This window comes from Macrobrachium nipponense, chromosome 2 (genome assembly GCF_015104395.2).
Source record: "Macrobrachium nipponense isolate FS-2020 chromosome 2, ASM1510439v2, whole genome shotgun sequence".
NCBI classification, from domain to species: Eukaryota; Metazoa; Arthropoda; class Malacostraca; order Decapoda; family Palaemonidae; genus Macrobrachium; species Macrobrachium nipponense.
Window position 1 is genome coordinate 49,026,425 of NC_087201.1, and position 72,089 is coordinate 49,098,513.

General features: G+C 38.0%; 1 protein-coding gene across 2 annotated transcripts; it reads right to left on the reverse strand.

Annotated features, from left to right (window-relative positions):
* Positions 1-28,884: 28,884 nt before the first annotated feature.
* LOC135220559 (uncharacterized) lies at positions 28,885-40,405 on the reverse strand. Of its 2 annotated transcripts, none has more exons than XM_064257776.1 (3): positions 40,186-40,405; positions 35,595-36,116; positions 28,885-35,034 (listed from the first exon to the last, which is right to left on the reverse strand). In XM_064257776.1, the coding sequence occupies exons 1-3, from the start codon at positions 40,310-40,312 to the stop codon at positions 35,009-35,011; spliced, it is 675 nt and encodes a 224-aa protein (XP_064113846.1). In that variant the 5' UTR covers positions 40,313-40,405; the 3' UTR covers positions 28,885-35,008. The 2 variants fall into 2 exon arrangements, with proteins under 2 accessions (XP_064113846.1, XP_064113845.1); XM_064257775.1 differs by having other exon boundaries at positions 35,590-36,116.
* Between the last annotated feature and the right edge of the window lie 31,684 nt (positions 40,406-72,089).

Below are 72,089 nucleotides of genomic sequence, written 5' to 3' on the forward strand. Positions count from 1 at the left end.
AAAGTGTTTAATGATAAGAGCTTTCGAACCCTGCACCAGGTTCATCCTCAGCAAAGTGAACATTATGAATTTAAAAATCTTTCGAAGTAAACTTCTGAATAGGACAATTATTCCACTATGACGAACGCAAATGAAGGAAGCGCTCAACAGCCCAACTAGGTGATTCCGTTGTTGTTCGAATTCCTGCTGGTTATTCTGCTGGAACGTCTTGTTGGCTGTGATGATGCTGCACGGTGTTCCCTTGGCGATGCGGCTGTAATAATGCTGGACATCACGTCCCCCGTGTTGTAATCTGTCTGAGGGAGGAGAGCAGAAGAGGGGGCAGCATCAGGCGGAGAAAAAACAGAGCTTGTCTTAAGATTAAAATTTTTAACAAAGTTTTTAAGAATGCAATAATTGACTAATGGGTCTTTCCCCAAACGAACGACTTGTTACCGTAAAAAGCTTGTCCTAAGTTTATGGCGGCACCTTCCACTAGTCTTCTTGTTTGGACATTGTTATTTTTAAAAATTATGTTAGATCCATCCCAATTCGGTCTATGGTTGTTCTTAAAAGCATGGAGACTATTGCATTGTTTTGTGCATGAAGTGCATATGCTCGTTTGTGTTCCTTTAATCGGGTCGGTAATCCTCTTCCACTTTCCCCAAAATATTTTTCCTTGCAGTCATGACAGGGGATTTCGTATACTCCCGGAATGATAGTATTCTTATCGTTATTGGGATGGATCTAACATAATTTTTAAAAATAACAATGTCCAAACAAGAAGACTAGTGGAAGGTGCCGCCATAAACTTAGGACAAGCTTTTTACGGTAACAAGTCGTTCGTTGGGGAAGACCCATTAGTCAATTATTGCATTCTTAAAAACTTTGTTAAAAATTTTAATCTTAAGACAAGCTCTGTTTTTTTCTCCGCCTGATGCTGCCCCCTCTTCTGCTCTCCTCCTCAGACAGATTACAACACGGGGGATGTGATGTCCAGCATTATTACAGCCGCATCGCCAAGGGAACACCGTGCAGCATCATCACAGCCAACAAGACGTTCCAGCAGAATAACAGCAGGTGATTTTCCATCGCCCTGGGGGAAACGCCAACCCGCAATATCTCAGTGGCATGCCACGACACTAACAAGCTTTAGTCTATACCAGTGGATTGCCTAATTGCAATAAACTTCGGCTCAACTTTTTTTTTTTTTTTTGCGGTACTACTTTGTGATGCCCAGGCTCAGTTTTGAAATTAAGCTTTCAGTTATTATTATTATTATTATTATTATTATTATTATTATTAACGGTAGTAGTAGCAATAGCTCGATATATTTGCAGAAAAAACTGAGTACTTAAATGACTTCGTTTACTTGTCGATATGTTTAATTTATCTTGATCATTTCCTTCAGGTGATTGAATATTCTTATCTGTACGTACGCATATGCACACTCTTACGTGCCTGTCTATTTATCTATATATTTGTTCGATGTTTATACTTATTTTGTTGATATCAGTGCAGCATTTCATTCCGTGAATCATGATACTTTAACAGGAAAAGTAGTAGAATGTGGGGTTTCGGATGTTTATGTAAACTTAATCCACTTTTGGTAGAATCACCTAGGGGTTAAAGAGAAATACAGATCTTGTGTCCCAAAAGAATGGGCCCCGTAGAGGGTTAGTGCCGTCAGTACACTTCATGCGGTGCACTGTAGGTGTTACTTAAGCTTCTTTGCAGCGTGCCTTCGGCCCCTAGCTGCAATCCCTTTTGTTCCTTTTACTGTACCTCCTTCATATTCTCTTTCTTCCATCCTACTTTCCACCCTCTTCTAACAATTGATTCATGGTTTTCCTCCTGTTACAGTTCCTAGTTGGACGAGTGGCTTTCGTGCTCGCCTACCAATCCAGTGGTCGGAAGTTCGATCCTCGACTCTGCCAACGCGGAATCAGAGGAAATTATTTCTGGTGATAGAAATTCATTTCTCGATATAATGTGGTTCGAATTCCACAATAAACTGTAGGTCCCGTTGCTGGCTCCTAGCCACGTAAAAATATGTAATCCTTCGGGCCAGACCTAGGAGAGCTGTTAATCAGCTAAGTGGTCTGGTAAAGCTAAGATACCTAACTTTCCTCCTGTTACACCTTTCAAACTTTTACTGTCGGTCTCCGTTTCAGCGCTGAATGACCTCGTAGGTCCTAGTGCTTGGCCTTTGGTCTAAATTCTATATTCAGTTCAATTCAGTTCAGAAGAATGGGAAATAAGAGATGAAGTGTGCCAGGGCGAAATTTTCTCAAGTCTCCTTTTTCGGATCATATACTGATGCGATTTCAAGGAGCATTTATGAAATGAAAGTTGGTTGCCGATTGGGCATTTGAAGTTCAAATATCTCTGCATACGCTGACGACGTTGTGTTGCTGGTCCCCTCGACAAGTGTTCTGTGAAAATTGATAGATGTAGCTTATGATGAAGCTTTTATAGCTGACTTAAATTGTAATCAGTAAAGAAAACCTGTCTGAGGTTTAATAATAACTTGAAGGAAAACGAAAATATCAAGCAATTGTAAAAGTGGGAGAGACGAGGTTGAACTTTTAAAACTTTAGGTAAAGTGGTACTTCTGTTCCAAATTCTTTCTATGACTTGTGTGGCTTAGTTGTCAGCGGCCTTGCCTTTCATTTGAAAGACATTGGGTCAGAAATTTATTTCTGTTACACACGTGATTGTGCATTGATAATTTTTATCTCGTTCACTCGGAAGGGATAATACGAATGAAATGCCATCAATTAGGTACAGTGGTACTTGGTTCCCCTTTCTTTTATGACTTGCGTGGCTTAGTTGGCAGAGGCCCTGCCTTTTACTTGAAAGACCTTGGTTTAATCCTGAGTGAGTCAGAAATATATATAATAATATTATATTATTATATTAATTTTATTATTATTATTATATTATTATATATTTATATATTAATAAATTTAATATTATTAAATACTTTGGTATTATATATATATATTAATTATATTATATATATATATATATATATATATATATATATACATATATATATATATATATATATATATATATATATATATTATATATATATATAGAGACTGAAGCCACTGAGAAAGTTCAAAATGAAACGACAGAGTGCCAAGTAATTTCGTGTATTTTGTGTCCCGAAGATGTGTTAGAAATACATGAAAGCACTTGGTACTCTGCCGTCTCATTTTGAACCTTCCCAGTGGCTTCAGCTAAAATATATGTAGGTATGTATGTATGTATATATATATATATATATATATATATATATATATATATATATATATATACATACTTACACACACACACACACCCGCACACACACACACACATATAATATATATACTATATATATATATATATATATATATAGATATATCCATATGCTTGAAATGCTGAAAGTGGGGTATTATTAAACTTACCAAAAGGATGTTGCTGATCTGACTGTTCACCTACAAGGGTAAAATACAGTGAGAAGGGACAAGGACTTAAGGCCTTACTTTAGTGGGATTCTGGAGAGAAACTTTCAGGGTCACATAATTACATGTATTTACAAAACAAAATCAGAATACATGGAGGAATAATGGATAATGCCACTGAGGGTTCTGCAGCAGCACATAAAATGAATAATGGATGGTAACTGAGTGGCGGGAATTAAATTTCAATGGCGCTGTTCATAAGGTTATATCTGGAAATCACTTTGGTGTAACCACCAAGCATACAGTCATGGCAGAGTGGTCCACAGCGGCAAGAACTCCTTTCTGCAATAGAGAAAGGTAAATGATCACTTGATACATAACAGTAATAGTAAGGATAAGAGGCAGGCGCTGAGAGCCACAGAAACCCTCTTTAAACAAAACACTACTGAATAAACTTGTGGCACGAGTTTAATATGACAGGTCAGGTCTATATGTAGGAATTGGACTTGGAAACGGAATCGTTTAGGATAACAAAAACTAAGTGACTGGATAACCTCAATTCTGTAGTCGTACCAATGGAAGGACGTGGGATTGGCACTGGGTTTTAGATACTAGGACTGAGTCATTCAGCCACAGATGGATGCTGGTTTTGAAGGAGATGGCAGTCAGAGATGTGACTCGCATGTCGCTGTTCTGGCCTCTCTCGATGTCCTGACTACTGCGATAGGGAGTTATTTATTAACTCCTATAGTAGATTCACATCAACCGCGCATTTGATGTCTAGGCCAGTCCCTTACGACGCTCCTGATTGGCTGTTGGTAAGCCAATCACAGGGCTGGAAACTCTCAGTCTCTCTCGAGAGTTCACATGGGTAGGATCTATGTTCCACCTCTCCTGAGGTATACGTCTTTCAAAAGTATCCCTCAGGAGAAGTGGATCATACGCCCTGCCTATGTGAACTCTCGAGAGAGACTGAGTTTCCAGCCCTGTGATTGGCTTATCAACAGCCAATCAGGAGCGTCGTAAGGGACAGGCCTTAGACATCAAATGCACGGTTGATGTGAATCTACTATAGGATCACCGGCTTTTGACCACAGAAAGCATCCAGATGCATTCTGGGTACATCCAACTTCTTCTAGCGAAGGCTGGGCAGTTACTCTGTACCTCAAGTCATACAGAAGGCACGGACATCTTAACCAGTGACGGGTCATTCAGGTAGCCAGGAACTTTCTTCGATTTCAGGTCAGTACCTGGAATAAGAGGTTTATTGCAAGCACGGATCCCAAGATAGGATTCAAAAGCAACAAGGGACTATCAGAAGGAAATCGAAGGGGTACTTTTTCACGACTGAAAGTAAGCGTGTCGCGGCAAGAAACTTAATTAATAGAAGGTTATTAAGTTTGTTTATTGGGAAATATTACTTTTATTCTTGAAAGGCGAGTTGCCTAGAGAGTGTCAACTCTCTCAGCTATATATGTATATATATATATATATATATCTAATATATATATTATATATATATAATAGTTTGTGGTGTAACTTGGTTTAAGCTTTAATGTGATGCACAGGAAACCAAACAAAGAAAAAACAAAGGGATATATATTATATATATATATGATATGAATATATATATATATCTATATATTTTGTGTACATTGGTTTTTAAGACGCTATGTGAGTGCAATATATATTATCTTATATATATAGATCTATATATATATATATATATATATATATATAGATATATATATATATATGTAGTTTGTGTAAACTTGGTTTAAGCGCTATGTGATGCAAATGTAATTTCCTGCAAACAATAAGCGAGTCTCTTTAATGAGAACCAACACTTTACGTAGTGTTTTGTCTTGTATAAATATTGTGAGCAACTACTAAAACAATGTAACTGCACGCGCCTCAGTGGCGTGGTTGGTATGGTGTTTGCGTCCCACCTCGGTGGTCGCGGGTTCGATTCTCGGCCATTCCATTGAGGAGTGAGAGATGTGTTTCTGGTGATAGAAGTTCACTCTCGACGTGGTTCGGAAGTCACGTAAAGCCGTTGGTCCCGTTGCTGAATAACCGCTGGTTCCATGCAACGTAAAAAAACCATACAAACAAACAAACAACGTAACTGTAAGTCGCAGCTCCCGAAACTCCTGTGATGACAGAGATAAGGGGTCCTTCTATTCTAGATCAAAAACTTTGTGGCTTATTTCCATTTCTTTTAGCATTTCCTTATCGTTTTTTATAATATTTTCATATTTTCTGAACAATCGGAAATGCCTCAGTTTTCAAGAAAAGATTGAACAGCTACTGTTTTTCGTCCATGTTTTGGTGGTTGTCATAATTTTTTGTTTAAAAATCATTTTTCTTCTTGTTGCGTTACCTTCTTACTTATTTTTCAGCTGTAACACTTCCTTTCCATCATATCCTCCCTACCATTTTCCGTCTCATTCTTTTTCCTTCAATAATATGAGATCTTTCCAATCCAATTTCGCTTTAAATCTGCACACTTCTAACCTCCTTTCTTTTACCATTCTTGCCTGGTTTATATAATTTTTTTGTCCTTATTTTCAGCCGATTAGAAAAAAACTTGTTTGTTTTTTCTTTTGTTAAGTCTCTCTTTTTTGCGTTCTTTTAAGATCTTTTTATATTTCCTTTTATTTTCTGCACATTTTGACGCTGTTCTTTTTTATCTTTCTGCCATTTTTCGCCTCCGTTTCTTGCGCTCCTGCTCTTGATTTTGTCAGCAACCTCCAAGGATTTTCTGCACACCCTTTTCTAATCTCATTCTTCAACGTTTTTTATTATTATTATTGTCGACGCTCTTTTATCTTTTATTCAAACTCTTGTTTGCTCTACGAACATTATGGCTTATGTTGAACTTTTCAGTTTAACATTTTTACAATATCCGGGGATCTTTGTAATTGCTTCCAATGTCTGTTGAATGTGACAGGCACTCTCTTAACAATTGCATGAACTCTTGAGCTTGCACCAAAAGAGGCAATATTATTCTCCAAGAATATATATATATATATATATATATATATATATATATATATATATATATATATATATATATATATATATATATTAAGAGTCCTCAGGTGTGCCGGAAACGCTAACACCTGAGAAGATATACAAACGGAAAATATTAAGAATATATCCAAGGAGAATTTCTGAAGAACGCTGCTCAGGTAAACAGAAATGAATAATAATATACATATATATATATATATATATATATATATATATATATATATATATATATATATATATATATATATATATGCATATATATACATATATATTTATATGTAGTGTTTGTATTTCCACAATGTATTTCTACCCTTATTCATTTCTGTTACCTTGAGCAGCGTTCTTCTGAAACTCTCCTTGGATATTCTTAATATTTTCCGTTCGTGTAACTTCTCTCAGGTGTAGCGTTCCAGCACACCCGAGGACTCCTAATATTTCAATGGAAACAATAAAAGTTTCACTGTAAAATCCTGTGACCTTTTCCTGTGCTGTTGTTTTCTTTGAAATCTTAATATTCCTTATAAAGTTTATTCCCGGCTCGGATTCTGTGCAAGTGTTACAAAAGACGCTTTCAACTCTTAATACTTCGGGTAAAAGAAGGTAGTATATTACTTCTTGAAGCGTCAAAATATTTCAGGTATAGAAATTTTCGTTTGGAGCGGATTTTATCGCATACATCATAAAAAGAGGCTTCGAACTTTTATTAGCTTTAGGCAATAGATTTTTTTTATTTTATTTCGTAGGAGGTAACTGTCGATGCATATTGTATATTCTGAAACATGCATTCAAGTTTTAGCACTTATGAAGTCTTCGTTTTTCAACTAAGCACGCAAGAAGCAAGCTTTTACATAATCATTCCCCATAGGGGAGTATAGTGCCAGCTGTGCACCTCATGCGGTGCACTGTAGGCATTACTTAATGTTCTTTGCATCGTCCCTTCGACATCTAGGTGCAACCCCTTTCGTTCCTTTTACTGTACATTCGTCCATATTGTCTTAATTCCATCTTACTATCCACCCTGTCCTAACAGTTGTGTCATCGTGCAACTGCAAGGTTTTCTTCCTGTTACACCTGTTTACTGTCAATTTCCGTTTTAGCGCTGAATGACCTCCTTGGTCCCAGCGCTTAGCCTTTGGCCAAAATTCTATATTCAATTTTATTCTATTTACCTACTCATTCTCTTAAATCGCTTCTTATCTGCTGTTAATGCTACTTGACCTTACTAGTTCCTCGTTGGACGAGGGTCCGGTTTCGATTCCCGCTCTGCCAAAGCGAAAAAAAGAGGAATTTATTTCTGGTGATAGAAATCCATTTCTCGATGTGGTTCGGATCCCACAATAAGCTGTAGATCCCGTTGCTAGGTAACCAATGGGTTCCTAGCCACGTAAGAATATCTAATCCTTCGGGCCAGCCCTAGGAGAGATGGTAATTAGCTCAGTGGTCTGGTTAAACTAAGATATACTTTTTTCCATTTAAACACCTCCCACATCCCCCACCCCCCAACCTGCAACCCTTTTGCCCCTTTAGATCAGTTAGACTTTTTTCTTCTTCTTCTTTTCTTTTTCCCGCTCATTGTTAATTCACCTTGTCTCGTCTTCTCTCTTCGTACTCGATGATCTTGTCTTCGGGGGATGGTTTTTCCCTCTCTCTCTCTCTCTCTCTCTCTCTCTCTCTCTCTCTCTCTCTCGTTTTAGTTTTCTCTGATTTTTGTATACAGAAGTCCCGTGGCAACCACTTTTTGTAATGTTTCCGGTCACCTTCTGCGTTTCTGTTTTGGATGCTGTTTTCGATTTCTCTTTTTTTTGTCTGTCTCTTATTCTCATCTTTCTGTTGCAGTCCTTTTTTTTTTTCTTTTCCTTATGACTCTTCCATGGCCTTGTCTTACTCTTTTTTATTTTTACTATATTTTTTCTGTTACATTTCTGTCTCCTTTCGACGATCTTTCTCTCTCCTCCTCCCTTTTCTTACTCTGCTCTCTTCCTGATTTATTAGTTTTTCCTTCTTCTCCTCCTCTCTTTACAACTGTTCATTGATGTTGTTTTCCATTCACAATGAATCATTTCATTTACTAGTATTGTATCGCTCCCTCCATCGTTCCCTTTCTCTTTATTCATTTTCTTCGTCTTCTTCTTCTTCTTCTCTCTCTCTCACTCTCTCTCTCCATCCCAGCTCCCCAACCCGACTTCATGGCGCGCGTTGTCTGTCACTCCCAAGAACAAAGACGAGACTGGAACAGATCGCGTTACGCGTGGTGGAATTTTTCCCGTCTAGGATAAATGCCAGAGTGAGCAATGCGACCGTGCCCAAGGGAGAGAGAGAGAGAGAACGAGGGGAAAAGGGTGACCAGCGAAGGGAAATAGGGAGAAAGTGAAAGCGAGAAGGGAACACGTGATAGATAAATAATAAAAAGATGGAAGGAGCAGGAGAGGGGATGGAAAAGGAGCGGGTAAGGACGATTAGCGTTGGTGGACGGAAGGACAACGAGACAGCAGTTGCGGCCTGCGTCATGCACAACTCATCATGCCCCCATACAGTTAGTGAATCGGGCTCGGTGCTTCTAGCAACAGGTGGCGCTTATTCAAGAGGCTGCACATTGACATCGTTATAGATGCATCCACGCAAAAAGGAATCTCTCTCTTTTAATTTTTTCCACGCTCTCTTGTATTTTTCTTCTGTCTCCCTGTTTCTCTCTCTTGAATATTCTGTCACTGTTAACGCTAAGTTATAGATTGTTGTTTTTTATTAAATGGCCTCATGCCAGCACGGGTTCTTGCTCATAGAGCGGCCCCTAATGAGAAAAACCTCTCCATACCTATGCCGACTGTACTTATTTTTGGTCGAAGAAAATTTAGTAAAATTCCTTTGTAATACAAATTTAATTGTAAACACTTAATTGAAATAACATGAGAGAGAGAGAGAGAGGAGAGAGAGAGAGTATATTATGAATGTACAGGGGTGAGAATTACATCTTCAAGGGCCTTTTATGTTATAAACAAGTGATTAATTCCCTCTTAGGTTAGTAGAGACATTGGATTTTTAGGGAACGCCTCCATCTTTCCCTCCGTTCTGTTCGAGAGTTGAACACGGCTCATCTTGTTGCAAGCTAGACGGATTGCCAACCAAGTAACGAGAAATGAGAGAGAGAGAGTTTCAATAGCACTGACAACTAAACAAGAGCTGCCCTTTACTACATGCAATAAATAATTTCATTATACCCTGGTCTTTTCCAACTTCTAAGTTTCTTTAATAATGATTTCTCTTCAAAAACCGTTAATGCATATTCATCATCCAGGCGTCCTTTAGCTCTTGTTACACCAAAGAGTTTACATATCACCTCAATTTTTATCCGTGACCTCACAAAAATGTACCTGTCAATGTCATATTATGTCTTTCCTCTGCTGTTGTTCATGTGACTCATCACTGCTTTCACAAGCATTTCCTTCTTTTTCTTATCATCCGTGGGTACTTCATAGATAACCATCTGATCTACCTTGACACAAGTGCCACTCCCGCATTCATGGCTTTTGTCAACATCAGCAGCCTTTTGTTCAGATATTTCCTGTGTCTCTTCTTGAGCTTCGTTCAGCTTCACTTTATAACTAGACTTGAGTACTTAGCGCGTCCCATTTTGCATTACTCAACATACCCATGGAAATTTTCTACATGAACCAACTACAGGCAGTTCCCAGGTTACGGCGGGGTTCCCATACTTGGCAGTACGCTGTAAGCCGAAAATTGCCTTAACCTGAATCATCATAATTATAATGGTAATAGATAGCACTTGCAGCGCTGGTACAGCACCATAAGTCCGGATTACAGTGCCAAAAAGCAGGTAATGGCGCCGTAGAGCAGGTAATAGCGTTGCAAATCCACATATGGCGCTGAAAAATTGCGGTTAACAGCGACATGAGTTAAGCGCCAGAGGTCCGGAACGACATAGCCTGAACCTGGCGTAACCTGGGGACTGCCTGTGCTTCTGTCTATTCGTTATCATTTACAGCTTTCATTCTATATATCCACGGTATACATCTTTTTACCCCGTATCCCAGTACTTCTTTTCAAGCTGACTGACATACATTCCTGATATATCATACAATTCCTCATTAATTGTCTGAACTTCCTCAGAAATGTTTTCTTGAACTACAGTTCTATTTCAACATTCATTTTTAAGAATATTTATCTTATCAAACTTGGATATTCACAGTCAAACTTTTTAAAGGTGTTCATTCTCGCTTTAGTGTGACAATGACAAGTTGGTTATCGCTAACGACATCTGCCCCTTCTGTAGAGTCTAACATTCTTCAGATTCTTTTCCCAACTTGATTAAATGCTTGTGAATAGTGTGGTTTCTGTGATTACCGTCTGGGAATGTACAAGTGTACTTGTGGCTGTTCTTATGTCGAAGAGTCCTGTTGATACCAGATTATTCGCAGTACGGAAACTAACAAATTGCCTCCTCTTTCGGTTTGCTGTCTGTCCAGGGCTCTTTTCCCCGTTACATTTTCACTACCTTAATGTTCCCACCAACTTTTGCATTCATATCACCAAGAATAATTCTTTTAGCTCTTCTCTAATTTATAATATTCTGCAACTGTAGGTGAACAAACTGCGACTTTTATAACTTCGTAAAGTTCATTTTTTGTGCGTCAAGCTCTGCAATACTCGTCTTTCTACTGCTCGTGCCCTTCAGTCATACAGCTCCTTTCCAATCACCTGTTCCTCAACCAATTCATTTCCTTTTCCCGAATGAATATATATATCAGCCCGATCCTTACTTTTTTTTTCTATTCATGATAGGTAAATTCACTTCATATTATTCCAAAACAAACTTTTGACAATGCAACATGAAGAACAATTTTCAAAAATCTTCCTGTGACGAAAAAACTTTCTACCACACGGTTTTGCCATCGTCATAAAACACGTAATATGTCAAATTTACTTGGAGGAAAAACACACTCTCTCTCTCTCTCTCTTATGCTCTGCTTTATTAAAGCAAGCGTTTCTTCCTGTCACGTTGTTACATGTTATGTCAGAGACTATGAACTTCTTTAACACGTTTTCTTTTGCCGTATTTGACTGTTCCTCTCCGTGGAAATCTGTTCCGATTTAATGACCTTATCGCTGCTTCGATTAGAGGATTTGCTCTTTTTCAGTACTAATCTGCTATAATAAAATCCGAGTGGATCTTTCTTGTTTGTCCGCCCCGAGTTGGGACGGGTAGGTAGGGGATTGGGAGGGTAGGGGAGACATGACACAACCACCCTCCTGCTGCAAATCTGTTTGTCCAGGGCAGAGATGGTAGGGGATCGGGAGGGTAGGGGAGACATGACACATCCACCCTCGAAGAAGAGTTTAAAAGAAAGCTAGACAAACTCATTAGGATACTGTGAATGAACAGTAAAACCTGCTCCTAGAGATAAGTGAGCACACGATGTCTACTCGAATGGTCTAATAAGTCTTTGAGACATCCTAATCCTTGTAACTCCTGCTGCAAATCTGTTTGTCGGCCCAGGGGTGGGGGGACAGGTTGGGGATCGGTAGGGTACGGGAGACATGACGGGCAGCGCCAGGTTCCAGCACAGCGTGGCACGCCATCAAGCTCGTTAAACAATAAACTTCAACCAAAACCAATTTTGTTTTTAACAGCATTTTCTTTCGCTACATACCAAGTCATTCGTATAGAATTTTTGACATTGACATTTTGATATAAGCGACCACAAAATCGTTTGAGTTTTTATTGTTCAAAATTAGTTATTAATTTGGAAAATATTCATGATATCATTTGTGAGAACGTCTCATTATCGACAGTAAAACCTATTGTTAAAGTCTTGTTATTATCATATTATTGGTGATATGAGCAGTTGAGAACCATTCTTCTGACAAATATGAATTTTCCAGGCACTTAATTACATTCTTTATCTATTTTAATTTCCTTATAACATGAAATATGTCAACCTTTGTCAGTTTTATATGAAAATTAAGTGATTCCTTCCCTGTCCTTTGACGCATCTTTATGTTCTAAAGAAATCGGTAGATGTGTTTTCGTTTATTCCGTTGAAAATCGAGAGACTTATGGGGAATTGGGATAATAAATTCCCTGCGATATTGAAACACAAAACGTTAAAATAAAACGCCAAAGCCAGTCCTCACTAACCCACTTTTCTCGAGTCCTATGTAAATGCCTTCATAATGAAGAGGATACTACGTTAAAATCAGGATCCTGGTTACAATGACGTCACAGTGACGTACCCCGTTGGTCACGAGCCAGTTCCTCATCCACCTCTCAGATTCGAGCCTTCAAGATGACGTGGCTGTAAGCTGCGCTTCGTGATTGCTGTCAATTCATTTTTATCAGCGGTGATTTTTTTTTTCTTATATGTGTAAGTAAATCTGCCCTGAAGTGGGATGGACGTCTATTAGAAGCTTTATTTACAAGCGTAATTATACAGTGGTTCAGATATTTTGGTGTAGCGATATATTTCTTCTTTAAAATATGCGTACTTTATTTCATTATGGAAAGTCATTTTTTCTAATGGTTTCTTCATAAGCAATGCGGAATTTATTTGGTGTTTAATCGCGTGAGAAGGATGAAATGACCAGAATTGCAAGAATATTCTTCGTGCTTACATGAACTAAAAAATAAGATAAGAATCGATGGTCATTTATTCGCATTTCTATTGATCGCCACTGAAAAATATAGTACCTGTGTCTACATTATTCTTGAAGCCGAGAAAGATCCTTAGGCCACACAAGCACCGAGTCATGGAAGTCGGACAAAGATGTCTGCTGAATAGACCAATGTGTAGCCCGGTGCTTCGTAAATCAAAGTAATGGTGCGTAATTATATTCCCCGCCATTCAGCACGAATGATAAAAGAGTGTTAGTATTTTACACGACCTCCAATTGACTCGCAGAATACATATTATATCTCTTAAATTATAACCGATAACAGCGGGATTTTTAGCGTATACAGATTTCTGGGTAGCAGTCTGGAGTAAATAATGTTAATTTAAAAAATATTAACGTGTTTTTAGTTCTGTTTTATTTTTTATAGAGCAGGTGGAAACGTGAGTGAATGTATTTAATATGTGTTTGCATTCTAGTGTGGAAACACGTGCCTTTTTGCATATTTATTTTTAAAATTTCATTTTTCATTCATCATTTAGTCCCAGTGCTTGGCTTCTGGCCTAGACCAGCTACTCCATTTCATTTTAATACTTCCGGCCAGCCCTGTGAGAGCCGTTATTCATTTCAGTGGTCTGGTTAACTATTTTAAGATAATAATAATAATGATAATAATACGTCAGTGACGAAGACAAAAGCTTCCCTCTTCTCGTCACAGACGCATGTAGTAAATTCACATTGCTCTTCTTCCCCAAATCAACGTAGGAAGGACATCTTGGCAAAGACCAAAGTTTAGACCATTCTTCAGACCTTGGGCAAAAACAATACGAAACATCATGCGTAGCGTAAGTTGAAGTATGCAATATTTTGTTAGCACTCCACTCGAGGGGTGCTCGGACTATACAGGATTTTAGTAATATTAGAGTAACCAATTCCATCTATACTCTGTTTTTTTTTTTTTTTTTTTCATCTGTCCATCCGCCTGTGGTGTTTTTGTATGGTAACACTGCGTCCCGGGCTTAGATAGTTACGCTAATTGTAAGTTTTAGGTAAATAAAAGGATATCTGGGTGTACATTTGTAACTAAAAAGTGTTTTAATAATTTACTGTATGCGAACTACAACCGTTAGTATTCGAAATAGGATATTATTATAAATCGTGAATGTAAGCAGACTGTAACTATCTAAAGCCCGGGACGCAGTGTTACCATACAAAAACACCACAGGCGGATGGACAGATGAAAAAAAAAACAGAGTATAGTGGCGGCGCAGTGGTGCGTGTCACAATGTCAGGAATAACTCCGATTGCTTCCGCGAATCCAATCACTTTTCTTAGGTAAAACTGGTAACCTTCTGATTTTCTCTTACATTTATGTAATTCACAGTTTACTTACAATACACATTTTGTGCGTAAGAGGAGACCATGATGCTGCTCTAAGAGGGTAGCCTGCCTTGCAATGAAACTGGCCTGATTGTGTTAAGTGATGCTATTGATTAATTTATTTCACTACAACGTCTTGTACTTAGGTCAAAGGCCTATGAGTTTTGGATAATATACTTGAAGAGCTGTTAACAAACAATCTTCTAATAAAATCCATCCATACACGAGGCCTGTTGATGTTTTGCGCTAATTTGGGACTAACGTTTGAAAATGATTCGTCTAACATAAGTACACCAGAAGCCCATTATCACAAGCAAATGTTATTGCTATTTCGATGAAAGAAAGTAATTGCTATCATTCCTTTGAAGGTATACGTCACTTCAAACATTAATTAATGGCGTATCTATCAGATTTTTAGGCCTAAGATCGATGTAAGAGGAATATCTACCATACACAGAAATACATATTTAAGTGTCTCTACAACTACTCATTCAAAAATATAATACCGTCCGGTCTAAAATGCAAAAGCGAATGTTTCATAGTATTGAAAACTGTTTTTCATTCTTGTTTTGTATGACAGTGATATTTGTTCTACGCAACTGCGGTATTTTTGAAGCGGTCACAAGGAAACTGATTTCCTAATATCAAAAGCACGAATCCTCATTGGACTCGTTTCCTTACTCAGTCCAGGATAGCTTTATTATGAGAATATGTTAGTCCTGCCGAGACATTGCATTCTTGGTACTTACTTCATTATTATTGTTATTATTATTTCAGTTTAGTAGATGAAGCCTATTCACAACCAAAAAACACACAGGGGTCATTGACTTGAAGTTCAAGCTCCCACCGCAGACCTCACACTGCAGCAGTAACTGATCATGATACTCAAACGCATGAAAACGATGATGTGATATCAGTGGAAAGTGCACTCTAAGTATACTTAAAATGCAGGTCGTGTGGAGTCCAGGACTCCAGAATCAAGTAATAGTAGTTTGTTGGTTACTGTGAACGACACAAAGAGCTGTCGATCCAATTTGAGGGAAAGGAAAAGAGTCTGGTATTTATCAAATACAGATTGACTCTTCTTACTACATGAGATATATCTATCAATTCTATTATTCTATTATTTATTGCAACTACATGTAAGTCAATATTGGTGATATTGAATGTCTATTTTTTATCGTTGAGTCACACCCAATTTACAAACTGCATGTTGTAATGTGTTGTGTTATACGTCGTCAGTTAATTACAATTCAATTTAACTATCAGGTAATGTTCTTATTAAATGACTTTAATTCATATTAATAGCATTTTCTTTAACTAATAGCATGTTTTCTAATTCATGTGTTACTGTCTCCGTAAACTGGGTTCTGTCCTGTCTTTCCGATGCAGTTCTTTGGTCACGAGTCTACGAAAGGATGACGTCATCATTTAGTCACCTTAAACTCTCCACTGCAACGGGAGACGCGCCATCTGTCGCAACCATAAAAACAAGATGCAACACGAATCTCATGCCTGCCTGCGTAACGGCTAATGGTCTGCAAAACGATTTCTTTGGTTTTGCATTATAAGTTTTATGAAAGTAACTCTTACACGTGTTTCGCAGTTGAATATTTATGGCTCTCGTAATGCGTCTAGTTCTTAGTTACCACCTTCCCGGTGCCTTTCTTGAAGCCTCGCCTCTCTTTGTTTGGTCAATAAAATATTAGTTCTTTTTCAGTATCTCGGAAAGGAATGGTCCCTTGCCAAATGTTTTCTGGCATATCTTTACTTATTTATTTTATTTGTTTGAGTGCACTATTAAAAAAATGTAAACATTTAAAGCAATTGTAGTTAGAGTCATGGGGTACAGTATCATAGGCAGACTTGTAACTTCTCCATGAAGAAGAAGAAAATCATGCCCTAGGACTAATACGCTTCCCTTGATGGGCAGGACTTCCAAATGAAGTGCAACATGTGGTGTCTGGGGTGATCCTTGGCTGTGGTAATCATGTTCAATGGTCAGGGTTGTCTCTCCTTAGACCCTGGAGTTGGAATGCAGTAGCGGCTGTCTATGTTTTGACGATAATGCCAGCCTTATTATTAATAATAAAGGTAGAGAAACAAATCCACAGTTATGTATGTGAATATACAGATTTATCTTTGAATATATGTTCACACTAACAGTGGATTTATTTTTCCATTTCAAGACTCATGCTACTGAGTATTTTTTAAATTAATGATAATGGTGATAGTGATTTTGAGAGGCTTTCGACCCAAATCCCAACCTAGATCGAAGATATCTATTTATAGCCTTCAGCTGAAACCCGGTCTCAAGCGATCAATAATGAGAATAAGTTATTAGGCATTGGCAGGACCCAATAAGACCTTTAACCGTTCAGTGCGATTACTGTCCACTGACTATTGGCTCTTCGGTGAAACTTAAGAAGCCTTTTGGGGCTCCAAGTGTTGGAACTGAATAAGGGGAACCAAACTACTTTCCGAATATAACAGACTTGAAAACATTAAGAGAACAAATCAATCATTTCGAAATAAAAGGATGGCTGTCAGATCAGAGTTTATGCAACTGAAGAAACCATGAAATTAGTTAGTTACTCTCTTCAATCCTGCGACAATGACAATGACAGCACACAGCGGCCTGGCTTCTATATTTAGCTCGTCTCTAGATGAATCAGTACAACAGACAGATCTTTCAGGGTTAAAGAATCACTAATTAAAATCCATGAAGCACTAGTCAAATGTATTACAGGACATTAACACATTCGCCAGTTGTTTTAACAGGTTTTTTTACCTTTTATTTTGCCTCGAGACATAAGGACTCAAGAGAACAGTTCAATTGTTAACGAATCAAATTAACATCTACATTTCCACTCAAAACTACTGCTATATTTCTGTATCCACAACAATTAACCCGCAAATATCGTTTAACACGGAATTCATTATTCTTTTGTACATATATATATAATATAATATATATATAATAATATATGATATATATAGATTTATATTAATATATATTAATATATATATATATATATATATATATATGTGTGTGTGTGTGTGTGTGTGTGTGTGTGTGTGTGTGTGTGTGTGTGAGTGAGTGTATATACTTGGCCATTTAAGTTGAAAAAGATTCCTCTTAATCACATTTGCAAAGATAAAAGGAAATGCAAATAAAACCCCTCCTCGTGAATAACAAAAGCATACCATTTAGTACCAAAAATCATGATTGTTATGGTAAGAAAATATACAAAATTTAACGCTCCTTCGATGCACCTAGAAGCACCTATACGTATGATCCAGGGAAAACCATTTTGTCGATTCTGTAAAGTGCTGGAGGCTGTGAAGGTTGCGCTGACCGGACGATGAACAGGTCCCAACAAAGTAAACCTATAGAGGAAGTTGCTTACGGTTGAGAAGGAAGAAAAAACGACAGAAAAGCTCTCCACATTGTCTAGATTGGGGTTGTGACTCTTACCCAATCACTAACTTATTTTTTTTTCTTTTGCCAAGAGTAGTACGAATGGAGGAACAAGCTCACGTGAGCTGAGGGACAAACCAGCTTTCTTTTAGTCGCACCATATATAGAGATATACGTACGAGGTCTCTGTTCTTTACGATATTGCGTCAGATTCTGAAATGCTTTGTAACTCTAGCTTTCCTGCGTTATTCTTTAGTGACGCAGACACACACACACACACACACACACACATATATATATATATATATATATATATATATATATATATATATATATATATATATATGTGTGTGTGTGTGTGTGTGTGTGTGTGTGTGTGTGTGTGTGTGTGTGGTGTACAGATATATAGTATACACACACACCACACAATATAATATATATATATATATATATATATATGTATAGTATATATATATATATATATATCTATATATATAATATATACTAGTATAGTATATTGATATAAATATTATATATATATATATAATACTATATATTTAAAGTATAGCATTCAAGGAATACATCCTTCATACCTAGAGATTAGTGTAGCCAGCAATGAGAACGAAAGATGGAGGCCAACCGAAAACTGTAGGGATTGTTTTGTTATCAGAGATGCAGCGCAAAATAACTCGAAATAGGAAGTGTATATCGCGTTTTAATACTCGTCTAGTGGAAAACTGGGAAGCAATATGCAATAGACAAGAGCTACCCATCGTAAGGGGAACTTTCGTAATCTCTCGTTGATTTGCAGCACAGAAAAATTCCCAATAGGCAGTCTACAACTGTTAAACTAACTCAAAATATTACATAATATTACCTAGCAAATATTGAAAATATGGAGAAAAGTTTCAATGTAAATATTTGGTTTACTCATAAGGGCAAAGAAATGTTTTACAAATATAAATCAAACCCGATAAAAAATGGTCAGGATATATTTGCTTTATAGAAATGACAAAACACAACACTTTAGACCAATTTTTTACATTGCATTCATTTGATTCAATTTCATACTACTGTGATTTTTCTTGCATAAGTTTCACTAGGTTTTTTATTAATTTATTTATTTACTTCTTATAGGTTCACTTTTAATCATTTATATTTTACAATACTTCATTTCTATTAGTTTGTGTTTTCTTTATAAGTATTTCATCTGCAGTATTTTTTTTTTTTTTTTTTTTTGCATACTCTTCACAAAAAATTTTCACGTTAATAATAATAATAATAATAATAATAATAATAATAATAATAATAATAATAATAATAATAATAATAATAATAATAAAGTATTTTTAGTAGCAATAGTAATACTTAATTTCATTGTTATCAGCATGTTATCAGTTATTCTCCTCTTAATACTGAGAGCATATAAACAAACCTTTGATAGTATGATTGTGCTTATCTGTCCCGTAATCACACTGGGTGAACAACGCAGACACGTAGCATATACGTACCTGTGACTAAAGCCCGCCACTAACGTTCAGTTATGCCTGTAAAAGAAAACTATTGTGACGGCTTTGTCCGTCCGCACTTTTCCTGGTCGTCTTCAGGTCTTAAATACTGAGGCTAGAGGGCTGCAAATTGGGATGGTGCTCATCCACCCTCCAATAATCATAACATACCAAATTTCAGCCCTCTAGCCTTGGTAGTTTTTATTTTATTCACGGTTGTAGTTTGCAATTACCGTGCATCTGGCATGGCCGTGACTGCAAGCTTTATGAGCCGCGCCTTATACAGAAAACTCGATTCCGCCGAAGAAACTTCTACGCAATTTTTACTTATTTACTATAGTGCATTAAGTTCAGATTACGTAAGTCTAACCACGCAAAATATTGCTATTATTATTATATCATCATCTTGCATTGGGAGACAGATAAGAATGAATCTGCAGATTGACAGATACATGATTACGAAAATGCTTAAGCAATGAGTGGTTCTTTTAAGCTTATGTCTTTATTACGGGCCATCTGAAATAATTGCGTACTCTGGGATCAACGGCTCTTGGCAACGCTCTCAGCCAGACTGCGCGGCGCCGTCACTTCGGAACTATTTCCTGATAACAGTTTCTCCGTCATCTTTCCGATTCAGTTGTGGTGATGCAATAACTTACATCTGTTTGTTGTCTGTCGTGTTTTTGGGGCAGGGCTTGTTCATTCTTTCCTGTTTGGGTATTGCGTTGTTTTAAAAAGCTAGGCCCACACCGCCAATAACTGTGGAAACTGCTGCCTTGCAGTCTTAATATTTTAGTAAAACGCTAGGCCCACCGCCAATAACTGGAAACTGCTGCCCTGCAGATGGACTACTTAGTCAAAGACGAGGCCCACCGCCAAAACTATGGTTGATGACAGCAAGGGCATGCGTCGTAAAAACCCCCTTGCCAAATAATAAACCATTGCTGATGTTGTAAGGAGAAGCTCATCAGGCAACCAACCCCTTAGTGTAGGGATAACGGTGGGAAAGAAGCGATCGTTATAAATGTAGATACTTACTAAAGAAAAATCCCGTCCAGCTCCTGTTCGTAGACACCATGAATGGCAGCTGAAGAAAAGTAGTCTTGTGGCGAAGATGTTCACATTTACAGGAGTTGATCCAGCTGGAGTTCTTTTAAAGTGGCCATGGTTCGAATCCTGGAAATCGTAGAAGCCCTTATTTAGAATTACACGTTGTTTGTGCCTCAGTATTTGTGAACATAAGAAAGTCGCGTCATATATACTATAGTGCTATACGCATTAAGCTACAAATGTCCTTTAATATCTAATTCACTCTACCTCGGAATTAATAAGGGATTTGCAGTTGAGAGGCGGCATTAACTTATACCTCTCGTGATAGTTGTTCACTGTACGTCATGATTTCTTGGTTCCAAGGTTCACGCCCGTGAGCTGACGAAATTATTATCAACTAAAAAATTCCCCTTCAGTTAACATATATGAAAATATATTAATTCCGAGGTAGAGAGAATTAGATATTAAAGGACATTAGTAGTTTAATGCGTATATATGAATCATGGTGATGTCATACGATTCATATAGTACTATGTATATGTAATATTTATTTATATATATACATATATATAATATCTATATATATATATATGATATATATATATATAATTATATATATGTGTGTGTGTGTGGTGTGTGTGTGTGTGTGTGTTGTGTGTGTGTCTGTGTGTAAAACACTGCTCTAGTATAATATTCTTGTCTGTTTCAAACTTGAAACAGAGATGCGTTATGAGAGAACTTAGGAGTTTCAGTACTAAAAATTAATAATCTTCAAGAAGTTGCGGGAGACATGACTAGATTACATAAGCTGTACCGAGATCTTATGACATTTCAATGCATCCGTTTGAACATTCATCTCGCTCCTTGGTTCTTGAATCTAGCGTTAATTTCGCAGTTCTTAGAGGTTCATTGCGAACGTATTTCATTCTAATTGTTAAAAAATATTATTATTTTAAAAATATTAAACTTCATTGAACAGTACGGTCGTCTGGATGCCGTTGAGTTTGTATTGTAGTGTCTCAATCTCTCGAATGAGTTTCTTTGTATATAGCAGCAGGTAAATCATATAACAGCTTTCCAAAGTTCATTTATTCCTTGACATTTCGGTGGTGTTCTCTACTATTTATTAAAATGTGAATGAAGCCAGGGGTACAATTATACCATATTCTCCGTTGAAGGGGTATATATGCCATCAGGGGGCCTCACGTGGTGCACTGTAGGCATTTCTTACGGTTCTTTGCAATGTCCAGTGGCGGATTTAAGAGGGGGCCCACCTGGTCACGTGCCCCTCCCCCATAGATAGATTAATGTATGATTAATCTTTTATAATGTGCACTCACTGCACACGTAAAATATTAATAGAAACACCAAAAACAAAATTATATAATTTTTTATGCATGTATCTAATGCTTATATTTACCAAAGAAACTTCACCTGCTGTTTCTTTGTAAGCTACAGGTGTTGGAAACAATGTAACAATCTTCAGAATTATAATCTCTCTCTCTCTCTCTCTCTCTCTCTCTCTCTCTCTCTCTCTCATTAATAGAAATATGTTGTTAAACAGTCAAAACCTCTTGGAGTTTTTTTTTATAACATGCCATACTCTTGTGGATAACGGGCATTTTCACTATCTGGTTGCCAGGGTGACGAGAAATGCCGTCCACAGGTGGCATCATCAGGAGGCCCATAACCCCTGTGAGAATGAGCAGCCCATTAGATCGTTCTACAGGGGCCACATAAACGCCTAGCACAAGGAAACCTGCCCAGTATCTCTTGAAGAGGGCCTCCGTCACTAATGACAATCCCATGTAGAGGCGAGGAATGGCTTAACAAATACCATGCACTGAGAATGGATGCTGCCATTTGCTCATTGGTATGACTACAACTCTCCTTACCAAGAGTATCGCCATCCTCCTGCACAAAGGGGCGGTATACCAGCACTACATGAGGGAACATGGCAGTGCTTCCCAACACGAGCAGATCGTATGGAGCACAAAAATCCTGAACAGCAACAACCGCCCCCTCTGATGGAAACCACCTCTGAACATGGCACAGGCGACATTTTCCAAGGCGCCTCTTTTTGGGATAACCAGCCACTTCAGGCAGCACGCCCTCTAACCAAAACTCCCAGGAACTGGCACCGGCCAATCAGCAACATTGAGTTTGTTGGTCAGTCATACTCTCCCAGGTGAGTCATTCCACTCCCAGCCGTTGGGAGTAGCCTACCCCCACCACCCTCTCTAGGTTTTGACAGCTAATCAATAATCTCCCAAAATTTCTGTAACCCCAGTTGCAGGTATAAATTTGACATATTTGTACCCCTGCCTAATTTGGGCTGCTCTAGAAGCAAGAGCGCGTGTTGGCATGTTGCTGGCTTAATCTAAAACAACCCCTGGCTTCATTTGCCTTTTGATAAATGGTAGTGACTACTGAAACGTCAAGGAATAAACGAACTTTGGACAGCTGCTATATGTTTGTTTCCCTGCTGCTCCAAAGAAACTTATTCGAGAGATTGAGAAACCGCAATGCAAACTCAACAGCATCAAGACAGCCATTCCGTTTAATGAAGTTTATCAACATTAAGTATGAATTGTCTTAGCTGCTCGTTGCGTTGCCCTTCAAAGCGATATCCTTTCTGAAAGTCTCATCTGTGATCTGTGAAGTTTGGTTGACCAAGAAAGTTTCAGTTCTTACCAAAGATTTATTTTTTTAAAATTACATCAGTGAAGTAGCTAGTAACTAAGATTTGCTTTTCTCCGACAATTTCAGTGAGTAAATATCATTTGTCGTTCCTTACAGTTTTATGGAAAATAATATAGAAATAATATTTATGTCGAATTTCTTAGCCACATATCGAGAGGTTATAACAAAAGTCACACATACATGGATTGCTTTTTAGAAGCAATCAATCCATGGTGTCCTAAAACCTTGAAAAGCAGAGGCAGTAGTGAAGTTTAAATGTTAAATCAAACAGGGTGACGTTGACTATGATTCTGTCACAAGATAAAACAAATATTTCATACCTATCATGACCATTATCAGTGAGACAAAATTGTCTTCATCTGTTTCGTGAAGAAGAAATCACATGGCAACAAATTTGTTATGCTCGAAAATGACAACGTGTTTTTTTTTTTTTTTTAAATACCTAGGGAACCTTTCTTGCCGTGAGAGTAAAGAAAGTAAAGAAACGTCACCGAGATTCAAGGCAGGTCTCCCAACTTATAAAAACGAAGATCCAATATGATTGTATTTATATAGAAAGGGCTTATCAATTAAAAGTGAATGTATGGTATTGGGCTAAATGACGCTTTATTTTAGTATTCATAATATATACAAGGTTGCGACGAGTAGCATACGATGGCCGTAAAAAGACGGAGCGAATTTGTTTTTCCATTTCATGCTCGCATTTAAATGTAGCTACAGGTGGTGATCACATCCTTTCATTCATTCCCTGCACTTGATTCTCATTCTTAAGCAGAAAGGTGAATAACAACAGATGAACGTAAAGTGAAAAGCTGGACGTAGCGAATAAAGTTGTTCGACTTAAGCTTTTTTTTTTTTTTAGAAAAATATAACATATCATTTACATAAGTAAGATGTTACTAAATATTACAAAAATATATACCTACAATATTTACAAATTACCACTAGGTACAAATTAAGGACTAGGTACTAATTGTAATATTACATACAAAATTAATACTGGCTACTCAAAAACAGTAGTTAATGTACTTTTTTGTGAAAATCTTTTCTATTCTTTCTTTTTAATTGTTTTTTAATAGCCACCTATCATAACAAAATTTGCTTAGAGGCAGTAATGCCAGCGCGGGATCTTGATCTACCGAGCGAGGAGGGACGGGTTCATCAGGGGAGAGAAGCATCTTAGGCCTAAACCAAGGCCAATGACCTAAACAAACCTTTCAGTATCTTGTCGAGATGCCGCATCGTGACGCTGAGGCCGACGTATCTCCACGCTGCGTTGGATATGGAGGCTAATCAGGAATGAATCATTTCCTCTCCTTTTTCCATTTTTTGAAACAAAACTCCGCTTGCTCACAGTGCTTCCAGGAAAACTGTGCTGAAGGTGTCTATCTTGTCTTGATTTACGAACGAAATCTTCCGCTAAAATAGTTTTGACGCTTAGACTTTACAGTGAGATTGACAACTTGTCGAAAGACAAGCATTTGTTGGGATTATTATTGTTAATATTTGTTTGTTTGTTTGTTTGTTTGTGTGGTGTTTTTACGTTGCGTGGAACCAGTGGTTATTCAGCAATGGGATCAACGGCTTTGAGTGGCTTCCAAACCACGTCGGGAGTGAACTTCTGTCACCAGGAATACACATCTCTGACCCCTCAGTGGAATGCTCGAGTATTGAACTCGCGGCCTCCGAGGTGGCAGGCCAAGACCAAACCGACCACGCCACTGAGGCGCTTCTTAATGTTTGCCTTGGCTGTTACTCACATTTTCTGCTCTATTTAGTTGTGGAAAATATGAAAGAAGCCAAATGAGTAATTCGACGTGACGATATTTCCTGTAAACGAAAACTATTGAGATGAAACGCTCACCGTGTCCCTTAATACTCAGCCGCAGCCCGTGAAACTTTCAGCCACGGGCTGGGCGTGGCCTGTGTTGGCACCTCAGACGCACGATCATGGTTATTTAACCTAAAATAAAATAAAAACTGCTGAGGCTAGAGGACTTCAAATTGGTATGTTGACCGTCCACCCTCCAATCATCAACCATACCTAATTGCAGCTCTCTAGCCTCAGTAGTTTTTATTTTATTTTAGGTTAAATAACCATGATCGTGCGTCTGAGGTGCCAACACAGGCCACGTCCAGCCCGTGGCTGAAAGTTTCATGGGCTGCGGCTGAGTATTAAGGGACACGGCTGAGCGTTTCATACATTATACGCTGTACAGAAAACTCGAACTTCGGGGCAATCGAGAGCTCTGAACAAGCGAGTTTGAAGCAAGTGCTGGTTACAGTTTCACGTCTTATTTAGGATTTTCCTGTTCGTGGAACTTTTCAGCCCAGCAGCAGTTTGGGTCTTGATTGCAGGTTTCTTAGAAGTGAATTGAATTAAACTGAACGTAAGATTTAGGACACAAGCCAAGCACTGGGACCTGGGAGGTCATTCAGTGCTGGAAAGGAAATTGAGAGTAAGTAGGTCTGGAAAGTGTAACAGGAGGAAAACCTCGCAGATGCACTATGAAATAATTGTCACGAGAGGCTGTTTAGGGAGATAGAAGATAGGTAATATGAATAGAGGTACAGTAAAAGGAACGATGGGGGCTTGCAGCTGGGGGCCGAAGGGATGCTGCAAAAAAAAAAATACCTTCTTAGTGCCTACAGTGCAAACCGTGAGGTGCACTGACGGGACTAACCTACGTAGTATACTGGTCATCAACGCTGCATTATTGTAAGTTAGCCAGCGTGACAATGGCGCTCTTGGTGGGCAATGAAGATGATGTCCATAAATTCAGTCCTTTCCTGGAGGATTGGGAATTCCAGTTTCCAACTCGAATCTTTGTGAAAACTGTTAGTTCTTTGCTCAGTATTATTACTGTAAAGTTCCCATATTCGCATGATAATTACTAATATCGATTTTCAGACCTCTTTTTCATAGTGAGAAAGTTTAAGATGTGTTTATCGGAAACATTTTCATTCTCAACCTTTACAAGAGTCAACAACTTGAATAATCTGAATAGAGTATTTTCCTCTTCCCTATTAAGGTACCACATCCTCAAAGTGTGTAATGTTTATTTAACACCTGATTTATAACTCTTCGTATTTCATATTTACACTCACGAAAGCTTTTATAAAATTTATATTGAAAGGTTTTTGTAGCTTGTGAATGTTGCATTCCCAGCTTTCGATATATAACAATAACAATATAATTCTCATGTAAATATTCTCGGCTCTAGTGCGTTTAATTCCACTTTTCTCAGTTGTATGGATTATAAGATTTACCAGGCTAATAGCCATATTATAAAGTTTAATTATAAACTTTCTTGGAAGCGGTCAAGTTTTAAATTTGCTTACAGTGGTCGTAAATAGATGATCAACTCTTGATATTATCTATTTTGATCAGCTGAAATTGCAGCTTTATCCAAGGAATATATTTCAGTATATATAACAATATAATTATCATGTAAATATTCCCGGCTCTTTTCAAACTAGTGAATTTAATTCCATTTTTCTCAATTGTATGAATTATAAGACTTGCAACTCTAATAACCATACTATGAAGTTGAATTAGTATAAAGTTTCTTAAAGGTGGGCGTTTTAAATTTGCTTACAATAGTCGTAAATAGATGATCATCTCTTGATATTATCAATTTTGATCAATTGAAATTGCAACTTTATCCAAGGAATATATTTCAATGTTAACACTAAGAGTTGAACACACGGATAAGGGACACCACACTCCCTGCTACAAAGCAGACAACTTTTCAAATTTTTCCATTGCATAAATACGATGAATTCTTTCAACTAAGGTTCAGATAATTAAGTTACATGATAGAAACTCCAGTCAAGTTTTATGCTTTAATTAATAAATTCAGTTCCATGTACGTATCCACAATGTTTACGTCTTACAGACAAGGGTACATCAAGGAAAATAGAAAAGAAACGCTGCATACATTGAATCCCTTTTTATTATAATTACAAAAATGAAAAGATAATTTATATACAAACATGAAAGACCGATTGGGTAGTGACGATTTTTAGCACAGTTAGAGACCTCTGTGGACCCAATATTTACACACTAGGAATTGTCCAGCCTTGGTCTGACAATGAAAGGCAGGGAACGGGAAAATCCAAATGGGGGTCGGAAGGAGAAACGGCTCTACTGAGGGAAAGGGCAGTCAGGAGTAAAAGTTACGAATAACGTCTTGGATATTTTGACATACACATGAACCGCTTACAGTGACAAAACCTTTTTCCTAATATAATCATAAAGGTACATTAGTGAACACAATTGGCGTCTGGATTAAGTTCAGTCAAGATTTGCATCTCCCTGAAGCTCTCTCTCTATCAGACCAATTCTGGCTGTGGCTGGGCAGCGACATCTGCTCTTGACTTTTACACAGAGCATTTTAAGGCCTTCTATATCCTTGAAAGACTTTCGGTATAGGAGATATTATAAAAACTTCAAATCCAGCTTCCCCGTTACCCTTCACGGCCTTCTCCACTTACAAAAGAATCACTCTTATCCTTTTAATAACGGTTCCCTCACAAAAAAAAAGCACAAAACTTATGAAATCTTATTCTCTGTAGGCATGAAATATACATACAATGAAAACAACAAACTCAGCTACAATACTGATTTCTGTCCATATGGAATATACAATAATGAAACTTGTTTGTTTGTTTAAAACACAAATATACAATAATGAATCTGAAAATAAAAAACCTTTCTCATGGATTACAGAAAACTTTGTGTTCCTTCCAAACAGAGTCAAATATTCAACCACGTTGAATAGAGTTCAGTTCCTTCCAAACAGAGTCAAATATTGCAACCACGTGAATAATTCAGTCTCACAAATATTATGCAGTTTTTTCTTTTTCACATTATTATGCTTAAATTTGGTCCATTCTTAATATTATGCAAAGATCCTTAGTTGAACGACTAAAATTTGTAAAAACAAATACAATAACAAAATTATCCTATATTCTATACTAAATATCCTAAACAAACATAAAAGTTACCTTTTGCCATTTGCTAAATAAAATACGAAATGCCCGAAATATATATATATATATATATATATATATATATATATATATATATATGTTTGAGGTTTAAAAATGCATTTTACGTGCACAGTCTAACAGAATAAGTGCCTTTCTTTGTCTTGAAAATCACGGCAAAGCCTACTACTTCTGAGAATGAATGATAAAATGCCCCTTATGAAGAATAATATCAAATAATTCTTCGAGATCACACATGAAGCCTCCGGCCATGACATCATTCAGTAAGTTAAGTTCAGTATTCAGTACTCAATACTAACAATTTTTACACATCAATAAAAAGAACTTATCAAAATAGTAACACTGACAGAGTTTATAGAGCTTGTGAAGCAGTGAATGGCTGTTTTCTTGAATACAGTCCAGACCAAATGTCCAAAGGTTTTTGCATAAGAAGAATTAACATTGACAAAGTTCTATTGTTGGAGCTCAGGCACTTTTATAACAATAACTAAGATTAAAGGTTGGTGGGATCCTACCTAAGAAACTTTAAAAATCACAAAACAATTATCCACTGGAAAAAATATTGTCGAAGCCCCACCCGGCCACTAAACAAGGGCAATCAATATTCGCCGTCTTCCACAAACCTCATCTCCGTCACACAAAAATTCTGACCTGACGTCGTTCGGCAGTGATAAAAACCTTGCATTGTTCTGCACTTGAGAAATGTGCAATTGTCTTTTACCTTTCATTTGTGCTTCAAACGACTCCACTACTACTGTCCATAAGCTCCTTAGTTTAGTCCATGGAAACTGCTTTTGACCTCTTCTTGAGTCTCGGAATGATACAAAAGGGGGAGGGGGGCATTTCTGCCATATTTTTACTCTTCGTTTCTCTGGTTTTCTCATTGAGGTTCAAAAGAATAAGTTAACAAAGGTTCCTGAATCTAGATTATCTGAAAAGAGCAACCATACAAAGTTATCTGCCAGAGGAACGAAAACTTTTCTTCGGAAGGAATGAACTAGAATCCTAACAGCCTCACTCCTACAGGATGACCAACGATGACTCTCAACAGCTCCACTCACAAAAAAAAAAATAAAAAAAAAAGAGGAGGCTATGAATTCTCAAGAGATCGACGTACACGAATAGAACAGCAAGGCCTAACTATCTCAACTCACCAAGAGTGGATCAGTTAAGAGTACCAACCGCTAGACCCACCCAAGAGTGAGCTACCGAAGATTCCCTAAAGCTAGATTCACAAAAGATTGGGCCCTCTGCAACTATGCATAAAAAAAGAAATTTGGGTTAGCAAAGTTCCAACAAACACAAATGAGTGAACCTGTCAAGACTCCCAGTGCCTACACACCAGTAAATTGGAGAAACAGAGGCTCGCTGGTCATCATTTTTCAATTTACTGAACACCAGATTAGGAAATGATACACAAAATTCTCAAGACAGCTAGGGGTGCGGACCACATAGCATTTAACTTCTCAAAAAAAAATCTAAAAACTGAGAAGGTAAAATAATCACTAATCTCATAAAAACAAACTTACAGATGCGTACAAGTTTTACAACGGGCCGAGACATTCAGACACCAGGAATACAACTTCTCACAAAAAAGACGACAAAGCTTCAATAGTCCTGTGAGAGTCGTGAGAGCGGTTACAAAATGATGTAGAGGTTTGAGCAAAATAAGGAATAAATAATGAAAAATAAATAAAAAATGAAATAGATATTACTCTGAAAATGCCGTCCGGTACATCTATTTTACCACAATGCTTGCGAACTTGACTACTCTACTACAAAATTTAACTATATATAAAGTTATCAAATCGACATGAATGCATAAGTGGAATACAGCCATCCCGTGTATCATACAAAATAGAGTCAATACATCTACGAAACCAAAGGAGAAATTGCACTACTCCTTTAGTACCGACAGCAATGATGTACACTGGCAGGTGTTCTTACCTGTTGTAGTAAAGTTATGATTTAACTTATTCTCTAGGCAATGAACTTAATCCAATCACTTCATCTTCAACCAATTAAGAAGCAAAATTCAAATTGACTCTTACCCTTCATCAACATCAACTGATTAACATAAATCCGCAAACCCATTTTCTGTAGTTCGAACAGTTCGACAAGCTGTCGACCATTCCTTACGGATAAGTACTACCTCCCTTTCCAATACCTTTGCAATTTCATCTTCATAAGGCTAATTAGCACTGCACGGTCTTTCCCAGCAATGCTGGACGTTTTACTCGATCAAACAGCACTTCTTGTCCAGAGAATTTGATGAAGTGAAAACGCTTCAGATCGTGAGTCCACCATCATAAAAAGTTAAGAATAGACAATCTAACAAGTAGAATATTTACATCGATACTATCACTAAGAATGTAAACTGTCAAACCACTGAAAGACTCGAAGAAAGGCATCGTTCAAAGGTTTTTCCAGTCCCCTTAAGAAACAAAAGACCAAAGGAATGTTTTTTTTTTTTCTTTTTCTGTTAGAAAATTTACCTGGTTTTACAAAAGATACCGAAACGTTAAACTGGCTGAGTTTACACGGAATTCTAAGCTGGAGTCTCCCTGGGAAGTTACTATCAAACTGACTGCGCAGTCACAATTCAGGTTTTGACTACTCTACAAGGAAAATGCAAATATTAAATGGTGCTTGTTTTTACAAAAGAAGTTCAAATGCCCTACTTTGCCTAGTATAGAAGTGAAAAAAAAAATCCGGTTTTCCTTAGTATACAAGTGGGGAAAAAAAGTCAAGTTCTTAGTGATTAAAACGCTATGTACAACATGGTAGTTTTACAAGAGCCGCTATTTTACCTACAGTAGTCTTGGAAATTATTTTTTCCCGGACATTCCAAAAGAGTTAATAAGACAGTGACTGGCAAGAATAACGATTTCAAAGGGAAGTTAGTCAAGCTTCACCTGTAAGGAATCCAAGCAAAGGCTGAGATAACTTTTTTTTCGAATCTGTAACCCTGGACAATCTCTCCTTTTAACCCCCCTCAATATTTGAGATAAAATTGGAGAACGTGGTCCCTTTCCGAGAAGAATGTAAGTAAAATTATGCTTTCTATATCAGCATCAGAACTTTTACTTTAAAACTCAAAATTCTACCAGCCGTTCATTGGATTACCTCTAGATCAGGCACCAAACAGGATGTATTTGTTACAGACACAGGCGCTGTAGGGAATCGGAACACAAGCCAAGATAGTATTATGTATATACAAATAAAAAAAAAGCGTCATAGAAATAATTATCACAATTCGCTAGTCAAGAATCAGTAGCAGGGGGAACTTGTAAACCTTTGAAGTATTTACTAGTGAGCATCTTCTCTTCCGACCCGTGACATCTGACGAGTCATAGCATTGCACAGTATGGCCTAATGATGTCCTACAAAATCTCAGAAGCAGTCCCATTAAAGGCTCCGCCGAAACTTAGAGAAAACAATACTTTTATTAACAACTTATAAAGAACTGAAAAGTGAACAACCGATGTAAAACAAAATGAAACCGAAAGATATGTTGACAATCCGTTCAGATGACGTTTGGGTACAGAAAAAGCTGTACACGAGCACGAACTTCTGTACAAACAATTGCACAATCCATAATATTACCAAGAGATCATTTTGATTGCTGATAATGCTGACTAGGGCAAAACAGTGTTGACACATAAACCAAAGACAAAATTAATACACTTCTAAAGGAACAATTCAGTAGAATGAACTTAATCTGGTTAAAACCCGGAGTACGTAATTCAGTCCGTTTCTTGCACTGCTTTCAACGCAAGCGTCCAACACTTACATAATTTTTTTTGGTTGAATGTCTGACAACACTGTTTCGGGGGAAATATAGAAGGACTTCTGGCCTCCGTTCTAAAACTTATTACCATCATAAAGTAAACCGAGTGAGCAAAAACAAATAAAGCAACATCAGGAGGCGACGAAGGGCTTCTATACGAAGAGCCAGGTCAGCTCAGGCTTTTAACAAATACTAGTCGTTATTTATGGCTTTTCTTGAATGGGGCGTCGTTGCTGCCATGCTCTGGCGACGCGGACGCCTATTCATTCATTCATTCCCTAGCTACAAAGAGACAGATATCCGGAGGCGTCCAAATCTGAGGGCAATTCTTAACGATTTAATTCACGTCGAAGTATAATAAATACGACTTCAAAATCTTCGGGACACTAAATTTAGAAATGAGATATTGGACTCGCATAAAGTACAACGCCCCTTCAGATAAGGACCCCCGGACACCTTTAATACAAAAGCAGGCAATATATTTCATATATCCACATATAACTTCGTAAAGTTTTAGAAGAAAAAAATTATCACGTTTCCTAGCTTTGATGATCATTGGGGGAGGGGGGGACACCATTCAGTAACAACCGTTCGTCAGAGATCGAAACACCCCTTTCTAACTACGTGTTCAAATTAACAGAGGCCTTTGACAACAATTCTCATGATCAGTTCGCTAAATCTTACATAACAATGACGTCACTAATTCACGGCCGGCGGGGCTGTTTCGAACTCTTGGTTAATTAAGGCGTAATTAAATGACTCGAATTTTTAAAATAAAATTACGTTATTTTTTTTTTATAAACTTGCTGAAAAATTTCAACATCCCACAATACTTGCCACTTACAAAAAGGATTTTGGAGACGCACGCGGCATAATAATAATAATAATATAACAGAACAGATACTACTGAATGGTTCCCTAGAAAGAAATCAGTACTTAAGAATGAATATTCTTGACTCAGGAGCACCAATTAAACTAATTGCTTTATTTACAAAGCCTCCCAAACATAAGTGTAAGATTTTTGCTCAAACGGGAAACTCCCTCTTCACCAACCCACTCCCCCTCCCCCTCTTTTTTTTTTTTTGAGAAGGAAACAGGTTAAAGCTGCATCGCCAAAACCAACTGAAATAACCCACCTTCTTCCCCTTCCGAAGATTTCGGTGAAAATGAGGTGGGTGGTTTCTTTCCCAGAGAAACATCTAGGGAACATAAAGTCAGCGTTTTCCCTTTGTGCAAAATCTTACGAAAATAAAAGGTTTATTCCCAAAGAAATGGTTACATTGAAGAGTACGCTTGGGGGGGGGGGGGGGGGACATCCTCCGCCCTTGTAAAATTATTTCAATACATACCTCAGGTGCTCATGTCTCTATTTACAGGAAATTGTCTTTCTATTCACAACAAAGAAAACTTACTGCAATGATGCCCTTACATGACTAAGAAGAAGCAAATTACAAAAAAAAAGGTACACAAGGAAAAAAATACAAAATAGTTCCTTTCGAGGTTATCAAAAAGGAAAAGAAGAAATAAAAATGTCTTGATACAAAACCTTAATCTACGCAAAAAAAGACTACACATGGCCTTCTAGATAGGCGATACAAAATTCATTCTCTCTTCCTCTCATTCCTTACAACTATACACGAGATCCATCAGTTACTTCGCTATAAAGCTACACCAACTTAAGTCAGGTGCCTTCGCAAACAAAGGCGAACAATGCTACTGTGGCTTAGTTTTCTGCTGGATTTATCGGCAAGGAATCCTGGCTCGCAATCATTTGTCGCAAAGGTATTAAATATACTACATACTGTAACTAAATTATTTTCTTCGTCGCAACATCATTAAATATACTACATATTCTAATTAAATAATGTTCTAAGTTAAGATTCATTAAATATACTACATATTCTAATTATATAATGTTCTGAGTTAAGATTTCTCATTAAATACTTTATACTGAATATTCTAATTAAATAATGTGCCAAGTTAAGATTTTTCGTTAAATAATTTATCGAAGGAGCCGTTTTCTGAAAGCACAGTGCCTACCTAACTGGTTACAAGAAATTTGGAACCATTCCAGCGAGCCAGGATTCTCTGATACAGTTATGAAAGACACCCGGGTAGTGACGTCCACTGGACCAAACTGGGTTATATCAGAACCTCCATCTAATGTCCGAAAACAATGGGTGAAAGACTAATGAGCTTCAAGTCTTAAAGCAACTTGTGACTGTACACTTCAGTTCTTTTTTGGTTTTTACATTTGGCAGAAAAACAAACTGGATTAACTTGAGCTATGTTGCACAAGGAAGGTTGCACGAACCTATCACTAAGCCCTCTGCTTTTTAAGTCTTCGACGAAAAAAAATCCACGCAACCAAAAAGTATGACGTTACTTAAACGTGGGGCTGCACCACTAGACAACCTTCAAAATGCATTTCACATACCTTACTTCATCATTATTCTAGTATACCGTGATCTTTCCACATTTGAAAAACAATAAAAACAAATCTATGTCTGCATACGGTTACATATCTGCACAGGTTACACAAACTTTCAATACAAAATACAAATTTCCTCCATCATGGCTCTTGACACTTAAAAAAAAAACCCGAGTGGAAAAAAGTGGATGGACTTTGGACCCAAAAGGTACACCATGAGGTAGAAAATCTTCAAAACAAATTTTGTCCTCCTGAAACGGATCTTAGGGACGGGGGGGCAGTGAAAGCATGATATAACCGAACACCAGGAAAATAGTTTTGGGACAGCAGCCATGATTCCATTTTCTTAAATACGCTCACTCGGGAACCACCTCTCAAATCATTTTCATTTTCTCAAGATAATAATTCTCACGCAGCAGCCAAAAATCCCACAGGCAGCAAAGCATTCTCCTTCTACCTGTCATGTCCAAGTGTCATTACGGCAATCGGGCAGGTCGCAGACGCAGACTGCTGAGTCAGCGCAGCTTGTTCAGGAGCCTCCACCACAGAAGACAGAGCAAAGACGCCGAGAGACACCTGGTGAAGGCCACTGGAACCGCCCATGAAACTCTCGCTCCATCACCTTTTTTCGGGGAGACGCCGCCCTGTGGAATACAGAAAAAGGGGAAAATGGAAGCTGGTTATTAGAGCAGATAAAAAGATAACTTTAATATTGCTTTCAACTGTCAATTATTACATATACAAGTAGGCATGCGTAACCAAGATGGCATCCGCTCCCTTCACGAATACGAACTGCATGTGCACAAGTTTGCTCTGCGCCTATCAGGCCACAATAAGTGTGATACAATAAAACACGGAATAATGACGAAACTTCATCTGAAGGTGATAACGTTCAATGACACATCAAACTGGTGCAAGGGCTAAATTTCAGCGACCACCTGATACACTGTTAACTTGGCGAAGAGAATCATCCAGCAAACTGCTTCGCAGTACACAAGCAAAAAAATGTACTATTCGTTAACAGAACTTGAAAACGTATGAGCTGAAACGCATAGTGTTGTAAATGAAATGTTTTAAACAAAAAATGCATCCTACCGACACTGACAAAAACACCAGTCACATTTGCAACACATTTACAGAAGCAATGACTGACACGCTGTCTCACACACGCGCAAACGACTCACGCTGGATCAACGTACCTTACCGTTGTCAAGCTGAAACTGGTCAGCGATCCTCCGAAGGTCAGCTCCAATTTGACGAAGTCTTTCGTCTCTCTCGTCTGGGCCCTCTTGGTCGCCCTGCCCTCTCTGTCCGCTGTTGCCCTCTCCCGAAACTCGAGGAGATGTCATCCTACGGGACCTCTGGATGCTTGGCACTTCCCAGGTCAACTGAGGGAGCGACTGGTGGGGCTGGAAGTGGGCCTGGTTTCCTCCCAAGCGTCTCCGGATTTCCTGGATGTGCCCCAGGCGGGTTCTGGCGCTGTCGATGTCAGGATCATCATCATCTCGACTGCGCTCGCCCCCGGGGTCGTGCGTCCCTTCTTGTGGACTGGTGGGAGTCGGGGGTGGGGTGGGCAGGAAGGACAATGTCCTCTGGTAGGCTTCCCTCGAGGGGCGTAGCTGGTCTTCCGACTTCTCGGGGAAGAGGAAGTGGTAAGAATGAGACCTGCGCAGAGGCGAAGAGGGAGGAGTGTTGCTCAGGATCACGTCAGGAAGAGGTGGATGTCCTACAGGAGAAAAATGAGTAGCCTTGGTTAGTGGGTTATCCTTAGCCCTACACCGACTGTTAAATGCATACTGATTAGCACAGCAAGTAAAAGGTGTCATTTGCTGCTATGACCTTGGAAGTAAGTATCAGTCAAACTTTAGTTTATGAGTAGTACTAGTTATAACAAACTCTTCTTCTATAACTAAATATTATCTGAAGACTATGGGATTTGACGTCAAGAAAGCTTTCAATTATGCATAATCGCAATTAGCAAGCACGGTATATACATTATTTTAGTTTTCAAATAGTATCAACGACCTCAAGTTAACTCAGCTTTGTCCTAATGTACAAATTTTATCTTTTGCAGAGCACTTGGGGGGGAGGGGGGAGAGGAGGCATGGCGAGGGGTTAGAGGAGGCATGGCGAGGGGTTAAGTCAAAAAAAAAAAACTATTGAGAGAGAGAGAGAGAGAGAGAGAGAGAGAGAGAGAGAGAGAGAGAGAGAGAGAGATTCCAAAACACCACCATGCCTAAGAGAATAAAAAAAAATAAAATAAAAACTCGGTCAACCTCAAATACGCTACAGCAGTTGGACCAGGTAATGGAGAGCGATCGACGTGTCGTAAATGTAATTAATCTCAATTTGTCAACGCAAAGAAAACTTAAAATTCTAACAGCAACTGATTATTACCTTAAAAACTCATGGATGTAAGACCCCAATGTCTTGGTGCGGATGGGACCCTTCTCACTACGTGGATTTTTTTTTCTTTCTTTCAACAATTTTCACCTTTCATTAGACAGTGATTGATAGCAGGCTGCGACACAGGTGCCCGGGCATTTGACAGGCGACAGGGAAGTCCATGGGGGGTGGGGAGGGGGTCAGGAAGATAAAAAGTCTACACCAAAATTCCACGACACTACGAAACCATTATACGAAGTTTCGCTTGGGAAACTAAATATATATATATATATTTTTTTTTTTGTCATACAACAGTCGACCACCGGTCACATATGAACACTCCAATGGCGCTCGTTGATAATGTGTGCGGAAACTACGAGCCTACTGGGAATTAATAATTATCTAAAAAAAAAAAATTTTTTTTAAACATGGTGATTACCGTCAGTACGCAACCAAGTTCAAACAAGAGACAAAGCAACCTAAACAAAACAAAACAAAAACGGACAAAAAAGGAAAAAAAATTACGCGACTGAAGATAAATGGCATAACACAACCCAATAGAGACAAGGCGGTTGAGGCATTGGGTGCTAATTTGTCACCCTAGAGGCGCTGAGACGACAAGGAGGAAGAGGAAGGAGGCGAGACGAAGTCAGGAAAATACTCCATCTCAGTGCCATGTTTCTGTACACTGCTGATTTCACCTTAAGAGAAACAAATCTAAGAACAAAGCCTACAATAGCTATATGCCAGGAGTTCAGAAACACAACTACGCTGTTAAAACAATCATTATATGTATGTATCTATGTAAGTATGTATATACGTGTATATATATGTCCCTTCGACTGCTAATGCAATACATCTAAACTTTTTTTCTTTAAATGAAAGTCGATGGTCCGTCTCATGTAACCCAAACCCCTGATCATAAGTTCAGGCAATTTCTTGTTCTTTGTCTGAGAGAGAGAGAGAGAGAGAGAGAGAGAGAGAGAGAGAGAGAGAGAGAGAGAGAGAGAGAGAGAGAATTTCTTTATAGTAAAAAAAAAAAACTCTTTAGCTGCTGGCAGGCAACTCCAAAAGACATGTCCTGTTATACGGCCATTTGAGAGAGAGAGAGAGAGAGAGAGAGAGAGAGAGAGAGAGAGAGAGAGAGAGAGACGTACCCGAAGTCTCAGTTCAACGGGAGGGCGTCCATCCACTCAAAACTCTCCTCCAAACTCCCTCTCCCCACCCACCAAAAACAACTCCCACCACCGCCCTCTCTCAGCCAACCTCAGTAAACCAGAATCTCGCAGACTCTTCGACGCCAGCCACCAGCGACTTAGTGACAATTAGCGCGCGGTTTTGGTGTCTGGCGTATTTAATTAATAACTTCCCTCTTGTCCCACTTTAAAACCGCTGCCAAGGCATTTTCATTACTCACAAGCCAATATATCCTCACAAACCTGTTTCTCGCATTAATTTTACGGCTACGGAAATATCCTTATTGAGAAATTTAACGAAGTTTGGTTCATTAAGGTACACGCACACTTATCAATACAGACCGACATTGACTACGTATAGATACATATATTAGCTGAACATACTTTGGCACCCTTATATCATTTATCTTGATACACAAATACATTGTACCGAAGCCCCGTAACAGCGACCTTCGATGTTTGGGTTCAAAAACAAATAATTAACAAGAAGCCATGCGTTTAAACCTCCTGATAACGCTCGGTACACCATATTAAGACTACTTCTGTCTCGGTACACCATAATAAGACTACTTCTGTCTCTAGATTCAAGAAAACCAGCAATCATTCAAGTCCTGCAACATTATACGTATACCATTCTATAAAAAGGGAAAACGAGTAATACCGAAACTGAAAAACAACCCGAAAGAGTACGTGGTAAGCAGTGTTGAATTCCTCCGTCTTGCCTATCTTTCTACTTAGATAAAAGGTCAAGTGGGCCTAGCTACGCAGTTGCGTAGCTCCGGTTCCAGATCCCAATTTTTTAAAGTTCAGACGCAAAGATAAAGGAAAACAGTGAGAATGAGATTGGAACTTAATTTGACGTTAACACTTTTTTTATAATATATATAAAGTTAAGCATTCACAAATCCCATGTATATATTATGTATATATACACATATATAGGTATGTTGAAGTTGCGCCTGATAAAAGTTACAATTAGCCGTCGTCCAGTCCGGGGCCAATCTCTCATCACTGGCCTTACACAATATCACGGGCCTTACACAATTATGCTGTATTAGAAATACCTCTGGGATCGGGACTTTGTTTCGACTCACTACATACCTTTTTTTTTATGAACATTTTAAAGTATTAAATTTATCTCCCACACAGACGTCACCGCAAATTAAAGACTTTGGTTTTGAGAGAGAGAGAGAGAGAGAGAGAGAGAGAGAGAGAGAGAGAGAGAGAGAGAGAGCTATTCCCGCCCGAGAGCATCAGGTAATTTCATGTTCCAGCTCGTTCAGCACTCGGGGATTGTCGGGAGGACACGACACTTAGTAGCTTTATCATTACGAAGCTACCCTCACAGCTCAATATTTAGCACATATTAATATACCTCCATATTTGCACTGAACGAAGTACTAAAGGCACACGCGTGCAAGTGTATATATGTGGACATACATGTATAACAATTTACTCATGAACACAGTCTTGGATATGGACCACATCTATGGACCGTGCCGTTCAGTCAGTACTCTGGAGGTCAAGACTGCTGTCAGGATGACAACCGCTTGACAGCTGTCAATATTAATTGTCGCGTTTAGTTATCCTACCTAGTCTTTTGTAAATAAGACGATGAGATATGGGTATTGCGATATGCACCGTCTCGATAATTTATTTTTATTTTTCTTTTTTTGCATTTCGTCACCAAACTTTGTATGTGCTAGGTATATAAGCAAGATTGGGTGTATTAAAAACTTGTTAGTGAAAGCTGTAAATAGACAGTGTTTATGTTACCTATACATAGAGATATATACTACATAATTATATACATGTGTTTGTATGTATGCGTATGCATGTAAAGCACCGTGTACCCAAATACGAAAATGTACTTATATTAAGTATGTATATGTATATGTGTGTGTATATATGTATACGTATATATATATATATACATATATAAAGTATAAGTATATATGTATAAATATACTTTATAATGGGTAACTGAATTTAATTAATTGAACTTGGCTTTCTGGTCGGTTGCACACCATAACTTTCTCGATTTTTCCGGTCCATAACGTGTTTTATATTTCCAAAACCTGAACTATAAATACTTGGGCTTGAGCGCAGGAGTACAAATAACGATACATATTACCGAACACCCGTCGAAAAAAAGGTCAATTGCAAACGTCCAAAAAATGGAAAAATACGTAGTGCAACAATTAACCTACTTACCACCACGGAAATTTTGAAAGTTCATTTCCATCACAGAGCAAAGTTCACTAGAGGGCCAGTCGTATTCACTGTCTAATTCACTCGTGTAGCCAAGAGGCACAGCTCCCCAAGTAAGGAGATTGATCATGTTTCATGAGCACAAAGTAATCCGAGATCTGTTTGCAAAGTCTCATGAGCGAGGGAGAACGTGTAGCTCAGGTGAAGTCTGGTCTTATACTGAAGTTAGAAGAGGAGGTCTGGGTGAGCCTGGCGGTTGCGTTTTCTGTCGGCAGGTTCATCCAATGAGAGCGCCGATGATTGCGCATCCAAAACAAAGGATTGACACCACCGTTTGTTATTCCATTTTTATCTTCATCAAACAGTGAAGCAGACTCGAATTTACTAAGTAATGTTATATATCTGGTGTTGGTAACATTTCAAAAGAATAAAAAATGTGAATTGTCATTGCTGGACTTCCGCTGAGAAAATAATCTAAAATAAGCAGAATTGGCAACTGTCCTCATAGACGCTTAGCCAACCACCGTTGGCGGTGAGCGAAACACGTGTTCTGGGAGGGACAAAAAAGAAAAGCAAAAAAGTCGGGAAAAAAAAAAGAGCAGACCCTTCTCTCCCCAAAGTTGGGTCAGCACAGAAAACTCTCCTACTGACACAATAACATTATATTTCGCGATCAATTTCCTTTCTGTAAAACTTAATTTTCTAAAACTATCTTATCTTTGAGCTTACGATTTGATGTAGCATCTACTAATGATTTCATTCTTGGTCAACGAAATGTTATGAAGGGTGTGAGTCAGTGATACAGGGGTGGGAGGTCACCGCCCCGCGAAACTCTTCTCCACACGACTGGTTGCGGGACTTGATTATTTGTTTTCAGCCGGGGCAGGACGCGTGTCGCACCTGACTCTTCGCGTTCTCTCTCTCTACCACCCGCCCCGCCCCCCCCCCCAATTCATCTCCCCACCCACCTCTAGAGGAACGAACCCAGATCTTAAACGATTTTATAAGTTAGACTTAGCTGAATGGGCTTACCATACACATGTTATGAGCTCTTCACTTTTCTATGGAGTTTTGTTAGTCATTGTACATCATCGTGATATATTTTCCTGATCTTTATAGCAATTATCCTTTAATGATGCTTAATTTAAACTTGTCACTAATTGTCCGTGATTTCATCGCCGTCATAGCGCTTATTGGGCGTTCGACCCTGCTTTTATTATTTCCCCCGAACTTCTAATTTACTTGCATTATAAAAAAAATCGTTGACGTAACTTTTTTTTTTATCATCTTGACTGAATGCAAACGTCACGTCATTTTGGTTTATTACTCCGTTGACCGAATAATGATATAATATGATGATACTTGCAATGACCGAAGTCAGAGGACGAAAGACTAAAGCAGGAGTAACTGAATGCGCTCTAATGTCGTCTTCGCGCGTTTTTTTAACCGACGTGAATGTTCATGTTAGACTGAACATTCGAGAAGAGCATCATTCAACTGTTGCGGGAATGAAGTGAGTGGGCGCGTTCGCTTTGATGGTGACCGTTAAGTAAGATTTGTATTATATGTAGCATCTAAGTTGACTTACAGCACATTTACAATACTTTTTCTCATGTTAAGATCTGTTGGGTGTTTGACCTAAATTACAGTCATATAATGAGTAGAGTTAGTCAAATGATATTATCAGACCTTTTGAAGTTATGCAATATACACTTCCGTTGTGGAGTCAGCTACGCTATTTGTTTGTTTGGTAGTATTAAGTTATACCAAAGATTAAACAAGACTTGTAGTTCAGGACTTTGTCAAATTTCGTAAAGTTTGTATTATTTACGATATAAGGTGCATGTTATTGATTATGCAAAAGTCGTTCTGAAAAAGGACAGTACAAGGCAGTGCTTAGAGTGGATGTTTGTGTATTTCTTTTTCTTATTTGCGCGCTAGTTGTCGAAAGAAAGAAAAACTGTTCACTTATAAACATGAAATCTTTTTCCTTCGAACACGATATGTATTCGAATGGGTTATATGTACTATAGGATCAGAGCGCTATCGTTTATATATATAATGTTCAGTTTGATAGCCAATTATTTTGATATTAATTTTCTCGGTCCAGCGATAAATTCCACTCTACGCTAAGTAAATGAAAAAGTAAAAGTCCTGTCATTGAAAAATCTTTTACATCATTATTCATTGCTTTTTAGTCTCATTCTCAACAGGATAAAGAATACAGATGCAGAGGATATTTATACAGTGGCCGGTAATAAAGTACGCTGGGAACAAGTCAAAGTTCTGGCTAGGAAAAAGGGTCACAGGAAAGAAAGTCACATTAAATTACAGTTTTTTATTTATGCGTTTACGGTAATCACCAACAGGCTTCTACTAAACACGCCGCAAAGGTGGATACATACTAAGTTAAAAGCCTTTGCGGGGTCGCTATCTAGGGGAGATTAATGTAACTTTTTTCCTGTGACTTTTTTAACTCGATTTATTTATAACAAGTTTAGAGAGAAAGAAGGGAGACAATTAAAATCCAAGGCTGAAGATTAAACCGAACAGTAAACCAGAGGAGGCACTTTTGAATATATGGTATTGTGGGAAATGTTGCAGTACTTATTGATTAATTAGGATACAAGAGTATATTAGGTGGAAAACCACCTGTAGGGAGGTGAATATTCTTCTTAAAGGAGGTTTATTGAGTTTATATATATATATATATATATATATATATATATATAGATATATATATAACATAAATGACAGCTCATAAAAGAGCCATCAACGGTTACTCTCATATTCATTGATTTCTGTTCCAACGATGAGAAATTTTCTTGTGAAACAGAATCGATGTCAGTCCTCGTTTATTTATAGTGCCATCTTAGACATGGCAAGTGAGATGCCTCACCAGATGTGTCCTTGTCCTCCCAACATGCAAGGTTTTGTGTGAACCTGTCATAACTTTGAGAAGTGTGCCTGCATACTAAGTTGGCCCTTTGGAGTACAGTTGGTCAAGGGGAAGAGTCGTTCTTCAGGACGAGTCTTCATCACTGCTGATCATGAACGCATAATTTTTTTTTTGAATACTGCTATGCTTCTAGTAAAGCAGACATAGTTCAAGATGATTTCTTGTGTAATTCACTCATCCTTTTTTTCCCTTTGACATCTGGTTTTTATAGAAAAGAGTCAGGTCATTATTCTGGTCTTATACCTCGCATTCGGGATTCTCTTGTGACCCTTTTGACCTTGGCATTAAAAAAGTATAACCTTTTCTTACTGCAGTAGGAGAGAGCACATTGGATGTATTCAATGGTGGTGGTTTAATACAAAATAGGAGGTATTTACTAGCACCTGCAGGTTGTGCCAAAGTCCATGGTCTTCACATAGACTAAAAGTTTGTACATCTGCCACATTTTGTGTAAGGTCTGTGAAGGGAAGCTCACTTTCAGTACTCCTCCCTGTGGTGATGATTACGTGTGAGCTCTCTTCATAGGCTTCCATGAGAAATAGAAGGTTTCATTCGAGAGATGATGGCGATGTCCATCTCTGATGAGACGTCCTCCTCTGAGCATTTCGTAAAGAGATTAGCAAATAGCACTCCTAAAGAGGATCTCATAGTGATGCCATCGGTTTATTTCCACATCATGCCCTCTGGCATGGAATGGTGTCTCCTTTCTGCAAATGACACGGATGGTCTTCATTCTCTCCTTTGGAATGTTAACAGAAGGGGTGGGGCCATTATCATGCACGTCTAGGGAACATTTGTGAGGAGTCACTCCACAATCAGGGATGCAACAATGCCCTCGGACTTGTTATATCAGATCACCTCCAGGAACTCAGCAAAAGAGGTGATATTGTAATGAAAGAAGGAATGAAAGTCATCAAGATATGTGCCAGCCTCTGCGCAAGGTGTGGGTAGTGGTGGGAATCTGGCTCATTATAAGGTATGATGGATTCTGTCCTGAAAATCCACTCTACCAGATAAATAGTGAAGGTTAAAAATCCACTCTACCAGACAAATAGTGAAGGTTAACTATCTTAGGGAGCTTGCTACCATTCTGAGAGGTATTGATTCTTAAGAGGAACTTGTTGGTTTGCTTGTTGGGATTCTGGGGATATACCTTTAATTTAGTTGCGTTCGGGAATAGGTATCAGTTTTTAACAGGGGGTCCTGCAGAAGGAGATAAGTAGACCACTTATCAGCCTAAAGTATGGCGATATTTGAGTGGGAGTGTGACGTTGTCTTAGGATGGCAATACAGCCAAATGATGGGTAATGAGAGTTACATCTTTCTGCTTCAGAATCCGTCTTGCTTCTCTTCTTTCTAGGCGGTCACCAGGTTTTTTTTGAAAGTCTTGATGGCATCGTGACTGTTGACATCATCATCCTCATCTTCTTCCCACCTTTAACCCATTTTTATCTGGGGTCGCCGTTGTGAATGAGTCGTCTCCATCGATTTCTGTTCTGTGCATCGTTCTCATTAATACCTTTCCATGATATGTCTTCCGCTACACAATAACGCCATATCTTTCTTGGTCTCCCCTTCTTCCTTCTACCCCGCACTTCCATTTCCATCGTATGTCTTCCAACATGATGTTCCTCTCTTCGTAACAGGTGTCCATACCATCGAAGCCTTCCCCCCTCCTGTATTTTCCTTGTTATTTAAACTACCTTTGTCAATCCTCTTATATATTCATTTCTAATCCTATCTTCCCTTGTTATTCCCGACATCCATCTCAACATTCTCATTTCTGCTACATCCATCTTCTTCTCCTCTGTTTTCCTCATACTTGCTGTTTCTGTTCCATATAACATTGCTGGTCTGACCACTGTCCTATGAAACTTTCCCTTTAATTTCAGAGGAACCTTCTTGTCACAGAGGACCCCTGATGCAGACCTCCAGTTATTCCATCCTGCCTGAATTCGATGTCTCGTCCTCATACAGTCAGATAACCATTTTCTGCAAAGGATGATATCTCTCAGACATGTTAAATTAAAATTAATACCACCTTGGCAGGATATTAAAAATACTTTTACCTTCATTTATTTCCCCCTTATTTTTCTCAAGTTCCTCTCCCTTCCTTAATAACGAGTTTAAATAGTAAGTGTCCCACCATAGTAAGACATTTATTTGCCTATTGCTCCAGATTTTTCAGTATAATCAAACTTATCCTCAGCAGTATAATGAACACAGATACATTGGATAGCTTTTGTGCAAAACTATGAAAAGTTGCAACCAAACAGTGTATGTCATAGTTGGTATTCACCTGGACCTAAAAACAAAAGATATAGATTGAAGACAAAGGTAGAAAAAGGACTGTTGCAGTGGCAGTAATCAGTTGCGGGTGCTTGGGCTGGACATGGCAGTTTAGGCCAGTTGATTCTTAGAAAAAAGGACACCATCATTTGTACAAAGGAGGCACCCTTCCAGTGACGAAGGGCATGCTGTGCAACAAAGTAATGTGGTCACCATGGGCTCTGTCATGAGCATCCTTTCCACTAATTTCATGATGGAATGTAGCAAAGAAATTTTTAGCAAAAGGGACAGATGTGCCGAAAAAAACTGTGAGAATCTCTTACAAAGAAACCCACATAAGACTCAAGGAAGCCTTTGAACAGAAGTTTGGTTGCTGCTTCACCACAGCAAGGAGTTCTCTGACAGTCAGATTATCTCTTAGAGTCTTCCTTACACATTGATTCAGATATGTAAACTTTAGTGTTGTCAAGGTCACATACTCATGGTAGTGCCACATTGGTGGCTCGGAATGACCTCAGTACCACCACCAGTACATACATCTGATATGCCTCTCCTGCTGAACTAGCTAGGACAATAAAAATAGAAAACTTTGCAGAAGTAGCCAACAACTTGTGGGGGCAGGGAGACGGGTGTCTTCCTACTGGCTGGATCCAGAATTAAAACATCCAGCAGACCAATGAAGATGCTGATTGGCTAGTAACAGATCTTGGAGCATTGCTCATAGGTCATGCTGTCAGAAGGGTTTATACCAGGGGGTGCTCTTTGTCATTTTCCTGATAGTGGTAGTAAAGAGAAGGGTTCATGGGTCACGGTCAGTGATTGTTTTCACTGTATGATGGCAAGGACCTCTTTATATTGGAAGCAGTGATGGTCACTGTCACCATCCAGGATTTTTGTGCGCCTTACGATGTAGTACTGGTAGACTTCCCTTTCATGTAGGTGGACAGTGATCTTCTTGGAGAAGAGAATTGTAGTCATTTCAAGGAATGAATGGCAGCATCCATTCTTAAGGCATGACATATGGTAAGCCATTCCTCCCCTCTTCATGGGATCATTGTTTGCGATGGTGCTGTTCTTCATGAAGTGCTTGGTAGCCTCCTTATCTTTATAGTAGGTTGCAGGGTCAACTTTTATGGCTGCATTAGTGGGTTTTACACTGATGTTGGTGATGTTCTTCAGGGCTCCCTTATCTTTCATATACTCAGTGTTCATGTAGCCTCTGTAGTAGAGTCTAATGGTCTCTCATTCTCACAGAGGGAGGGGTTCTCCTGACAATACCTACTGGCAATGGCATTTCTCATCACCCTGGTAATCCAGCAGTAAGAGTACCCATTACCAATAGTGGTCGGGTAACATGTTCAAGCTCATCAGAATTGGTATTCCAAGATGAACAATGTGAGGGGCACAAAGAAAGTAGGAGTTCATGACTGCAAGGCCCACAACCCTCTATACCCAATAGTAATCCAATGATGTCTGACTCCAACCTACAACTGGCCTAGTGAGTCTACATTGCTTCATCCCTAGAGTTTCTTGAAAGGCTCCACACTGCATCATCCCAGGACACCATCACATTGTTGGATGTGGAGTCTGTTGGTCTACAGAGATGATTCTACCCCAACATTGAATGATTCAGAGGCAACACAATGGTGCCTGCTCAAAATCTGCACTAAAAAGGCCCCTTTCATCAACTAATGAGGGCAAATGTGGTCTTAGGTCAATGGAGTAGACATGGGTTATCCCCTTGGTGAGCTGTTTGTTAACATTTATATGGGACTTGTTGAGTAGCAGGATCCCCAAACCAGCAGTATATGCCCAGTAAATTGATAATGCCTTCATCAATATCCCTGTGAAAATAAACTGGAGGCATTATTCTAATTTTGGATGTTCATTTCACTAGCACTCCTCATGGCTTTCACATGCAGGTCCACTGTAAGACAACAGACACTGGGGTCTGCCTCGACGGCAGTAGTGAAAGCCTGGAAAAATTCAAATCTGCAGTCATGAATGCCTATGTTTGTCATGCCCTCTCACACTGTTCTTCTTGGGATGCCGCTTCCAATGAGCTTGAAGATGTTGCCCAAAACCAAACCACCTTCAGGGGCTGCTCCTACTGCCAGGTGGCCAGTGTTATGAGAAATCCCATCAAGAGGTGGTACCACTAGGAGAACCATGCTCCCTGAGAGAATGAGAGGAACATTAGACTGCTCTTCAGAAGCTACATTAATATCAAAATAAGAAATAAAGCTCTGAAGGACATCATCAGTGTTAATGTAAAGTCCACTGATACAGACAAAAAAGTTAACCTGACAATCTAACATAAGGATTGGAATACTAGTGAGCATCTCATGAGGAACAGCCCTATCACTAGCTATGATCCTATGAAGAAGAGAGAGATGGTTTACCGAATGTCATGCCCTGAGAATAGATGTTGCCATTCTTGCAATGGTATGTCTACAACTCACCTCTCTAGTAGATCGCCGTCCACCTACATAAAGGGGCAGTCTACCAGCAGTATGTGAGGAAACACGGCAGTGCACAAAACTCTGGACAGGGACATCAAATATCACCTCCTCTGATATGAAGAGGTCCTCACCATCCTACGATAGAAACTGTCACTGAACGTAATACATGAGATTCATTTTTTCTCTACCACCGTCAGGAGAACAACAAGGTGCACCCCTGAGATAAACCCTTCAGCTTCCTGCCACTTCAGGCAGCATGTCTTATGAGCAGAGCTCCTGGGACCAAGCACCAGCCAATCAGCACCTTCGTTGGTCAGCCAGAACCTGCCAAATGTGTCATTCTGTTCCCAGCCAATAGGAAGAAACCCCCCACATCCCTGGTCCCGACAGCCAACCAAAAATCTGCTAAAATTTCAGTAAGCTTGCTTGCAGGTATCAGTATGGCATAATTGTACCCTCTGGCTTCATTCACTTTTCAGTAAATGTTGGAGAGTACTACCAAAATGTTAAGAAATAAATGAACTATGGAGAGCTGTTATTTAATTTACCTGGTGCTACAAAGAAACTCATTCGAGAGATCGAGAAACTGCAGTATTATCTAAATAGAATTGAGATGGCCATTCTTTTCAATGAAATGATAAAAATTATATAATAATAATATTCTTCATTTCAGCTCAGGACCATATACAAGATAGAAACATTACAATACACAAAATTTAGATAGAAATTTGTAAGTAGTTATACCCAAACAATTGCAAATAATAATAATAGCTATTATTATTATTATTATTATTATTATTATTATTATTATTATTATTATTATTATTATTATTATTATTATTATTATTATTATTGTTATTCAACTAGTGAACATATGCAGATACATAATTCAGGTACAGTTTCTAAAAGGGAAGACTGAACAGCAGTTTTCAATAAAAATATTTAATACTGATAATTTCTGGAGAATACATACAGTTGGTAGCAAGGGATTGCTAATGGTAGAGATGTTGTAATAATGCTTGTTGATTATAATAATAAAAGATGACAACATCATTGGCAGTATGAAGCAACTCATGGAGAAACAATACAAAGCAGTATTGTCAACATAGTAGGTAAAACAGGGCACATGTATGTGAACAAACACTGCCTTTTCAAGACCATAATGAAGAAATATAGGGGAATAGTATTATCAGTATGTATACTAAAAGTTATGCCATCAACAGTGAAAAAAATCAAGAAATAAATACGTATGTACATCAATGTTTTGCACAGGCGGAATGCTGCTATTCCTTGCATGATCAAACTGGAAATGGTTTGCCTGGACATGATTTTTAAACTAATCAGGTGGTTTTCCACAAAAATCTGTGTAGTAGGATGATTGTGAGGTGTGTTGGTTTTGCACCTCAGAAAGTCATTGTGAACAACAGTCATACACCCCATGGCCGTCAAGTATAGTTGCCCAAAGGAATCACCCATTAATGGTATAACAGTATGCAAGGAAAATCAGCAGCTTGGTGTCATGTACACAAAAGGCATCATGTTGCCAGTTGCACATAGTTTACATCACGTCTGGGCTTTGTTGATCATATCATTTAGGTAGTCTGTAATGATGTACAACAGGTATGAGAATTCAAGTACAAATTCCCAATAATGATTTTCGAGAAATACTTGTGGTTCTTCAACATGTTTATGTGATCTCGCGAGCAGCAACGTGCACCGGGTATTAGTTTCATTGTATAAAATACCAAATTACCTGCATATATGTTGCCAGTCTCGATTAGTCGCTGAAGACCTTGTACTAATGGATAGATTAGGACCATACATCCACTTGGTAGCGAGTTCAGTTTGACATTCAGGGTACATATGTATGTATTAAATAGATACAGCTAGAGAATGCTGAAACTTCAGAAAGAGTTTCGAACAGTTTACTCTATCAAATGTTGTCAACAGGTGATTTCATTATAATTTGTCTTTAGGGATGAACATTGTAGTCCTCAAATATACAAATTTGAAGAGCAGTAGAAGTGTGAATAATGCTGAGCAACTTGCATTTAACATTGATCAAAATTTGCATAGTTCTCTTGGGGTATATAAATGTTAAGAATTCGGATCTTTGTGTCTTTTGTGGTCACTTGAAGGCCAAGCACCCTTTTGCTCCAGTAAAAAATCACTATTCAGTATGTTGCTTATTGACTTGTGCAAAAAAAAAAAAAAAAAAAAAAAAAACTGACCCTTGGGCCATCAGCTATGACGTGATCCGTAACTTGTATTGATGAAGTTAAGAGGGCTCTGATGGGAAGGTCATGTGGCCATCGGAGGGTCCCTTGCAATGTAATGATGCCAGGAACGTTTTTGTAGATATATTGGAGAGAGGCATGTTCCACATGAGACAAAAAATATTCCATGATATGTCTAATGATTTCATGGCTGCCTACAAAGTTGAGAGGTGAATGAGGTGATTATTGAGGTGGAGGGGGTACTAACAAAGGAGGATGGGCAGATACTTGCAGTAGAAGATTGACCTGCTCTGATGGCATGGGGGGTCAGTAAGTATTTCTGGGGGTTAGTCCTCAATTAGGTTATGTCTTGAGACTTTTATATTAGGAACAGGCTAGTAATCCTGTAAGCTGCTTTATATCTTCATGAAGATAAGAGGGTCTGAGCCTGTGAGAAACTAGACTCTGTATGATGGCAGCTGTCTTCACCAAGGAGTGTAATCTTTTTTATTAACAGCTAACATCTCTCCTCAGGTTACACGCAGGTACATAGTGATGGTTGGGTTTTGGTCCTTCTTGCAATGAAGAGGCTTGTTTCTTTTTCCTGCTTGCTTGTGTCTGCCAGCCACCATTTCCCTCATGATCATCAAACACATGGGGTGAGGTGTGAGATTCAGGTTCAGAAGATTCTTATGAGCTGGGATTCTTGACTGGAATGATCTCATTCATCCCCTACCAGGGGCACTGAGAAACGAAAGGATATTGGGTATTCATCTGTCCTCTTTGATAGGATGTGTAATAGAGAAGGTACTCCCCAACTGGGAGGGTACAATCTTATCATCCTCACATGTTACCCACTTCTTCCATATTTGTAGGCAACGAGGAATCAAATGATGCGCGATCTAACAATCTGGTGGAATACTATTACCCTAGTAAGAGATTCCTGAATTCAGGTGATTACTTCCCAGATCAATGAAAATATTGTTTATAGTGTATGTCCTCAATTTTCTCTGAGAGTGACTTTACCATTTGTTGCAATATTGTACACTGCAGGCAGGCTGAGATCAGCTGGCTCCCCTGGTGGCAGTGTATAAGGGTCACTGGGGCAAACGGGTGCAGAGCATTTCCTTACCCATGAAGTTGTAAAGGTCACTTTCTTTCAGGAAGATCAGTTTTTTGCTGATCATTTCTGGGTAATGGATTTAGCTACCAGGTCTTTGCATGTTATATATGAAATGTTAATTTCTTCTGAGAGGTTTGCATTTACAGATTCTTCAACTGAATCTATTGTGGAACTGTTCAATTGGTAATGGACGAATTAAATATGATATTTCGTGAGCGTCAAGGCTTGTGTGTGAGGCACAGGTATTGTTGGGTGCAATGGTCATTGTCACAACAGATGGAGGTGGGTTGGATGGCATACACTGCTGTTAGTAGCCCCTTATATAAAGGTGGTAAAACTAAACACAAACCTCCAGTATGAGAAATTTTTCACCCTCCCTATGCTTCATCATCTATGAGAATACATGTAATTCTCAGGAAACTTAGCAGTTGAATGGCCAGCACCCACTGGGTTCTGGCACGGGCTAATCTCAACTTTGACTTCCAACTGGTTCTCGGACCTCTTTTGTCCCTTAGTTTGTGCAAATATTTTGTTTGTCCAGAACCTAATAGGTCTTCAACTTCTTTGGCTCTGAACACTTTCAAATTACACACTTTTCATCATTCCATTGCTCTCCATGCCTTACATCTGACCAAATGGTGTGTGTCTGTATTCATTATAATGCTTTGGATAAGACTGGCTGTCTTAAAATGTCCAGAGCAATAATTAAATGTAAGACGCCTTTCAGTGATTGTACTTTTACTTTTTCAACTAACTTTTTAACCACACATTGAAGAAAGAAGATTTTTTTGCAGGCTTGAGAAAATTAATAGCATATTGCTTACCAAAATAGGGCTGACTATTGAGAAAGCCAAAAATATATATGTGGAGGTGAAACTTTGGATATTCATATGAGTGAATGACATATGTTGAAGTTGCTAATATTAAATGTTTGCATAGTATAATATGTTGTTTACGAATAACTGGAGGGATGAATAATTAGGAATTTACATACAAGTGATGAAGAGGATTCTATAGACGAAAGAATGGATTAGTGTCTGAAGATGCTTTGTTCAGGTGCTAGGAATGGAGAGCAATGGGATGATGAAAAGTGTGTAATTTGAAAGCGTTCAGAGGCAAAGAGCTTGAAGACCTACTAGGTTCTGGGCAGACAAATTTCAAGAGTTTATGCAAAGGAAAGGCCTTTCTATGCAGCTTTAGCAAATGTTTCTGAATTCGACAGAAATATGTACGCAAGGGTGGGAGTAGACTTATGTCTTTCTTCTTAGTAAGTTGGATATCATTAAGTGTCCAGATAGATATTCCAGATACCTACCGGTTTGAATCTGCCCTTGCATCAGAGTCATTTCATTTGGTTCTTCATTTGGATCTTAAGTTTTATAGTGACAAGAATATCTAAAATATGAAGAAATCAGGCAGTTAAGGGGGCATTGTGGTTATCTAGCAAAAAAAGTGACCAGTATATTCAAAGTAGAAACCAATAAATGATTACGTTCTAGAGCATGCTGTTGAAGGTGGGTCTATCTTCTCGATAAGGTGGATATCGTTCCCTTATCCTGGCATTTTGGACGTGGGTTCGAATCTCGTCTGGGCATCAGAATTTCTTCATTTGGATCTAGGCTTCATAGTGACAAGGTTTTGCCCAAACAAACGGGGAGAAAACCCATTATGGTTTTACAATTTAATATATATATTTATATATATATATATATATATATATATATATATATATATATATATATATATATATGTATGTATGTCTTATTACATCACCGTGATTCATATACGCATTAACCTACAAATGTCCCTTAATATCTAATTCGCTCTACCTCGGAATTAATATAATTTCATATATGTTAACCGAAGAGGATTTTGTTTTTAGTTGATAAGATAGCCTTGTGGTTTAAAGTGCTTCACTGTATGTCTTGAATTATTGGTTCCGTGGTTCGCGCCCATGAGCGATGAATTACGTATCAACTAAAAAAAAATCCCCTTCTGTTAACATATATGAAAATATATTAATGACGAGGTACAGTGAAGCACTTTAGTATATTTAATATTATATATATATATATATAATATATATATATATATTATATCTATATATATATAATATATATATCATATATAATTATATATAATATATATATATATCATTAGTGCAATGGTCTTCAAATGAAGTACGTTGAGCTAGGCCATTGTCAGAAAGAGTAAAGAGATAGAAAAAGAGAACGGATGTACAGTGGGCGTTTGAAGATGGTCTGTACCTCCCCGGGAGAGAGCATAAGACGGGCTGGAGCCAAGGAGGTTGCTCCTTGGCCCCTGGGAGGAACGAAGGGAGGGCCGGGGTTATTAGGCAGCGAACACCAGAAAACTATCCCTTCTCTTGGCTCGCCTTACCCCTCTTACTTCCCCTCCCTCCGCCCTCTCTCTCTCTCTCTCTCTTTCTCACTCTCTCTTCTGCGCCTTACTTTTCCACTTCCAAATGATGGGCTCGACTCGGTCTGTAAGAAGCATAGAAAATGGTTCGTATAGGTATAGAAAACGGTGTTTTTGTTTAGTTTGTACCTAGAGAGTAACAATCACGAAATGATAAATAATTCTTACATCTCCCCCCACCCCTAACCCCCACAACCCACCACCCGCCAACTCCTTTTTAGGGAGAATGAAGGTAAATACTTTTTATATTGTATGAATATTTTGTTTTTAATGTTACCTGCAATTTTTATTAGGAGATTTTTCTTTTCTTTTAGCAAAACTCGCAGTTCTCTCTCTCTCTCTCTCTCTCTCTCTCTCTCTCTCTCCTCAGGAAGCGACAAAACTTAAATTAGAAAAATATGCCGGCACATGTCGTCGCAACATATAAGCGTACACAAACGCACAGAATGGCTGTGTTAAGTCTTGAAATGAGAAGCCTTTGTTTATATGATTCCAGTTTCTACTTTGGTTGACTTATTAAATCTGGTTTCTGATGCGGTTGACTCTCATATTCATGAAGGGTATTCGTGACTCAGCAGACTACTGATATATTCCCCTTATTTATTTCGAGCTGATTTCAATAACAAATAATCTAAAGTATCTATGTCCGCCAATATTTTCGATGCATGTCACTGAATCTAAAAACCTCATAATTTGTTTCTCGACAGAAATCAGACGATAACAAAACTTACTTGTTAACAAAATAATCAGTTGAGCTGAGTTGAATATAGAATATAGGCCAAAGACTAAGCACTGGGACCTAAGAGGTCATTCAGCGCTGAAACGGAAATTGACAGTAAAAGGTTTGAAATACGTAACAGGGGGAAAACCTGGCAGTTGCACTATGAATCAAATGTTAGGAGATGGTGGAAAGTAAGATGGAAGAAAGAGAATATGAAAGAAGGTACAGTAAAAGGAGCGAAAGTGGTTGCAGCTTTGGGCCAAAGGCACGCTGCACAGAACCTTATGTAATGCCTACAGTGCACCGCATGAGGTTCACTGGCACTAACCCTCTACCGCCACAAATGAGCCAGGTGCCGTTAGGTAGCCCATTTTGCGATGACTACTGTGAGACATTGGAGGTCGACTGGGGGAATCTTATAGATGTAAGTAGTGAAAATACTTTCGAATGAATATGATTATATACACATATTTACTGTTAGATATTTTTAAATGAAATTCTTTTCAAAGTTATTTGTTCATTTTTAGTTTTCTGTTTAAATTGATCACGGCGTCAATAACCTAGATATTGTGACGCCAGTTTTAAGAGACATAATCAGTCAGTCCAGCAATGTCGACCAGAGGCTTCCTTCGTCTCTGCTCTCTGGGCTTTGTGCTTCGATGTTACTCGTTTGTCAGCAGACAATTTCTCTAGAATCGGAGTTGTTTTCATAACTTATCGATTGACATTTTATGATAATTTTCGTGCCGTAGGAGAGCAATGACGTCAGTGCACCTGATGCGGTGTACTGTAGGCTTTACTGAAGGTTCTTTGCAGCCACTTTCGTTCCTTTTACTGTACCTCCTTTCATATTCTCTTTCTTCCATCATACTTTCCACCCTCCCCTAACAGTTGATTCATAGTGCAACTGCTTTGAGGTTTTCCTCCTGTTACACCTTTCAGAACTTTTACTGCCAATTTCCGTTTCAGCGCTGAATGACCTCGTAGGTCCAACTGCTTGGCCTTTAGCCTCAATTCTATACTCAATCATAATTCCATTCCTGCGTCCTTTCTTCAGTGCTGCTGTCCAACACCTCTATCTATTGATTCTTAGAGCAAGTGCGAGATTTTCTTTTTTCTCCCATTTCCACCTTCACATTCTTGAATTTCGTTTCCTTTATATTCTGGGTCTCTGTATCTCGCTGCCGAACCAACCCAAGAGGCCCTCTTCACTGCCCAATGCTTTGCTCGGAGGCCGAAATTTCGTCTATCAGTCATTTTCCACGATGAAGAACTAAAGCACCTCAGTCGACAAGTCATTACCGGCCGTTATTCGAGTTATAGATTAACCTAAAGGTTTAAGCAATGATTGGATGATACCCAATAGATTGGTAAATCATTCTCAAAGGCTGAGCAACGTGGCACCCATACACAAGTGAGAGATGCGGTCAGATCGTAGCTATGTAATCATACAGACACAAGATTAGAGGCGAAGCGCAACGAGAACGACCAGACAAAAATTTTACTCTCATCTTTTTCCTTTTTTTTTTTTGTAATTGCTACGAACGTTAAAAAGGGCTTGGACAAGATACCTCATACCAAATGACTTGCTGCTGACAGGGAAAAGGGCGCGTGATAATGTGCTTATATATATATATATATATATATATATATATATATATATATATATATATATACATAAAACCTATGTGTGCATGTAAGAAATAATATACATATATATATATAAATATATATATATATATATATATATATATATATATATGAATCATATCACATTACCGTGATTCATATACATACATCGAGCTACAAATGTCCTTTAATATCTAATTCGCTCTACCTTGGAATTGATATAATTTCATATATGTTAACCGAAGGGGAATTTATATATATTAATTCCGAGGTAGCGAATTAGATATTAAAGGACATTTGTAGCTCGATGTTATTATAATATATATATATATATATATATATATATATATATTTCCTTTGTATGCATATGAAGTACAATCCGTCTATTAGGACTTTTTAACGAAACAAATAAACACAAACAATCAAAGACTTCGTAAATCTGAAGGAAAGACTACTACGAAATCCACCGTCCAAAGTTTCCTAGAATTGAAGAAATAACGATACCGACGCTCCAGATGCATAACACTACTACAGGATATTGAGCAACCATAAGAAACGCAAAAGGTCTTCGGTTTCCTAAAAGGATACGGGGCGCTTTGTCAAGCAGCGATCTTCGCGATCTTTATCAGATCCTGAGGTAAGTGTTTAGGTGAAACAATATCTTTTCATTGGATTTTTGCCTTTTTCTGCTGATGGGATTTCAACCCAGCGTTTACATTCGCTCTGTCTGCATCGTGAGTCTATAATTTTAATATTCATCTCATTGTGTCCGTTTGTAAGCATAATTATCATGACTCCTTTCTCCATGACAGTGGAGACTGCCACGTCGAACTCTAATAAGTGAATCTAGGCCAGATCCTTTGTGCAGGATATATTGATAAGATGAGCCGTTCATATCGCTATACGCAGAAAGCTAATGGCCATCTATTTTTTTTTTTTTTTGTTTTTTTTTTTTTTTTTTTAGCTAACAGGTAAGATGGGTGAAAGAAGAGTGAGGGCAGTTAGCTAGGCAACCATGGTACGGAATGGTTTAGAAAGTCAAGTATTAGTAGGAGTAACGTAAAGTGTGGTTTATCCACAATTTTATTTGGGTAAGGGTACCATTTTCTTACTATGGCTTTAATATTAACATATTACAACGATGATTTTACATTATATTAACATAGTGAACTGTACAGATTACATATTTTAAATATTATTTCTTAATAGTATAATTCTATTTAACAAAAGTTTTAGTTTGCTAATTTTAATTTTAATGTTAACTTATAATGATTATGCAATACATTTACATAATAAAATCTGCATATTACTTTTTTCACAAGACATTTGTTAATATTCTAGTAGCTATTCACGCCATTTAGTTGCCAGAATGAACTGGCACTAATTGAATCATAGGCACAAGTAGCATAGCTTGACTGGTTTGCATAATGAAGTGACATTCGCTGATTAATGAATAAATGGAAATGTCGGGTTTTTATCAACTCTCAATGGGGAATCATTTCTAACTGACTGATTGGTTAATAGGAAAAAAAAAAAAAAGCACAACTGGAAAAGTTAGCAGAGGCCATCTGTTTTATAGATATAACTACAGTAAAAATATACAAACCAACCAAGTACCACCTGCTAATTAGCGCCACAATAACAGCGGTCATAGTTGGCGTAGCAATATCACCTAACGCACAGGAGATATTGTTTGCACGAAGTCCGGTTCGCCATGACACATAAGGCCGGATGTTTTGATGCCAAGGTGCTGCCAAGTCGTCTCTCCTCCAAACACACCCCCACCCCCACCTCCACCCCCACCCCCACCTCCACCCCCATTCCTACCCAACCCCACAGCCAACCAAAACGGCTAGATGTCAATAAAGGCGATTTCAGTTGCATTTTTCAAATTCAACAAATGCTAAGTATTGAAATAAAGACAATCACAGTTCAGGGTGTAAGCAGATACAATGAATTTAAATTCTTTCTCTCTCACACACACATGACGCATATATATATATATATATATATATATATATATATATATATATATATATATATATATATATATATATGTATGTATATTTATATATACATACATACAAGCATGCGTGTGAGTGTGTACGTGTGTTTCCCTCCTCCTCCCTGCTAACCCAAAGCCTCGTTTATCAGGGCCAAATCATCACGCGAACGTTGACTCATTTCCTGTGCATAGGAATACCGATTTAGAAAACAATTATCACTAAAGCACAAATCCCAGGAGCGCAGTGTACCCGAGACCAAATAGGTATTTCGATAGATGAGATTTTTGAATTTCACCTGTTTTGTGGATAATGATATGAAGCGCGGGAACTTGAACGTTTCAACTGGGAGAAAGCCTTTGTGCCAAGCTTAAGAAATCGAAACTCATCGTCATTTCCCCCAGCGCCGTACGAGGCAAAGGACCCCTAAGAATTCTATTCCTCCATTCTTGCTCCTGACCCTCACTTTCACTTCAAACCGCTACCTGTATTCCATCCTCCATCCTCATCCTTCTCATCCAAAAGGGTCTGGAGGCCTTCCAACTTTTTTCTGGCATCCACAGGAGTCCCACTGGCACGTACCAGGTGACTGTCATCACTATTAAATATTATAATCTGTGTTTCAAAGCCTCATGCGTCTATCGTTAAGCCTACCTAAATTTTCTCTTCCATCTCCAAACGTCTTTTAATCATACGATACATGAAGAGAACAAATAGCAAGAGGTGACGCAACCTTCAATATTAGTACCCTACTGCTTACTGAAAATTCATTTATCGAGACTCGCGTTTTGTTCATGGATACTTTCAGTTTGTTTAGCTTTTGAAACGCCATTTTAACACAAGACCCTCCACGGGTTTGTTGACGCTGCTAAGTCCTCCAATAGATCTTAGATTCGAGGCACTTCTTAACAGTCTTGCCATTTCTATAACCAGTCTTTTCACTTCCAAGTTTTTTACTAACTACTTATCCCATCCCACTGAGAATAAGAATACCAAGCACTATTATTACAGTAACATCGCAATGGTCCTTTAGTGACCACAAGTCAAGCCACCTTTTTTTGGTACATCAGCAATGATTTTCACTCGCAATCATCAGTCAATGTGTCGTCATCTCATATCCTGCAACGGTCCAAATACTAATTAGGGCGCCATTGACATTTAACTCAGATCATCCTCTGCCGAGATTCCATCACAGCCAGCGGTCTAGTTAAAGTAAAATATACTTATTTTATCTCAATAACTGATGCCACTTCAAAGATCAACTATAAGAATTAAATATATAAGTATATGCATATTTATGTATAAGAATTTTTTAATGTATAAGCGTTTCGTCCCATTTTCATCGAAGCTTTGTAATTCATTACTACGCATTTTCTGAAACCTGTCTTTTCCTTTGCGGTTGAGTCTCACTTGTTCTAGTTTTCTGTCAAAGAAAACGAGTGAGTTGGCTGTTTGTCTGTCCGTCCTCTGATCTTAAAAACTACAATTGCAGCCCTCGAGTCTCAGTCGTTTTTATTTTATTGAAAGTCAAAGTTAGCCATGATCGTGCATCTGGCAACCCTTTGGGACAGGCCACCACGGGGCCGTGGCTGAGCGGCTCATACAGCATTATACTCTGTACAGAAAACTTGACTGTGCCGAAGAAACTTCAGCGCATTTTTTTTTTAACCAGGACTAAATGAGACCAGCCCATCGGCTTCTGAATTCAAACAATATAAAGCTTTCATTCGTATTTGATTAAAATCTCAAAATAATGCAAATTGCGGTGAACAGTTTGTTTGTTGTGGCCAAAATCCTCTTTATAGGTATTACGTCTTCTCTCTCTCTCTCTCTCTCTCTCTCTTCTTTATCTCGCCGTGATTCATGGTTGTTATCGGATCTTTGGTGGACATTTCCTGCGCGTTGTGTTTGTTTATTTGCGTATTTAGTTTTCCTTACACACGCATATACATGTATGCATACATACTTGCAAATATATAATATATATATAATATATATATATATATATAGTATACATATATATATATATATATATATATAATATATAGTTATCTATATGATATTTATATGTAGAAGCCTTGGTTTAATTAATGTTGAGAATTTATCAATCAATTATCCAAATTCCTGTTTGTTGTTTTTCAAGTTCTATTGTTATGTTTGGTTTATTCATATATCTATTTACTTGAGTAATTAATGAAGTGAACTGGTATTCACTAAAGAACGACTACGGTTATTTATCAATTGTTTGTAACGTGTTATACGATGTTTATATTCTGCTTCATCTTCCAAGATTTCATTACTGAACAGAAGAGTTTTTTCTTCTTCTTTTTTTTTGGTTGGCTATTTGTTCATTCATCATATCCTGTTGCACTTTCAGTTATCGATTATAATTCTTACAAATTCTTGTGTTGTAAACTAGACTGTTCTTTCACTTTTGAGTGTAATTGTATTTATTGATAATAAACTATATCGTTTTACGAATGAAATCGGTTGTCTCTAATCGATTATCTGTCAGCTCTTTTATCAATAAACTTTTTATGAATAGGCGACGAGGAAATGGAGATCTTTCAACTTGTGCAGAACTGACAGAAGTTCCTCATCTGTTGGTGAAACTGTCCTTTCTCGTAATTTCCACGAGAAAACTGGCAGAGAGCTACGCTAAGGAGAATCACCAGCGTAGCTCTCTGCCGTTTTCTCGTGTAATTTACGAAAGAGACGGACTTTGTTACCAACACACCAGAAGACTTCTCTTTTTTCTCCTTTTGAAAGAACGCCATTTCCACACACACATTGAGCTGACGAAAAGTGTTGTCGCCTATTTATAAAAAAAATTTATTGTAAAGAGAGCTGGCAGATAATCGATTAGAAACAACAGAATTCATTCGTAAAACGATATAGTTTTATTATTCATAAATATGGTTTAAGCCGTAAGGCTTTGAGATAAACAGAGCCATAGACTCGGGTAAGGGAAATAACAAGTATTAGGGTGAGATAAATGGAGTTGCAGATTAGGCATTGATGTAAGTTGAAAAATGTGAGGTTGTCAGTTGAATTGAGTATAGTAATAATAGTAGGTAAGTGAAGCAAGTACTTGAGGTAAAGTTGAAACAATAGTTTTAGATAAGTGAAGCAATAAAATGGAGGATTAAGGTAGATCAAGTTATAGTTATAACTAAGGAACCTAGGCTACGGCTGAAGCGAATCCACAGCTGTAGCAGAAACGGGCAAAAAGCAAATTAAAAAGCGCAGTGGTGAACTAATGACTTCACTATGCATATATCACGAAAAAACAAATCAAGAATGTACTCATGAGCGAACGTACCTACCACTCAACATGTTACGGACATGTTCAGAAACAAACAACAAGTGAGCGCAACTGAGTTGTCTTAACATTACGCAATTGTGTATTCTGAATCGTTTTTCGGAAATTAAAAATAGACTTTTTTTTCTAAGAATAGGAATCGCTTACGGGAATACCCGCGCCTGTTCTATTCTCTGACTCTGTTCCATCATATCCCGTTACCCGAAAGGATGATATGGTTTGTTTTGTATTTCGTCTCACAATTTGCCTTTTAGGCAGACCATTCCAGAAATGATACATAGGAAAGGCTACTGGATTAAACAATATAGGTCATGATAGGACCTGATTTTTCATTCATTTCATGACTTATTTCCACGGAACTGTTTATTATTCGTAAAAAAACAGTCACTCTGCACAGATCACCTTCATGTCTGCATGTACATATTTTCATTTCGAGTTCATATTGCATTGAATACCAGTCATCATTGTATGCGAAACACAACGCCTTCGTTTCTAAAACATCGAGTTAATTAAAACTAAGCTGCATTCCGCAGGTGCAGATTAAGAATTTCGATAAAAACACCTCCTCAGAGTTCGAATGATATGAAGAAAATAAGTCACCTCTTATCGCGCGATTCCTCCCTGTGATAAGTTGCTCACGAAAAAAAGACCAACTACGATCATTATTATGTCCTACTGGATGATAAGTTTCTAGCTATCGTGACCTTAGTTATTATTATTATCATCATCATTAAAACTTCTCTTCTCCACATCTTGAACTGTTTTCAAGGGCATGGGTCAACTTGAAAGATAATAAGTAAAAAATGCGCCGAAGTGTCTTCTGCGTAGTCGAGTTTTCCGTACATTGTTTAATGCTATATAAAACTCTCAGCCACAGGCCATGAAACTCTTAGTTGCGACAAATGAAGCTTTCAGCCACAGCCCAGTAGTGGCCTGTGTTGTTGACATCGATAGTGGTGCCTGACGCACGATCATGGCTAACTTTAACTCTAAATACAATAAAAACTACTGAGGGTAGAGGGCTGCAATCTGGTATGTTTGATGAATGGAAGGTGGATGATGCAACTAGTTTCAGAGACACATTTTTGCCGGTTTTAATTGCTCCCATTCTTCTCTGATTTACTCGGAATTTTCAACTGTAGATAAACTGTATGTATATCGATAAAAGACATGTTTCATGAAGTAGGGCGATATAATGTTCCAAGTTACAGGCAGCCTCGATATCATTCATGAAATGTTGACGTATGAAAACCAATAAAGTAGCGTAATGCCAACAGTCATTTGGTAATAGTAAATCACTGCGCCGTTATGTTTAATAAGGTATCTATCAAACGGGTGTTTTTTTCGGTAAGTGTGATGCAATTGTGGTTTCCTTCTTATCAGATACGGAGGTTGCGCGAGCGCAAGCGAGCTCGCCAGATAAGCCACCAACAGGCAACAGCGGCGGCTAAACAAACGAAATTTTATTCGGATGATCATGAATCCCGAGACGTTGCGAAGGCAGCTTGTAAAAAGGTCATGCTTCGATCTCCTAAAAATAACAGCAATAAGTGAATGCGCGTTTTTCAGATATAAAGGTACAAGGGGGAAAAAAACGATACACACGCAGATACAGAAACGACTAAGAATGCAGTAATCGTTTGTTGGGGCATACTCATTTTTACTGTCAAGTTTTTACTGATTTTCATGAAGTGGTGGATGTTAAGTATGAAACGCAATTAAAACGCATTTTGCCTCCTTATGAGACTAGGCCGTCAACTGCGGTTGTTTTGACACAGTTCCCATTTATATGTAGCATTAAATTGAAGGATGAACGAGGCCGCTATTTTCTCCTTGTATTTCGTTGAAGCCGCCTTCATGAGGAGAAACAGTTTATCGGATTAGTAAGAGTTTGGACCTGAAACGTTTCGCTTCCTGAAACAACGAAATCCGTCCAGATCGTCATTTTTGTAGGTTTCAAAAATAATTAAATTCTACACACGTGCACGTACAAACACGCGCAATACATACATAAATACATACATACACAAACATATATATACATATATATGTGTGTGTGCTACCGTATGCCTTTTTCCTTAAGAGTGGGATCTTGATAGATGGTTCCCTTTGGAATTCAGCATGTTGCAGGAGTGATGTTCTTCCTCTCTCTCTCTTTCACTAAGTATATATACATATATATATATATATATATATATATATGTGTGTGTGTGTGTGTGTGTGTGTGTGTGTATACTATATATATATATATATATATATATATATATATATATATATATATATAGATAGATAGATGAGACAGACAGCAGATGGGTAGATTATATCTGTGTGTGCATGTGCGTGTATCACAAAATTTGCTTATATTTTACTTAAATAAAATGACGATTATAATGAAGATAGACATATGCATATATATATATATATATATATATATATATATATATATATATATATATATATAAATGTATCTATATGCACTTCCATTGGCACACATCTCGATCCGTAACTTGCGCAAAATGCGACGTTCCATTCCTGAGCGATATAGGTCACGAAGAAAGTAAACAATAAAGAAAAGAAAAAAAAAAGAGCTCGTAATGTACTACTGTGAGAAGTGACTGACGCAGAGGGCGGGTGGCGTGCAGGAGCAAAGAGAGGCGCGATAAACAATGCAGTCTTCCGAGAACGTCGACCAGTCATCGATCATCGTCGTATTTACGGAGCCACGAACACTTCCACAATGTTTCCAATTCGACTGATGCGGACAACTGCAGTATTATCGATCGGTTATTCTCATTACCCTTTTTTACTTCTTTATTTTTTACTCTTGATGTTATTATTAGGATTCTTATTTTCAAATGAATATTATTATGTTCAATATGTTTAAAGAGACCCAATGAAAATGACAAATGAATAATCGAATACGTAAACAACTTCGTTTAAAAGTTAGACAATCAAAGGTGGCGTACTTTTTTTGCGGCTAAGCTGGGTAGGTTTACGAAAGCAACCGGAGCAGAGAAAATATTATGATAGTAGTAACAACAGTGCCGTCCGTACTATCCCTGTTATCATAATTGATATCATCATCAGCAGCAGCAGGAATAGCAGCAGTGCCCATGATAAACTGCTAATACTGCGTATCATGCGAGTCTGTAAAGAAAAAACAAATCGCCTTAACTCAAAAAACTTGAATGCCTTCCATTACCAATCGATGACAAATAGATACAAATCAAGAGCCTTGTCCTTGGCACGCTAGAAATCGCGAAGTAAGTAAACTTTATAACGCAAGAGTCCTACTCGTGCCAAGTTCATTGACACGTTATGACGCCGCCCCAAGAGTGTTGCCAAAACACTGACACGGGACGCAATGGGGTCAGTGTTCCCAAGGTCTAGAGAGAGACTCGTGTTTGCGGTCGAGCATTTTACCTCGTTTTCTTTCACGGTCGCGTTCGTGACCCCGTTTTCTGTTGCGTAATGTATATATAGCCAGCAGCGGTTACGTCATGATAGAGCGAAGGCTTCTTATTCGTTTATTCTCTGTTGGCTGCAATCACAAGTTTCAATTATGTAATGAAATGTCGTGTTCATTAAGCACCTATGAGCAGATGTAAATTAACCTCACATTGATCTGAAAAAATACGTGTTTATTAATAATTATCAGCATAGAACAACACTTACATACGTATACGTATATATATATATATATATATATATATATATATATATATATATATATATATTGTGTGTGTGAAGATAAAATGCCCATAAAGCACTATTTGATCGTTGCAACCATATATTTCGAGCACTTCGTATTGTGCCCGTTATAACATTCACCTGTTAACGTGGGCACAGAAGGAAGTGCTAGAAATATATGGTTGCAACATTCAAATAATGTTTGATGTGCCTTTTATCTTCACATTATTCTATTGTATTACAGTAAGAAACATTCATATAGTGTGTATATATACACGTATATATATGTGTGCATAAAACAGTCACCACTGCATCTATGATTCTTCACAGACGTCTGGGTCTAATACAACACGAGATGTTTGGAAGTGATCTAAAACACAAGTGAAAGGGTGCTAATAATTCTGGATGCTGTCCTTGGCCTTCTCCTGGCCACCTGAGTCAATTGAGGAGAGGTAACCCTCATCCCAAGACCATCCTCCTCAAACGTAGTAACCTTTGCATACGTAAAATGGTCACAAGCTCCTTCCGTTTTAGTTGCTTTTGGTAAAACCGAGCTTTCTTTGTCACATCTGCCCCTGTTGTATAGATGCAGTTCGCGTGAGAAATCCTTGCAAGTGCGTCGAACGTGTTATTTCGATGTGCTATTTCATATAAAATCAAAAATTCTTATATGTATATAATCCAGGCATTACCAATGTACCTTGTACAAAACACCACGTGTTTATCATAAATTCTGCAGCCTGCATACATTATCATTTGTTCCAAGTGAACTTTTTTATAAATATATTCTAGGCATTGACTGAATATGAGATTGGCTTCAAAGTAAAGGCAAAATTAAACGAAGTCCTTTCCCTCAGTTGTCTTGTCGACTTACAATCAGCTCATATTTTACATCAAATTTTACTTATGCGGTAGAATTTATACAGATTCACACACACACATACTCACTCACACACATACACTCACACACTATACACTACACACTAACGGCTAGATAGACAGATAAATAGATGTAGGTAAAAATATAGATAGATAAAGATAAACCATCATTATTGTCATTTTTAGTGGTATAATAGTAGCAGTACTGTTATAATTTGTGTAAGTATTATTAGGCTTATTTAAATTTTTCTATATTTCAGGTAGGGTAACTTCGAGAATTTCGTGAACAGAAATTTGAATCGCGATGGGACCACGGGGAAGGACGAAAGTTCCAAAGTGCCACGAGAAGTCTGTTGCACCAAAGCAAAAAGGCACAAAATTGAGTTTCACAATTTTATCACAAAATTAAACTCTGTAAATTTAACAAAATACATGAACTGAAAGCGGACTCGCGCTAACGCACAACTTAGAAAAGGACATCAACTTTAAAACAATTGACAACGAGTCCCAAATGCGCACAAGGACACGACAGGGAAGTTTCAATAAACCGTGGAAAAAATCTCATGACCTGCTTCCAGGATCCCGTCAGTCTCTGAAAGTTTCAAACAAAAAAACCTTATTTGTGCAACATTTCGCTTATTAGATTTCTTCAAAATAGATCCTCACGTGAACTGCAATATTTCATATGTCCAAAACCGCATTCCGCTTAAATCTACGGAGGGATAATTATTAAATCGCACTTTAAAGTGTAAAAATACGTCAGTTATCCTTATGTTTACATCAGTAAATTATCGCTTCGACCGATTTGTGTGACGTCACAGATTATGGTCGGTTACATAAAAATACACCGTAGCTGCGCGTGGGACTACCTGTTATTTCTATATCGTGCTTGTAAGTAGGAAAGGGAGGGGAAAATTTTTTGTAAGGACCTGGTTGGTTTGGTTGGGAAGCAATTATCGTTAAAATACAGGATTACAAATACAATTTCACTGTGAAAAGCAGCCTAATTGGATGTTAAAGTAAAAGCTCTGTGTACAAGTGTATATTAGGCATTCATTTTGAAATAAAAGCTATAGAAATTGTAGCCAAGACCCGTAAATTTTTAGGTCCGGTAAATGGTAGTATTAAAATGATTTTCATCTTTTGAGACTAAAACATCTAACAAAACAAAGCTAAGCGACCTTGATATTCCTTTTCCAGAGTAAGCTTGATGTTGCCGTGACATTGATTCGCAAAGTGTAAAAATCTCTCGGCATCACAGTCATTGTTAAAAAGGACAAAGGTGTCGTTTATAGACCGTGAATGAAATAGGGGATGGAAGGACCAAAGTCTAAGTATGTACTAAATCTTGGGAAAGACAGGAGGCAATCTTCCATCATGTGCTCTTCCGAGCAATAAAGTTATTGCCAGCAGTCTGGCCCAGAGGCGACCCCTTTGCCATCCCATACACCTGCTTATATTCATTGTTATCTAAAAAATATTTTCAAAAAAAAATTAAAAGTCGCATTATGGAAGTGTCTCCTGTCCTTGCTTTGGAAGGTTGGTGTTGGTCGCCCCAGTGTGTCTGTGATACTACTTATTGTCTCATTTATCGCTTACTCGGGGAGTAAGCCTACAAACTACTTTTTTTTAGTTGTTCTTGTTGGGGGTTAGGAAAACCCTGAGGAAAAGCCTGAAAAGGTCTGAAAAAGGTGTTTCGGATGAGTTAAAGATACAGGAATTTTAGGATAGGATATATAGGATTTATTTATTAGAATGAAAATGTGAAAAATAAATAATGTGCATGTTAAGCCGTACAAAAAAATTTTCCAATAAAATATAACGCATTTATTTTAATATTCGTTGGTGAATCAACGCTCTTTGACCATAGAATTTAGCATGCGCATTGAGTAAGCTGGAGGTCAGATCACGCCTTGTTTTTATACAATTTCAATTCTGTATTTGTGTGGATATTTAGCGCATATATTGCAATGTACTTCATTCATTTCATTTCCGTATTTCTATGGATAATAGCGCATATATTGTAATGTACTTCATTAATGTTTTGAAACCACTCTGATGTTCGATCACTTTCTTTATAGATGTCCTTGGAATAAACTACTGTGCTACTTTCCCGGCACCAGCTCTTCTTTACAGGTGAAGTTTTTCTTGTCCCTTCCTCATCTCATATGCAGATTTGTCAGTTGTATGTAGCCTAGAATCAACAGCTCTGAAGCTGGACTAAACTAACAGTAACAGCTTGCATAATCTAATGTTACAGGAGAACGACTTTTCTCGCTTATTTATAACACGAATTGATTATATAAGGCATTTACCGAATTATAACAAGAAAACCGAAAAAACGCTCCGGTTCTCGGTTCTGTGTTTAGGACGACCGAGGATTCAGTGCCCATATTTTCGAGACGTATACGTTTACAATCACCCACAGCATATTCTCTGTTATAGCCACGCTTATGAATATAGTAAAACCATCTGTATATGTATATAAACTTTAAATTGATTGATCGATTGGTTAGAATTTATCTGGCGTCATAAATACAAAGTAATCTATATATATAGTATATATATATATATATATATATATATATATATATATATATATATATATATATATATATATATATATCTTATATTTGACGTCAGATAAATTTTAATCAATCAAACAACCAATTTGGAAGTTTATGTATATATATATATATATATATATATATATATATATATATATATATATATGTGTGTGTGTGTGTGTGTGTGTGTGTGTGTATGAATATATACACACACACGATAATACGCACATATACTGCGAACCTTGCGACCTCTCAAGCAACGCATTCGTTGAGTAAGAATGGAGAATTTGTGTGTGTGTTTGTGTGCATCACGACAGGGCAAGGCCGCAGTGCAGTCATCAAGTTGCGGAGGGGGAAATGATTGAAAGACGTAGCTGAGGCAGAGAGAGAGAGAGAGAGAGAGAGAGAGAGCAGCTGTGCAACCCAGAAGAGGCCTCATGAGACTCCTGGTTTTTCCCAAAATTGGAAGATGCGCTGGAAGGTCACTCATATATCCATCACCCGATGACAAAGTTGGAACGATTGTTCGGGAACTGAAATAAACGAGAACACTTCTTCGTGGACAGGATGACATAAGAACTTCGGAGCAATCGAGTTTTCTGCACAACTTATAATCCTGTTTGAGCAGCAGCCCACGAAGCTTTCAGCCACGGCCCGATGGTGGTCTGTCCTATTGCGTTGCCAGACGCAAGATCACGGTTAACTTTAACTTTAAATAAAATAAAGACTACTAAGATTAGAGGGCTGCAATTTGGATTGTTTGATGATTTGAGGGTGGATGATCAACGTACCAATTTGCAGTCCTCTATCCTCGGTAGTTTTTACGATCTAAGGGCGGACAGCAAAAGTTTTCTTTTACAGAAAACCAAAAACAGATTGAGCGTTTAAATGTATTTCAGAAAATGTAGATTATGTTGAGAAAAGGACGCGTAATCCAAAGAGAAATAATAAAAGTCCTCCACTTTGACACTAGTTTCAATATCTATCTGATCTGAAATATATATTATGGGCTGGGGACAATTATTCATCAATGAACCTTAGTATACATGAACTATTTTTATGTGTATACATGTGTATATATTCATAAACCCTTTTTCCCAGCGGTGCATGGCTAACAGAGACTAGTGGTCCATCCTCAGTCATCTTCCAACCAATAAAGCTCAGGCGAACTTCTCTTGTAGACAATTTTTGGCGTCAGTTTGCTAGAAGGAAGCCGTTCCCGACCCTGGCCGCAACCCACCACAGTCGTCTCACGAACGGTCGCTGGATAAGCAGAAAGCATAAAAAATCATTTCGGTAACCAGCCTAGATCACTTTCCCCTACCTATGATTGATGGTTGGTTCGTAAGTTCCGTCCCATGGACAGGAAACAACTGAAGCCGTTTCTTCAAATATCCAATGCGCCCCTGGTTACATAACCAGGGAATGAGACACTTGGTGGTTAGTCGACCGTGTTGGGTTGTATTCACTGAGGAAAAGGTATTGAGCTGGAAAAATCATTCCAAAAGCATGGCCGAGATCAGGGAAGTTAAAACCCTCTCGAGCTAATATACAGACATACATTCATATATGTTTATACACACACACACACACACACACACACATATATATATATATATATATATATATATATATGTGTGTGTGTGTGTGTGTGTGTGTGTGTGTGTAAAGATATTTCTTATTCATTTTTATATATAAGTGCGTGTAGTGTGTGCGTGTTTGTGTATTTATTATGAAATAGGTTTCAAACAAACGCTAACTCACAAATAGATAAATACCTATACACACACACACATATATATATACATATGTGTATACATACATATATATGCGTGTGGAGGGTGTGAGCGTGTGTGTAAGTAATAATGGGAGAGGGAGGTCTCTCGTATCACGAAAGGACTTGCATCGCATTACAATAATTACTGCTGTTGCAGTGAATCAACTTTATTTACAATGATATTTTATTAGATTAATAATGTTCATCCACATTTATGGTGGTTTGAAAATCCAGGGGTACCGCCTTCTCTCACTCACAACAGTTTAATCAAAAATCATCCATATGCATCTTACCTGTTCAGTTCTTTAGGTACATCACCACAGGGTTCTTTGCAGCGGGCCCTCGGCCCCTAGCTTCAACCCTTTCCGTCCCTTTTTACTGTACCTCCTTTCATATTCTCTTTCTAACATCTTATTTCCAACCTCTCCTAACACTTGATTCGTGGTTCATCTGCGAGGCTTTCCTCCTGTTTCACCTTTCAAACCTTCTGCTGTCAATTCCCGTTTCAGCGCTGAATGACCTCATAGGTCTAGTACTTTGCCTTTAGCCTAAATTCTATATTCAATTCAATTCGATGCGGACCAACGAGCAGACTCACCTTTTCCCTTTTATGCAACTAATATCACATACAGGCAGCCACTGATAACGCAGGAACGATAAAAATCGATGCGTTTCGTAGAGCTCCCTATTTTTTTCTTTCTCCCAGCCCCCTCCCCCCCCCCAACACCCCCACCACCCAGCCAACTATGCGCACCCCCTTTATCTGTTTACACATCTGTTTTTGTATCTAACTCTTTGCTCGTAAGCTCGTCTGCTTTTCCTAGTGTATATATATATATATATATATATATATATATATATATATATATATATATAATATGTATATATATATGTATATATATATATATATATATATATATATATATATATATATATACACGTGCATATACATATACACACATATACAAATATGCATACATATATATATTATATATATATATATATATATATATAGATAGATAGATAGATAGATAGACAGATAGATACGGTTGTGCACATAGGGATGCATGTATTTATTATAATGTAAGGGTGCAATCTTATTTAGAGACGATTTCATATTAGCACGGCCGGCCACTCACGTCAGATGGGATCTGTAATGCCCGATCGAAATGGGTGGCGTTTACGCAAGCTTGAATGTGAGTGGGGTGTTTTTTAGTCAAGTCAAATCTGATCAAGCCCGGAAGTCAAGCGGGATCGACAAACCTGACAGTTGAGGTTTGAATAAGCAACTCATGTTCCGACACGACTGTCAAATATGGGTTTTTCAGATTAAGTTGTTCAGAACTGATAGTTTGACCGTGAGTGGTGTCTTCGTCGAGGCTTGGTGAACTGCTAGGAGGTTTATTTACCAAGAAACGGCGCAGAAGAGGATATCGTTCAACACGAGACTTTCGATAGATAAAGTGTTCTGGACGGGGCTCTTCAAAATTTATAAGTCGTAGCAATATCTGTGGAAAATAGAAAGTAAAGAATATTCTGAGAAAGACAAAAGAAATGCAGCTTATCAATCGATATTTGAGAAACTAAGGAAAAGTGTCTTGATGCAACGAAAGAAATAGTGAACAAGAAGAGAAAAAATAAATATAAGACCTTCATATCGGAAAGAATTAAGGAAAGTAGAGGCATCTAAGAAATCAGGAATTGGTGCATAAGACGTTTCGTCCCTTGGACATGATATATATACAATTTTTCTTATTTCTTTACATCCTGAATTTTGTAAAATTTTATATAATTGCAATTTACCTTATGAGTGCAAACAAAATTAAATTAT

Coding starts and splice junctions, on each gene's coding strand:
- LOC135220559 (XM_064257775.1), bottom strand. CDS start 40,312: ATGATCAATCTCCTTACTTGGGGAGCTGTGCCTCTTGGCTACACGAGT. Junction 36,117..40,185: donor CTTTCAAAATTTCCGTGGTG/GTAAGTAGGTTA, acceptor TTTCTCCTGTAG/GACATCCACCTCTTCCTGAC. Junction 35,035..35,589: donor TTCAGCTTGACAACGGTAAG/GTACGTTGATCC, acceptor TGTATTCCACAG/GGCGGCGTCTCCCCGAAAAA.